General features: G+C 38.4%; 1 long non-coding RNA gene across 1 annotated transcript; it reads left to right on the forward strand.

Annotated features, from left to right (window-relative positions):
* Window positions 1-31,801: 31,801 nt before the first annotated feature.
* On the forward strand, window positions 31,802-42,519 carry LOC134415204 (uncharacterized). Its single transcript, XR_010026965.1, has 4 exons — window positions 31,802-31,971; window positions 35,282-35,366; window positions 36,019-36,109; window positions 42,420-42,519. It is a non-coding gene; the product is annotated as an uncharacterized LOC134415204 (long non-coding RNA).
* Window positions 42,520-72,089: the final 29,570 nt, after the last annotated feature.

Here is a 72,089-nt window from a genome sequence, read left to right on the forward strand (position 1 = left end):
TATAAATAAACTGCACTTTACTATTGTGCAATAAGTAACAGGTATATGATTTTCAAAACTGGAATGTGGAGTTATGTTCCCAGAAGAGAAGTGACCACAGGACAGAAATCAAAAATGTGACCAAAACCTCTTACCTCCTGTTTCCAATTACAGTGTTTTTTGAAGTGTGGGAGAGTTTGCCTCATCACGTTGGTTTTTGTCCATTGATGCCATGGTATTGCTCTCTATTTTGTCTGATCCTCTATTTTGTCATTTTTTGGTCTTGGTTTTCTAGGAAAGAATCTTTCTAGTTTTTCTAGTCTTTCTTGGTCTTTCTAGGGAAAATAAATAGATTGGAGGGAATATGACAGTGGAAAGTTATCTGGTTAATTGTTCTCAGCAGAAAAATCTCCTGGATGACTTAAGCAGAATTAATGGACACGAATACCCCCAGAGTTAGAGGATGGACACTGTTCCTTCCATCATGCTGTTAATCAGCAGAAACCATGTCATACACAGATCCAGGGTCATGAGAAGCTTAGGTACTACTTCAAGTCATGCCAGAAAAAAGCAGTCTACATGTAAACAGCTGAAGTCTTACCAGTGAGCAGTCAGTAGAGATGATCTGAGGACATTTTGTACAGCCAGCACTACAAATTATTATGGGGCAAACTCAGAATGGGGTACAGGACTTGGTCTCTATTCCATCAAGACATACGTTCCCTTCATCTTAGGGTGAAGTGAATTAGGCATGGCTATTTTTTCACATTAAATAGGTAACTGGGTCTTGCACATAAGGAAAGAATTCTAGACTGAAAAGGTGGTCAGACATTGCAACAGGGCAGTAGTGGAATCACCATTCCTCAAAGTATCCAAAAGATGTGTCTTGGTAACACAGCCTAGAGGTGAGCATGGTGCTGGGGTAAAGCTTGGACTTGGTGATCTTGGAGTTTTTTTCAGCCTTAACATTTCTTTTAATTTATATAAATCCCATTTATAAACAATAATTCTGTTACTGTTAACGACCATAGGTTGGGGTTTTTTTTGTTTAAGCAATTGTAATTATGACCAGCATCTGCCAGGCTCTGTCAAAGGGAAGTCGAAAGAGCTCAAAATAATTGAGCACTCCAAACAGGAGGTTTTTTTCTTTAAATATTTGTAGTGCTATCAGTCTCATTAACATTTTCATGCACTCTCACTCCTGGTGCCCCTGGGTTAAGGTGCTGTTGCCTCAATTAGCAGGGCTCGCACAGGTGTGACCGAGGGCAATAAGTAGCCCATTCATTCCACAGTCTGAGCTTCTTTGAGGATCCCCAGGGAACATATTACTGGCAATGGGTATTTGTGGCACTTAATAGTTTCATGTTCAAAGCTGAGTACAATATCTTACTGTGTAACTCTCCTAGGATTAACACTTTGATTAAATCTGAGACTGGACATGCTTGCCCAGGAAGAATAGGGAAGAGTTTGCTTTGTGTGCCTGTGCTTCATAAACTTAGAGGGAGGCAGAATGATTTTCCTGGGCTACTGATTGATCTCACCACGGGTACACACTGTTTGCCCCTTTCCTAGCAACATGTGACTGTTTTCATCTGAAAGCTATAAACTCTGAAAATGCAAGCTCTGCCCAAAATGCATTGAAATGCAGACTGACAATTTATGTCTCATTTCTGCTGTTCCAGGTGGAGCAGTGCCTGAGGAAAGACAGTTGAATTTCACCCTCTGCACGCTGCCAGGCTGGAGGTGCTGGTCAGAAATATCAGTGTGCTACTTATCACCATCCAGAAGGCGTTATAACACAGTAAACCCGCGCCTGTGAGCACAGGAGTCCAGCTCTGCAGAGCGACATTGTGAGGCCACCATTCCAGTGTTTAAAAATTCCTGTCACACATAGCTTTATCAGATGCCCTTATTTACATTCAGCTACATGTGTCTTTACTCATGCTGCATGACTAAGGTGGGTGGAGATACCTACAGAAAAGAACTTTTCTTCATTCACTTCCAAGAGCTGCAACATACAAGTTTAGCTGGGCAAAGCAGTCTGGGTTAGGGGTTCAGAAGCATTTCACACTGGCTTAATTGCTCCTTAATTGCAGCTGATAGGAATTTTCAAATTCTGCTGAACTCTTGAAAATCCCAGTATGTCTGGGTTTGTATTTTTTATATTCAACACTTACATCTGCTTGCTTTGTCCAGACTTCTTTTACTTCAGCTAACCTCCAGATTTCATGAGCATAAAAAATGAGGAAGCCTCCTTTCTTAGGAATTCAAGTCTTGTCCTTTGTTGCTTCTATAGTAAGCTGTGAGGCTTCATACATCTGCATTCACACAGTTTTCACACAGAAAGACTTTATTGCATCTAATAAAGATTGTACTCTAAGTTCTAATGTCCTCATGAAATTTAGGAGAATAACATAGTCAATGTCCTTAAAAGTGAGGGGCACTGGACTCACCTCAGACAGTGAGGGCAGTGTGCCTTCCATTCCTTAGGAAGCCACACTAAGGAAAAGCATTTAGGGAACATGGGACATAGTTAACTTGTTGCCCAACATTTAAGAGCTAAAGCAATGTTTTTAAATTCCATGTGGACCTAATGAGTGCTTGTGGGTTCTTCAGGTGTATGTAGTGTCTGACAGCTGCATAGAAGAATAGTGGGAGAGGGATCAAAGACATTGTATATAAATAAAGTGATGTCCTCTGTCCAGCTAATGAGTGATTTTTCCTCCAGACCCCATCCTGTAGATTTCTGTAGAAGGATATTGCTCGTGTTTTCCATGGCTGCCTCAGCACCTGTTTTTGTGAACCCTGAATGTTTCTTTTCACTGAAGCAGAACTATAGAACATTTCAGAATAAAAGAATTTTCTGTAAGGGAGGTGGGGAGGGGGAAGAAGAAGAAGAAGAAGAAGAAGGAAAAAAATTGAAATTTCATTTTAAGTTAAGCATTGCTTGTGCATAGCATTTGAAGCAATCAATTCCATATATGGATCCTTGGTTTTGGTGCCCTTCCTGCTCCCTATCCCAGCTCCCCAGGCATGCTCAGAGCCAGCATCTCACATTTCCTGTAATCGGCTTTGGGGATCCTGTTCATGGCTTGCAATGCCACTGACTGTTTGCTGATTCTGTTTTGGATTGCATGTGAGATATTACTCATCAATATGACTAGTCAAATGATTTAACAAATGAAGCATCATCCAATGAACACAAGCTGGTGCTTCAGCCTGACTAAGCCAGATGTCAGGGATGGCAACAGCTGCTGATTCATGAAAGGAATGGAAATATTTCTTTGTTAAATCAGAACACATCCAGCAAAATTTGTCTCAATGGAAATGAGTGACTATAGCTGTGCATCAAATAATCCCAAGTGGAAGTCTGAGGGTGAGGAAGAATTTTGCAATTGTAGAAATCTGTTTTAAACAAAAAGTTGCAAAGAAAGGGAGCATTGATTTTTTTATTTCATTTCCCAAGATCCACTCAAAGTCCAATGAATTTGACACAAATCCCAATGCAGGCAGGTGATTCTGCTAGGAGAAAAATTCTGCATACAGGTCCCCATGGTGTTCTGTATCTGTCAGTTTTCAACAGGTCCCCATGGTGTTCTGTATCTGTCAGTTTTCAACTTAGTCTTTTTAGGTTTTGATGTTCTGCTGTCCCATTTCTTTCTTAAAAGGATAATCATCACACCTTCACATGCCCTCACTTTCACAGACCTAATTACAGTATACATAGGTTTGGGATCCTGCTGAATGCTGTTTTTTCCAAATCCCTCTGTGTATTCAAGCAGACCCAAACTCTGCAATTCACATCAGCAACAAACAGTGTAGACAGTAGCTGCCATGTGAGAGACTTGCTAACGAACACGTCTGGGATCCACATGGCAAAGGTTTTCAATACCAGACTCATCTTTATTCTTGGGCCTTCTACAAAACCTTCTCATAATGTAACATATTTCTTCCATGTCAATAAGAGTTCCTATACAAATTATAAAAACAAAACAAACTAGTCATCATAAGTCTGAATAAATGCTCAAGCACTCAGTGAAGGATGAAGACATTCAGATCCCATTCACTTTCCCAGATGAAAAACATCTTCCATCACTAATGTCTCAGCCCTGAACTTCAGAGCATATCTATAAAATAATTTTGCCAGTCTAGACATTAAAATCACAGACTCTATGTATATATTTAGATTGATTTCTCCAATTAACAACTTCAAAGGCGCCATTTCATGGCTTTAAAGCATCTGTTCTTTGAACTAAGGATGCCAAGCACTTTTTTTCCTCAGATATTAATATTAATTAGAACAGTATGATTTAGTTTTTATTATTATTATTCATGGAGAAACTGTATTTACCCCTGAAATTTGATTCTTGAACTGCAGGTTTGTCTGAAAGTTAATGTTTCATTTCCAGTCAGTTTTATAAAAGGTATAATCTACCACAACATTATTTCCCTATGCCAAAAATCATCATGACTACTGCTATAGTAATACTACTTAATGCATTTCTTTTCCACACAGTAAAAATATAAAAGAACTTAATAATATTTCATTCAGAAGTGTCCACCCCTAGACGAAATCATTAGTGAGGTTCCATATAAAAACTTCATTTGAAAAACTGGAGGTTCCAAAGAAAAACAGTAATTTTAAAAATTAGTTCAATTTGTTATGCTTAATCTATGTTGTCACACAAGAACACAGGTACATGCAACAAAATTGAAAGAACCTCATGTTTTCTGCAACTGTGAAGCTTTCCAAAGCTAACCTAATTTTGCAGTTGCTGAATAGAGTAGATCCAGTGCTTTTACCTCTTTCTGTTGATAACATACTTCCTCATACATCAGCATTATCCATAGGATGAATAATGACTCTCCAATGACTTCTCCTGGGAAGATTCCTTCTGCACATTGATAAGAAGTGTTTCTCCTGTTTATGCATTTTTTATCTTCCCAAACAATATTTTATAGTGTCAGAGGTGTGACAGTGTTTGCACAGAAGGATGTAAAAACCCCTGAATGAAAACTCTGGGTTACAAAACTTCATTTCTGCTTGCCAGAGGAATTACATTCCTTGCTATGGGGTTATTTTTTTTCCAGAACTAAAAACTTTTATTTCATGACAACACTGTGAAGAAATCAGGGGTGTTTCCTGCAGAGAGATATCATTCTCTACCAGGAGATATATTTGAACTTGATATTTTTAGGTCTGTTTTGATTTTGCAAGGCATTCCCCTAAGCAGGTTGGTTAATCTTTCCTACAGAAATTCTATGAGTTGCCAAGTTTCTGTTTAAACAGAATATGAGTTTACTTTCTGAAAAGTAAATGTGAGGAACAGCCTTTCATAAGAGGAATGACAAAGTAAACTGTTGGTGCTTAAATTCTGTCCAGTAAATGAAAATTATTAATTGTCCTAAAGAAGAGAAATAACTTTTTAAAAGAAAAGTAACATATTAATAACCTAATTCTATTTTCTACTCAACATATATCTGCCTGTTATGATGGTCTTTTTACTGTTCAGTTATTGAACTTCAGCTGGCAGATAGACAAAAAATGCATCATTCAGTAAACCAGTTCTGGGGTGGTAAACTTTTATAATAAGAAGCAGACTAGACACCTGGGTAAATCTTTTATATAGGGTATTAGTAGAATAATTGTAATAATAGCATTTGTAGAGATTTAAAGATTTTGTTGTCTCTTTGAAGAGTCATCCCACCTTTCAATTATTCTTCAGTGGGAAGAATTGCAGTCTTTTAAATATATCAATGATATGGATCTTGTATTATTTCTATAACATAAGCTCTAGATAATAATGAAAACTTGATATTGTATATAACAGATCAGTTTCCTTTCAAGATGATGGAGGATTTGATCTTGCTCTGTGTTGTCAATGAGCAATTGCTCACTGAGTTCTAAGAACATAAAATCAAGACTTCAATAAATAAAAACCTGTACTAAATAACCCCATTGGTATATTCAACTTATTTATTAACCAACATAGGAAAGGGTTTCTATAGGGTAGGGTACAGCAGCGAAGTAAGTGAAAGGCTGAGTGAAATACTGAGTGAAAGGCTCACCTTCTCTGTGACACAGGTGTTTCAGATGTGAAGGGCAATGCAGTGCTCAGCCCTACTTGCTATCTGACTTTTCTTTCCCGCAGACCCCTTGGTGGTGGGCAGAAAAAGAACAGTTCTTCACACCTCTGTATTCACCCTTCTGAAAGATAAAGCATCTTTTAATTTTTACCCATCTTTCTTTCCTTTTTTCTCTTTCTTTCTTTCTTTCTTTCTCTTTCTTTCTTTTTTTCTTTCTTTCTTTCTTTCTTTCTTTCTTTCTTTCTTTCTTTCTTTCTTTCTTTCTTTCTTTCTTTCTTTCTTTCTTTCTTTCTTTCTTTCTTTCTTTCTTTCTTTCTTTCTTTCTTTCTTTCTTTCTTTCTTTCTTTCTTTCTTTCTTTCTTTCTTCCTTCCTTTCCTTCCTTCCTTCCTTCCTTCCTTCCTTCCTTCCTTCCTTCCTTCCTTCCTTCCTTCCTTCCTTCCTTCCTTCCTTCCTTCCTTCCTTCCTTCCTTCCTTCCTTCCTTCCTTCCTTCCTTCCTTCCTTCCTTCCTTCCTTCCTTCCTTCCTTCCTTCCTTCCTTCCTTCCTTCCTTCCTTCCTTCCTTCCTTCCTTCCTTCCTTCCTTCCTTCCTTCCTTCCTTCCTTCCTTCCTTCCGCCACTTCCTTCCTTCCGCCACTTCCTTCCTTCCTTCCTTCCTTCCGCCACTTCCTTCCGCCACTTCCTTCCGCCACTTCCTTCCGCCACTTCCTTCCGCCACTTCCTTCCTTCCGCCACTTCCGCCACTTCCGCCACTTCCGCCACTTCCTTCCGCCACTTCCTTCCTTCCTTCCGCCACTTCCTTCCGCCACTTCCTTCCTTCCTTCCTTCCTTCCTTCCTTCCTTCCTTCCTTCCTTCCTTCCTTCCTTCCTTCCTTCCTTCCTTCCTTCCTTCCTTCCTTCCTTCCTTCCTTCCTTCCTTCCTTCCTTCCTTCCTTCCTTCCTTCCGCCACTTCCTTCCGCCACTTCCTTCCGCCACTTCCTTCCGCCACTTCCTTCCGCCACTTCCTTCCTTCCTTCCTTCCTTCCTTCCTTCCTTCCTTCCTTCCTTCCTTCCTTCCTTCCTTCCTTCCTTCCTTCCTTCCTTCCTTCCTTCCTTCCTTCCTTCCTTCCTTCCTTCCTTCCTTCCTTCCTTCCTTCCTTCCTTCCTTCCTTCCTTCCTTCCTTCCTTCCTTCCTTCCTTCCTTCCTTCCTTCCTTCCTTCCTTCCTTCCGCCACTTCCTTCCTTCCGCCACTTCCTTCCGCCACTTCCTTCCGCCACTTCCTTCCGCCACTTCCTTCCGCCACTTCCTTCCTTCCTTCCTTCCTTCCTTCCTTCCTTCCTTCCTTCCTTCCTTCCTTCCTTCCTTCCTTCCTTCCTTCCTTCCTTCCTTCCTTCCTTCCTTCCTTCCTTCCTTCCTTCCTTCCGCCACTTCCTTCCTTCCGCCACTTCCTTCCGCCACTTCCTTCCTTCCTTCCTTCCTTCCTTCCTTCCTTCCTTCCTTCCTTCCTTCCTTCCTTCCTTCCTTCCTTCCTTCCTTCCTTCCTTCCTTCCTTCCTTCCTTCCTTCCTTCCTTCCTTCCTTCCTTCCTTCCTTCCTTCCTTCCTTCCTTCCTTCCTTCCTTCCTTCCTTCCTTCCTTCCTTCCTTCCTTCCTTCCTTCCTTCCTTCCTTCCGCCACTTCCTTCCTTCCTTCCGCCACTTCCTTCCTTCCTTCCTTCCTTCCTTCCTTCCTTCCTTCCTTCCTTCCTTCCTTCCTTCCTTCCTTCCTTCCTTCCTTCCTTCCTTCCTTCCTTCCTTCCTTCCTTCCTTCCTTCCTTCCTTCCTTCCTTCCTTCCTTCCTTCCTTCCTTCCTTCCTTCCTTCCTTCCTTCCTTCCTTCCTTCCGCCACTTCCTTCCGCCACTTCCTTCCGCCACTTCCTTCCGCCACTTCCTTCCGCCACTTCCTTCCTTCCTTCCGCCACTTCCTTCCGCCACTTCCTTCCGCCACTTCCTTCCTTCCTTCCGCCACTTCCTTCCTTCCTTCCTTCCTTCCTTCCTTCCTTCCTTCCTTCCTTCCTTCCTTCCTTCCTTCCTTCCTTCCTTCCTTCCTTCCTTCCTTCCTTCCTTCCTTCCTTCCTTCCTTCCTTCCTTCCTTCCTTCCTTCCTTCCTTCCGCCACTTCCTTCCTTCCGCCACTTCCTTCCTTCCTTCCTTCCTTCCGCCACTTCCTTCCTTCCGCCACTTCCTTCCTTCCTTCCGCCACTTCCTTCCTTCCTTCCTTCCTTCCTTCCTTCCTTCCTTCCTTCCTTCCTTCCTTCCTTCCTTCCTTCCTTCCTTCCTTCCTTCCTTCCTTCCTTCCTTCCTTCCTTCCTTCCTTCCTTCCTTCCTTCCTTCCTTCCTTCCTTCCTTCCTTCCTTCCTTCCTTCCTTCCTTCCTTCCTTCCTTCCTTCCTTCCTTCCTTCCTTCCTTCCTTCCTTCCGCCACTTCCTTCCGCCACTTCCTTCCGCCACTTCCTTCCGCCACTTCCTTCCGCCACTTCCTTCCGCCACTTCCTTCCGCCACTTCCTTCCGCCACTTCCTTCCGCCACTTCCTTCCTTCCGCCACTTCCTTCTCTTTCTCTTTCTCTTTCTCTTCTCTCTTTCTCTTTCTCTTTCTCTTTCTCTTTCTCTTTCTCTTTCTCTTTCTCTCTTTTTTTCTTTTTTCGATAATTTCCCTTTCTAATCTAGAGCAGTCTCTTTTGTTCAACATTGATAGTACAGGCTTCACTTCTGTTTTATCACATGTAGAACCCATGAGGTGCCTCAATTAGGAATACAGTTTTGCCAGATGACCTCCATAATCAACAGCAAGAGGGAGACGGCAATCTCAATATAGAGACCTCAATTACCCTCTGGAGGTCACAGTCTTTCTCCAGCCATGACAAAGGGAGCCACAGATGACCCCACACCATCAGGAGCTGAAATCTGGGCTGAGGAGAATGAGCTCTGGTGCCACAGTGTTCCCTGAAATTAAGGGGAATCAAAGTTAGGTCCTCTCTCCTTGGTGTGACCGGGTTTGTTTATGAGCATCCTCACATGAGGATTGGCAACATCTTCCCACTTTAGTAAGGTCTCAAGAGCAGCTGAATTGCACAGTAGTTATCAACTGCTATACCAGATTTTCTTCAAGTGTTTAGAAAAAAATAAAATTGTTGAAAGTAAATAACATAGCTTCCATTTTTGTTAGTATCTCATTCTTCTCTTTTCCTTGTTGGTATCTCATTTGGTATCTCATTCTCTTTCCCTTTGTTGGTATCTCATTCTTCTCTTTCCCTTTTTCATTTCCCACTCCTCTTTTTTGAGACTTTTTTCCTCCACAGTCTGTTTTAGAGCAATTTCAGCAAATACAGGTCTTTATCTTTTGAATGCTGTGGGGAAAAATAAACTTGCCACAGTGGCATAAACAACTTTTTCCAATTTCAGCCAAAATAAACTTTCACTCTTACTATGTTTTAGCAAAATTACAGTGACAGACATTAGAGAGAGAAAAATAAATCCTCCTCCTTAGGCTGACATTTATTATGCCCGTGGTCTTTTAAAATCATTGCATACTAAAAAGTAGAAGATCATTATTATTATGTCACTGAATATATATCGCACTTCCATGCAAACCAAAATTATTGTAAACACTGGTTCAGAGCCTCTAGGAAAAGAAAGCAAAACCATCCTCATCATGAATTGAGAAAAGGACAAGGAGAGATTAATAAATAGATTGAAAGAACCATTTGATTCTTAAGGCTGAAATAACCCAGCCAGATGTAAATCCAATCCTTCCTCCATTCTTCAACAAAAGTTTTCAGATACCGTGAAAGACATCTTCATATTTTAAAAGTCTTTTTGTTAGTTTAACGCTGGGTGTTTATTTCTTTCTGCAAGACACATTTACTAACAGTCCAAACTGTCTTAATCAAATGGAAAGAGTCTGTGAATCTAAGAAATGCCATAAGAAAGACCAAAAGACTGACAAACACCCTTTTTCATAAAAAAATGTTAAAGTTTAACAAAATATTAGGAGATGACATTTTATCTGACTGTTCATTTCAGAGGAACTGTTTTTTCATCTGATATTTATGCTGGTTTTTTGAAGTATTCCTGTCATCACCACTGCAGAGTGAGTTCATGCAGCACTTTTAACATTGTCAAATATTCTATTTGTAAAACAAAATAGTCAGCAGCTAAAGCATAATATACTTCTTTTACAAATATTTATACATTTATTTTAATTATTAAAGTATTTTTTAATATATCCACTATGAAAATGTTTTTCAAAACTGTTTTTTCATTAACAAAAACTCATTCTATAAACTACTTAAATGGCCAAAACCAACACAGCTTCCTAAAAGTGTTTCTCAATATATGGCTGCCTGGGTACTATAAAAGAGGTAAGAAATTTAAATTAAAGATAAGAAACCTTAATTTTTTTCTAAATCTGTCATTTATTTTGTTGAGTTAAATATTTCTATTTTGTCACTACACCAAAAAGACATGCTTCTTCACTGTTGGTGTGAGTGCCTTCTTGCCATTCCAATCAGTTTAATGGAGTTTAATGGAAAAAATAGGGGTTTTGCAACATTAGACATTTACCAGCTTTGTGTCAATGTTTTGGATCTACTTCAGTTTATGCAATGGTGATACATATTTGAATTTCAGTGCTGAAGCTGTTTAAACAACTTTCATGGACAACAAAAGCCAGCAGATTCTGAAGGCCAGTTTTCTCTTTCTCTTTGGTTTTGATTGGTTTTTTTGGTCTTTTTGGATCCGTATCAATTTAAGGCAATATAATAACTCTCTTTACTTAAAAAGTCATCTTGATTCTTCCAGGCAAAGACAGTATAACAGGCAGTCTAGACATTGGTTATCTTCTAGCACTAATCTGTCATTCTCACAGCAAATCATGTATCATCTTAATTTATTTATTTACAGGACTACATACAAATGAATCTAGTCAAACAAAATAGACTTTTTCACTTTTTAGGCAAAAAAAAAAAAAGAAAGCTGATTTTTTTTTCCCTTAGGAAATTCTCTTCTAGTAAGAAAAACTGTTCTAAGAAATCATGCACTCTGCCCAATTCTTTTCAACATCCTACTACATTCTTTTTTTTTTTGTCTTACGGAAATCAGTAAGAAGGAGCGATTTTTCTCTATATAGAGGTCACTATGGACTTAAACCAGAGAATTTTGAGAAAAATTACAAATACATGGGAAAACTGTGGCTTTTCCCATTGTTGCAAGAATTGTTGCAAGTTTATTTTTCTACAATTAAGTTTTTCTGCAGCATTTATTCTTCTTACAATCATTAGCAAAATAGAAGTATTTTGCTGCAAAATTGATTGAACTTGGCTGAAAACCAAAATCTTGTGGGTTTAAATGTAACAGAACTTTCAGGAATCAGTGTGAATGTTAGTAAAAAAATGTGGTAGTTACTTTGGTATGAAACATTTCTATTACATGCTAGAATAATTTATTTTCCTTGGGCAAAGGGCTGGACCATGTATTCTGCAAGAACTTGCTGGTGATGCTTTATACAGTTTGATGCTGACAATTTTAGCCATTTTTATACTTGTGCTGGAAGGATCCAGCTACCGGAATGCCGGATTGAGTTTCTCAGCTCAACAGTGCAATTCTGTAAAATCATTTATAACACAGACCATCTCTGTATATGCTGGCCAGAGATACATCCTGCTAGCAAGAACACTGTTTAAAAGACTTCCTTTTAAAACGTTTCCAGGACAAGAATAGACCAACATTTTTTTCCCCATTCAGATTAGAACAATTTTTTTTAAGGAAGTAACCTGGTTTTCAGAACCACCCAGGTCAGAATATATCAGAACAGGGCAATATTCTTCAGCACTGGATCATTATGCTCTGAGAGGAGAGGTTAATGGGTTGTACCCTACCTGAAGGCCAATTACAAGAGTTTTGAGACCTGTCCTTTGTAATGTCAGAGGCATGGAGGAAGTGAAAGACTACACCTTAATCCATCTTGCAGATGGCAGCACATTGGGGGTATCAGTCAGTATGCTGAAGGGCAGGAGCATCTTTTACAGGGACTTAGGCATGCTGAAATATTGTGCTGACAGGAACCAGGCTCTTCACAGTGGTGCGTGGTGGGAGAATGTGGGCAACAGGCACACACTGAAACAAACAGCACAAAAGGACACAACAAACTGGATATAAGCGCAACAGCTGGAGAGCTGAACAGGTGGAACAGGTTGCCAGGAGAATCTGTGCTCTCTCTTGGAGATTTTCAAAAGCCAACTGGAAAAAATACAGCACTTCTTGATATGACCTCTGAGTTTCTCCTCTTTTGGGTAAGAAGCTGGACTGGAGACATTCTCACCTGACAGATACCCTGTGTTTATGTGATTGCAGCTCTTGTCATTGCCATCTTTTTGTTCATACCCTGTATTTCAATATGAACAGCATTTGTGGTAAAAACTTCTCCCAAAGACATTTTATAGTATTGTTCTTCTGCCTCGATAAGGAAGAGGCCTGAAGAAAAAAGAGAAACAAAAATACAGTCATGTACAAAGAATTTGGTTCTAATAAAACTATTACAGACTGAAACAATTGCTTTAATTATTAAAGTGGAAATTTAAGCCAAATATTACCTGTCACTGAATGTTCTTGTGTTACTTTTTTAGGGCCTTTCACATTAGTTGAATGTCAATGTGTAGTAGCAGTTTTAGACACTTGAGTTTTCATTTTTGCACACTTTATCTTTCAACTTTTGAAAAAAAATCATATTTATCTGATCAGCTGTTTCTCAGTATATCCAAGCCATTTCATATCCTGACAGCATATAAAATTATTTTTCTTTTGGACTGGAACACTTATCTTTGCTCTTTCAATACATTACTCTGTTCAAATTCCTCTGCTAATTTTCATGTTTTACCAAACTGATTGGACTAATTTAATGCATCCTTTCTTTTTTAGCTAAAACAGAAATGGAGGATAAAAAACCCCAAAACAGATCCACACAGAGACAAAATGTTGCATCTAATGTTTTCATTGCATGGAGTGTATTAACTTACATTTTTCCAAGTTAGATTTTATTTTCCCACTACTATGTCAATTACCTTAGTTAATATCTTAAAAAAAACTCTCACTAGTATTTTGGCACCTACTAACAGCAGTTGTCACCATCTGCTTTCCTTCGGTGGTAAAAGTGTTTAATTTATATGTATCATATCCTTCTGTCCAAAACCTTTGGCCTTGAAGATGCACTCCAAGATGTATTGCAGAAGTGCTGAATTTCATCTGGAAAAGTGGCTCCAGGAAGGAAAAAGCAAAGCAGGAAAACAGGGACAGACTCTATAGCTAGTCAGTAAGGGTATTAACCTGAGAAATAAAACAGGACTATTACAGTTCTCATTTTTCTGGATTTGAGTGAATGAATTTTCCACTCCACCGACAATTTGTTATCAAATTCTTACCTGAGGTTGGAAAAAGTGACCCCATAACAGTAAAACAATGCAGTGTCACATCAATATGATGCTAACACTGAAATATCTTTTAAAAAGATGAGGAAGAAACATTTTTGATTGACAAACTACTCAAGTTGCCACTACTAGAGAAAGAACAAGTAGCAAAACACCAGCATTTGCATCCATCAGCTACTAATGTGAGGTCTTGAGGGATGTTAAAGAATGGAAAGCAAATCAAAATAGGTTAAGGTAGCCAAATATCCTACTTTCAAATAAAGGTAGGCTCATGATAGTCCAATTACTGTCAGACTGGCTGCCATGAAGAATTCCATATGAATCCTAGAAAATAGCATTTGTACTGACTGAAATATCAATGTGAAGATATAGCTACTCTTTTCAAAACTAGACTTTGCTACACTTGAAAACAGGCTACATTTCTCTACACTCTCAGTAGGTATAAGACAAAGACTTATTCCACACAGACCAATCAGACATTAAAGTGGCCAGTTCTGTATCATTGCTTAAGGTTATTTGTGCAATTTGACTGAGCTATGGAGATGCAAACTACTTAATGATGGGTATAACTGAGCTGTGTTTGCTGGTATTTCCACTGCTTAGAGAATTTGAGACCTCATCTCAGTCTTTTGTCCACAATTCTGGATGTCCTTCATGCAGATTTGCAATATTTACCTATCACAGAAACATGCTGCTATAAAACCTGTGTAAATACCTTCATTTTTTATGCATTTGCTATGTCCATCAATACAAATTTAGCTATTAAAATTTCCTGTCAAATACGAGTGAATAGTTCTACTAGGAAATTCCGTTTCATGGTTGGTTCTGGCATTCTTGCTGGCTTTGTAAACTAGATTTAGTCCTAGTTTCTCTAACATCTGAAGAAATGCCTCTACTGCAGGTAATACTCTACAGCAAACTAAAGTTCACAGCAGGTGGCATAAATAGATACACATCTCAAAACCTCTGAAGTGAGTGATATTGATCTCTCTCTTAGTGTACCAGTCAACACTCCTCTGTATTTTCCAGTTGCCCCAGCTTACAGGAAAGAGGAAACTATGAGTGTTTGCAAGTAGAGGAAGAAGCATTGTTGCGTCATCCCATCTGAGCCCATTTTGCACGTTTATCTAAGCTGGAAGGTCTCCCAATTGGGCTATTCTCTCCTGGTTAGCTGCTTCGAGTTTGTTTTTTGTTTATTTCAAACACCAAGAGAAAAGACATCCCAGTCATCTGATATAAGATAAGATTTTTTCTGCATCTTGTTTTCTTTGGCAGACTCTGTTTTAACTATTTAAACAACTTTACACGACCATAAACCACGACAATCTCATGTCTAGAGTATACATTTAGAGCTGCAGTTTTCTGGAGTCAGCTGGAGAATAAAGGTTTACCTTTCTTCTATCTCTATCATCTGACAGCATCAGTCCTCCTTTACAAGTGCAAATCTGCACCTTTGTTGAAATTAACGGCTCTGCCCAGCACATTGTTAACCTGCAAAAGAGAATCAGATTCTGGATATCTACAGTAGTAAAACTTGCAGGGCAATGGAGAGCATAATTACCACTTCAGACTCCTTCTGCCTTCTAGAATGCAAATTGAGTGAATCACTGCTGGCATTTGGCATGCCAGGTAAGGCCGGAGTGAAAGAGCAGGCAAGGGCAGCCATCCCCGGTCCGCCTGGTAACCAGCAGCTTGGCCACATGCTAGCTCATACTATTTAAGGGGATTCAGATGTTACAGATCTGGCTTTTATTAGCAATATGGAGATAAATGCTGGGCAGTAATAAGTGTATGTTTTCTTAATTTCTAATGGTATCCTGCCAGTAAATGCTACACAAAGATGATGATGACATCCGATCCAAGATAAGGCACAGATGCACTTTTATAGAACAGTGGTACATGTGTAGCACTACAGATATAGAACACATGCATTTGATTTCGTAAATGCTGTACTGCCAGAGGCAATCACTATTTATTTTAACCTTAGAGAGTCAGAGAAGTTCTGTCTATGCTGCAGGATTCTGGCAAAACTGTAATTAATGTACTAGATGCTACATGCAAGTATGCAACCACTGCTGTGTGGGCATCCATACTACCGCTGTGACTCCTTCTGCACTCAGCAAAGCTAACCACTACATTCTCCACCGTCCATAAATCTGCCTCTCTTCAGTGCAAGTCTAGACAGCAAAACTGGGCATAAAACTGGACTCATTCAGCAGATTGTCCTCTTGCTCTCCCAGGTGATACTCTGCTTTAAGGTAATGAGTTAATCTACTTGAAATTGTTCAAATGCCATCCCAGAAGAAAACAGGAATATAAGCAGGAGGGTATTGAGCAATTCTGCTTCCATCCATTCTGCTTCTTCTCAACAATAAACAAGAGGCATCAAAGGACCCGTTCTGATCAACATCAAAAGCTTAAGGTTTTACCTTGAGAACTCAAAAGAGTTTCCATTTGTGGTCAGTGGGAAAAACTTTTTGAAAAGCATTTAGTAAGTTTTCTTTACTTTTAAAAACCCAAATCTTTGACACTATAGCAAATGTTTTAATTCAGTGCTTCAGTAATCTTTATCCATCTTAGAAAATGGAAATATAATAACCACAGCAAAGAAAAAGCAAGAGAAAACCCTTCACAGTCCTGAAACTGTGGCCTGTGCTGCTTTTTTCTGGTTTCAGTTGAAGATAAAGTAGAGAATTATTTCTTGGCTAACAGTAACCGAGAAGAAAACATAAATAAGTATCAGATATAGAGCAAGTTAAGAATGTTTTCTATGGTAACTTGCCTGCCAGAAAGGAGCAAGTCAGTGAAAAAGAAAAAGAGAGTGGGGGAGGGGAACGGTCTTTAAAAACAAAGCACCAAAGGACTCTCTGAAGTAGATCCCAACCCTGCAAGTTTCAGTAAGTGCACTCCATGCCTCGGAGAGTAACCACCTGATAACTGGTGCTCACAGGGCTATTTTAGCATAAAAAAAGTACTGTGTTAGGAACCAAGCATGAGGATTTCAGCCTCGGAAGATTCATTGTTCTTTCTAATACAGATATATTGGGTATTACAATGGAGTCAAAAGAGAAGGAAAAGTACGTGGAGAGGGCGTGAGGAGGTTTCTGCTATATCCAGGCAGCTGTTAGTGGGAAAATGTGTTATTCATGGCAGTCCTGTCCATGTGCTTTGAGTCCCCAAGAATCCCTTACTCACCAGCCCACCACGGATCACTGCACAGTGATGGAGTCCACAGGGCACCGGAGCCACAAGAGGTGGGTGCAAGCAGGGACACAAATTCTGCTGCAAGGGGCTTCTGGAGATACCACCTCAGCTCTCACCCTGGCCTTTAAGAAGTCTGTCTTTCCACCCTAAAGGGTAAATAAGCAGATAGCCTGCTATCTGTACTGTAGAGCTGTACTGTACATTACTAAGATCCTTTTGCACCAGGTGGGGAGAATGGATAGAGTACCACAGCAGGGATCCTGTGATGGGCCCCTGGGAGGGGATGGAGGAGGGTGGGGGAAGGTGGCTGGAGCCCACACCTCAACCCTTCCCCAGGGACAGTGCAGTGCAAAAGGCCTTTCTCTAATAAACAGGCTCAGAGGCCCCTGGCAACACTCCCTAGTGTAAACCATTGGGTCTGGTAGGGCAGAGAAATAGGATTACAGGCAAAATAAACAAAGGGAAGTTATAGCTATATAACAGAAACAAGAAGAGACTGAAATTATTGATTCTGAAGATGGAAGTGGGGAAAACAGGAGGCTTGGTCAGGCTGCCAGGAAATCCAGTGTGCTCTCATGGAGGTTCAGAAGTCTCCTGTACTCAAATAAGCAATGGGTACAGCCCCAAAACTGCCTGCAAGGAGTCTGGAAGGTCTCATCCCAGCCAGCAAGCTTGCTGATAACATAGGGCAAGCTAGCATGGAGGAAAGCAATGGGGGAAAAAACAAACCCACCTCTTCCTTTTGTAGGATCTCACTGTGGCCAGATCCAGCAGCAGCTCATCATAAGTAGTGCCTTCTAGAAAGAAATGGAATTTCCCAGGGTTTCCTAGCTACATTTCTAAGGAGCATGCTGTGAGTTTTTCAGGCAGCTTATCTGGAATTAGAAATGACTGTGCCTTCCTGACTTCATCAGATTTCTGGATGTGAAAGTGAACCCATGGGGTTCTACCTCTGGAATCCTTGTGCAGGTGGCAGCAGTAAGATGAGGTTGTTGCCTGCTCTCACAGTCAGAGCCATGGCTGTTAGCATTGAACCAGAAGTTGTTCTCCACTGGTGAGCTTTGAACTCTGCAAATACTTCACAGCGAACAGTGTTTCCTTTCAGACCCACAAATATTTCCAGAAAAGGCTCCTGATTTGGGGCAGAGAGGGTAGCAGCCAATTTCTCTGTGGCATGAACTTTGAAGAAACTATATTAATAAAGTATTGCAGATACTGTGCCAAGCTGTTCTTAAATACTGTAATGCTGCACTTGACAACAAGGTAGCCTGTACCTATGCAGTCCTGTGTATTTGTTTGTGCACCTAGTTGTGCAGATAAAGTCAGAGGTGTTCTTGTTTGCTAGCACCTCTCTGCTACTGCAGCCTGAGGTCTTGAGCAACAATTGCTGCGTTAAAACCATCCTGTGATGCTAAAATCCCAGTTTTTCAACATAAAACATTTTAAGGGTTTTCTTTAAGTGGTGGTTGCATGAGGGGATAAAACAGAAGGTAGGTAAACTGAGTTATAAAAGTGCAAACACACAATCCATTGCCATGCATGGTCACAAAGCTAGAAATAGAATAAATACTTCTGGAGCACTGGCTAGAGAGGCAATCTCCTTTGCAAGCAGGTACCTCATGGATACCCTCCAGCTACTGCTTGGTTTTAACTCCTCCTTCAGATAGGTCATGAGAAGGAGTGACTTGGTGGGTTGTGCCAAGAGCTGAAATGGGAGACTGGTGCAAATGGCAGATAGCCAGCAGTGAGGAGACATCTGGCATAAGACAAGGCGCTAAGGTGTGTTGTACATAGTTATGAAACTATTCTACCTTTGTTTTCTGTGTAACGTTATATTTTTAAGAACCGTGCCTGCCTGAGGAGACAGTAGTTGTTTTGTTCTTTGAATTGCTGTAGCCTCGGGGTGTCAAAGTCATTTAAGCACAGAGGGTTGAATTCCATGTTAAATTATGGTTCGTGGGTCACAGTATAAATACACAAATTGCATACTTTCCAGCACAACAGCATCCCAGTGATGTCAGTGGAAGTTCACAGAGAGATCGGCATCACTCAGCTGAACAATTTACTCCCTTTTAAGATCACAATTCTCAAGCTCCATATTACCCTCATTCCACCAGCTCTTCATTTCAGTTCTTTGAGACATGCATTTATGCCTCTTCCCTGCTGCTTGTTGAAAGCAACCAGCAGTGATGCAGAAATGTGTTTGAGATATTCGGCAGCCTGGGAGCACTTGAGGATGCCGGTGATCACGGGTACGTACATATGTATGTATCAGCCAGTGCAGTCACACTTGGGGGCTTTTCTTTGTAACCAACAAGTCCAGAAAAAGGAAGCAGGATTTTATATCCAGTGTCCCTGGATATAACCTGAAGGCTGTGTTTTCATCTGCTTAGTGCAGACTGAAGAGAAACAAACCCACAGCTCTGTGTAACTGAATGTTTTTTCTCTGCTAACTCGAGATCTATTTGAACCATGGACACAAATATGGAAATAAAATACTACCATGGAACTTTCCTGTGCCTCTCCCATGTGGACCCTTAGGTGTCTGATAGTGTGAGGGACCTTACTCAGCCTTTATCTCTCTGTTTGCTTATTTCTATAAATTTGTAACATAATTTTTTTTTGTTTGAAGTCATTCAATACATGTAATGAAATAAAGTTGGTTTGTTCTGAAAGGATGTAAGAATGTGAGCAGGAAGGAAGGAAACAAAAAGAAGGACATAAAACTCTGTGACATGACTAGTTACTGTTCGTGCTTCTCTTAAGATGTTCTCAATGCTGACATTAAGGTTGGGCTGCTGCTGCCCAGCACAGAGCATGAGCTGCCTTGCACATAAAAGAATGGCTGACTTTAGACATGGGGATGTGTGTTTGCATAAATCTCTGTATATTCACATTCTTAAATCTCAGTTTCAGCCCTCCTGTCTTGCTTATCCCACCCCCTCGTCCCATTCCTCATTGTGGGATGCGGATGTTGTGAGAAGATGGCGAGATTGGAACATTGATTTTCTCTTCTCCCTCACAAACGAACAGGAGATTGCTTTTAAAGGTATTAAATGGACACAGGTGGGACTGTAAACTTAAGTGCCTCCACATGGAACATCTGCTGCATGTTCACCAGTTCCTGTTATCTTTATAGCAGAACTTGATCTTTTAACCCCTTCACAACTGCCTCCCTCAGTACTTGTGCAAAGATGTGCAATGGCTTTTCTTTGATGTATGGAGAAGTCACAATGGATCTCTGTGATGTGACTGGCGTATGGTGCACTGCTTTGAGCTTCAGTGTGCTTAGCAATTTGCACAGGTGGGTGGGGGAGGAAGACAAGTGTTGTCCAGGTGTTCTCAGTCTTGCTACAGATAAGAGGATTCCAGACATACCGCAATACAACGAATATCCCCATTCTCCCGCCTTCTGCCCTCCCTCCTGCACTCCCCCAGCCCCAGGAAATGTCTTTCTTGGGGGAACAACATACTTGTGGGGGTACTCCAACCCAGTTAATATAATCTGAGCCATTTGGGGTGTACAAGAGATTCTTTCTAAATGTTGTTATGGACATAAAAAAAATAATTTTCCCTTTAATCTCCAGAATCCATCTCTTCTCCCTAGTGCATCTTCTAAGCCTTCTTGCTTACAAATTCAGGTACAAAATAGAAACCTGGTCCATGTTAGTGCGTCTTTAACCTCTTCACTGCTGCTTCTCACCAGTCCACAGCATTTGTGCAACAGAGCTGTGTGATATTTTCCTTTGAAGTCCTAATGAAGTCAGAGTGGGTCCTTGAGCTGGAGCTGCAAGCTGGTTGCCAGGTGAAGTATTCACATACTTTTTTCATGTGCTCAGCCTGGAGAAAAAAGGAAAACTTGGATGAAGCTGCACAAAACACATAGTTCCAAACTAATTTTAATGTAAAATGATATTGAAAGCTGTAGACTCAGAATAAGATCTAATATCAGTTGCTGAGTGCACCTAAAAATTAAAACTCTCAATGCCATATCTGAGAGCTCATTTGCAGCTGGAATGGGGAAGAAAGATAACATGGCATAGAACAGGGAAGAACCGCATCAGTGGAAACCATAGTTTCTTTTAAAGCTTGGTAGTTGTGCCATGTGGGAGGCATCTTAATAATCCATCTTTGCTCAGACAAAGTCCAGCATTATTCCATGGGAGAAATAATGAGACACAATTCTCAGCTATCTGCTTGAATGCTAACTACATGGAAAATATTACTATTTTGTTTAGCAGGATACACCCAGTTACGCGTTGTTCATACTGAAGCAACCGGACTAGGAAGTGAGCAATCAGGAACAAACAAATATTCCCAAGCAAAATGAAAAATATTGAAATTGTCTTTGAAAACCCATGTCAGTGCCCCCCTGGACTTAGGCATCTGTGTTGCTCTACTCAAATCAGAAGATTTGATTTGTGGTAACACCTTGTTCTTCTAGTTTCTAGGAATAGTTTTCCTTTCTAAAATAAGGATTGGGAGAGCGATTAGAGCTTTCAGGTCCCTAAAAATGTCTTTCTGTGCTTCTTCCCCATGCAACTTGAAAAAGAGTAGATAAAATTCTTTTAAAAAGTACTAGTGGCTTTGGCACTTAGCCATGCAAATTCTAACTGATCTGCCAGTTTCCCTCACAATCTAATGGCAACTTTTTCCAATAGGATGGTTCCTACAAATGCCATGGAATAAAAATGCTTGCATTTTCAAATTATTATTGCTGCTTTTATAAGAGAGGTAGTGGGAGAGGACCAGGGTCTGATATCAAAATAGTCCATTCCATCCTATCTTCTTACAGCCCCTGAACTGCTATTAGATCTCTTTAGCCACACCCTAAGCATCTTGACATACTTTGCATTGGTGGTCAGGACATGCACAACCCTCCTGTAGCGTTTTCCTGCATGCTGTCTTTGCCTTGGATTCATTCCACTACTGTTCCCAGCTTCTCTTCTTTCCTTTGTCTTTCAGCTTTGTAAACATCATCTAACAAAACCCCACTCCAGTAATTTAAGAAATTGCCTCTTCATCTCAAAGAAAAATGTACAAGAGAACAACCAGGAAGACTCATGCAAATCCCGTTGCTCAGTATGTATTCCATCAGTTCTCTCCAGCCCATTGTCCAGTTTGTTTACTTAGATCACAGCTCTCTTTCAGATAATAAATCTCTTGCAATGCCCATGGTTAGTGGCAAGGACAGGTCACAGTCCTCTCCAGGTCTCCACAACACCCACACCTGATGCTCCTTAGAGCAGCATTCACTGTAGCAGGTGCTTGGGCTGAGGTCCACTGGGATCAAGGACTCAGCAAGAGCCTGCTCCTGGGGTGGGGACTTGGAATGGCTCCTAGGCTCTGCTGCAGTGTAGATGTCTCCTCTGTTACTCTCTGTGCCCAGAACAATGACATTTTTCTTAATTGTTCTCAGTTGGCCCCTTGGCAGCCTTGTAATTTAAAGAAATAATTCTCCAAGAACATATGCCTGGCTTTAATTCGCAGGATAAGCACTGCTCATGAGCACTTAATATTTTTAAAAGCTATGTCTGTGCTTTTGGTTTGATACTAAAAAAATAATCATTATTTAATCAGCAGTTATGCCTGAAAAAGCCTGCAGTTTCTGAGGTAACAAATGGGACAATGTTTCCACAATTGTACTTAAAACCAAGAGAAATTATCATGGCTGGCATCAGAGACAGTGTTCCCAGAGAGAGTTAATTCAGCATAATTTCGAAAGATATCTTGTAATGAAACAAGTCTTAGTGGGACATAAAAAGTACCTCCCTTACTGTAAGCCCTGTGAGATGTGATGAAGCCTCCTGTTCTTTGTGGTAAATGCCTTAGGTCAAAAAGGGCTTAGTATGTACAGGAGGCATAATTTCAGTTCTCCTCCTGTCCTGAATCCTGGCTCTTTTAGCTGTAACAGAAATTCTAAGCCAACCCATACTTTTTGGATTACTTTAAACTCCATCACAGTGCTTTTCTTAAAGCACTTTATTTTGAATAGGATCCATGAAAGGATTCTGATATGGGCTGAAACTAAATCACTTTCAAGGAAATGCAGCTGGAAGCGGGCTAATCTGAAAGCTTCCCAGGGAAAGCAGCACAGGCCTCCATTCTGCCGCCCGCCCGTGTCTCCGCCCCCAGCTGAAGAGCGCCATGGCTCCCTCAGAGCCCTTAACCCTTGCGCTGCGGCCTTACCTCACCAGCAATATTCAGGGGATAAAAGTAAAATAGAAACAGTGTTTTCTTTCAGCACCGCCTCTGTGTTGCATGCAGTTCTCATCTAGGTGTCTGGGTACTGGATAGAGGGATTTGTTTCGGCTTTCACAGACCTTATGTGTTGAATTGCAGTAGTGGTTCTAACCCTGAGATGCAAGTTAGGGCTGTTTCTGCTGTGGACTCTTCCTCTGAATCCCAGCAGAGATGACACTGTTTATGTTACATTTCAGAGGGCCTCTCCTTCCCGCCTGCCCCACCTTTTGCGAGTGTGCAGCTGAGGCTGACATGCGCCGGGACAAGTTGCGACGGAATTTTTAAGAAGTATGTCAGCTGTTTATTAAAGGATTAGAAAAGCTGTAACTAACAGAAGGTATGTTTTAGTTGGAAACAATGCCAGGCAATGGTGTGGAGATTGGAAGAGGGGAAAACGCCAATATGTGTGTGTGTATATATATATGTGTATATATATATATATATATATATATGTATCAGTTCATCCCTCCCACACTCTTTATACAGGAACACTTTTTTTAAAATAAAGGGGGCAAGGGAGGCGATCTGTGTAGACAAAGCTGGGCCTAACCAGGTTGTGGAGTGACAGAGATTTGTTTTGCTTTTTTCCACATATGATTTGTATGCCTTTCTTTTTCATTTTCTCTTATTACCACCTTCAAACTAGTTACACCCTACACAGCTATCAAGCCTGCTGGTCTCCGTGGACTCTTTCAGGATTCAAGTGAGCGACATATCTGTTCAAAAGGTAGATTCAGAGTTTCCTTTTGTTCATTTGAATGTAAGTCTTTAAGATTGCAGGAGAGTTTATTTTCCGCAGCTGAAGAACTTTGTCCCCCCCACCTCCATTACAGGCAGTTGAATTTTTTGTCTATGGAGAAATTATCACTTCTAATGGGACAGATAAGTTTCTACTTCTTCAGTTTCTAGCCTGGTATATTAACATTATCCAGGGCTCCTGAAGACTTACTTTGTGCATCCCCTATTGAGCGGTTCCTGCTAAGAGCAGCAGCCTTGGGCAAGGGGGTGGGAGAGGTGGATGAGGGGATGCCCTGTGATTCAGCTGCCCCAGGCAAAATCCACCTTCAACAAGAGGGAGCCTTCCAACCCCACTGTAGTTCTGGCAGCTGAGACAGTGCTGAGTACCTTTCAACTGCTTTTGCTTGTGGAAATCACACATTACATTAATGAGCTCACTAAATTCAATCTCTGCTATCATTCAAAACTATTTTAAAAGGCACTAAAGTCTGTTTTGCCCTAGAAACAGCAAAAGTGTCGAAAACAGTAGCTGACCAGGTGATTTCATGCTGTATCAGGTGATGCACTTACATTTACTTTGAGAAGTGTTTGTATACTGCTTGACTTTTAGCCAGCAAAGATAAGCCCACAGTCAGGACTGAACATCAAGGTGATAATGGAGTTTTCCAGTGTTATAATTAATAGATTCAACAAAATGGGCAAGGATGGGGAAAAGCTTTACTTCAAACACTAAAGCAGTTACATGACCTGTTTTGAATCTCTTTTATACTCACATATTTTAACTTGTATATCTCCATCAAATTCTATCCCAATGTATAAATATAGAAAAAGATTCCCTGATGTAAGATATATGTACATGAATAACAACATATTATATTCTCAAATGCCAGAATGTCTGATTTTCTGTATTACTTCATATACTATAATCCTTAAGTTTTCATTGCATTCTGATATGAGGCTCAGTCTCTGTTGCCTTTTGCAAATGTGTTTCACAAGTTTACATAGAAGCATGTGGAGTTAAAAAATCCAAAAGTTTGCTTAATTAGTGTACTATGAAATATGTAGCAAATGAGAGCCATGTTAGGCCCTGAAACAAAAGGGTGGGGGAAATTTTGTTACTGATACTTACTGTTTAATCAGAGGAAGAAAATGAATTTATTAGATGTATGAATGGTTTTCCTGCACGCTTACATTGAGGTCACATACTCCCATCATGACAAAAATAGGAGTCCACCCTAGAACCGACACTACAGGTACACTGCCACCAGGAGAATGATCCTACCATCCTTCCCCAAACAGCCTTGTGCTTCCATTGATTCTTGTGCAGACAGGGGTCATGTCCCTTGAGAAGAAGCTGCTGGGGAGGGTTTGGGATCTTGTGGAGAGAGAGGAGCGTGGCTCAGCCCTCCTGGAAGCACCACAGTGGCCAAAGCGCACTGCAGCTCCCAGCATAGCCGTGGGCATGGCGCAACTACTTCTCTTTCGGATCCCCTCCTTTGCTTAAACTCCCCTGTGTTTTAGCTGCTCGTGTTCTTACGTCATTTTTGGAAGGGAAGCTTGTTACAGTTTGCCAAATTTGCTGCTTTTTCGCTCTGGATTGTTCAAATGCCGCGGAGATGAGCGGGAGCACCCAGTTCCCTCCCGCTAGGAAGGTGACCTCTGAAAGGGCTTTGCTGCCCTTGCTCCGCACGGATGCTCCGTGCAGAGCGCTGTGGCTTTAAGGCGCTGTCCCTGCTCGCAGCACACCCACATATTTGTGCTCTCTCTGCACGGCCAGTGCCAAGCGGTGACATCTACCGCAGTCCCTGGGACACGCTGCTCGCTGCCGTGCAGAAAGCGGGCCCGGGGGAGGGGGGCCGGGCAGAGCACAGGCCCCGCTGTGTTCCAGCAGGATGAGTCACTTCCTCGCACCAGCTCGGCCGTGCTTTATTTATTGCCGCTCCGCTGATACGGGTCCGGCTCCCTGTCCCTCCCCGGCATCCCGGGACCCGGCCACCCCATTAATCAGGCGGGGCCATCGGGGAGTCCTGCCCGCTGGTGGCCTTTAGCTGTCTCCAGTTCAATGAAATCACCTTGTGTGAAGACTTGTTTTATGAGAGATTGGTTTATTTGTAACTAAACGACTTCCTCCATTATTTGATAAGCTCAAATATTTGCTACTGATAGTCAGAGAGTGTCACATTTATTATCCCGTTTCAGGCATTGCTTAACGCCTTTGTGTTAGGCTTTTTTAACCCCTTTGAGGACAGCAGAAAGCAGACAGGAAAAGCCTTATTCCTCTTACTCATGCTTCAAAAAGAATTGGGGTTTATTCTGTAAGGGATGTGGCTTGATTAAATTAAAATGCTTTGCAGTAGTTCTTTATATGTTTAACACGACACTTATCAGGGCTGACTCATGCTCTTTGTTAGAAATCCAAAGTAATAGAAAAAGTGAGAAATGTCTTTTTTTTCCCTCATATATTGTAACACTTCAAAGTTTAGACAAATGTGGACATGAAGCAGCATGGTCGCAAGGATGGGACATGAATATCAATACTAAGTCCTGTTTGCTATCTTGCTCCAGTGGCTGTGACACCTCTGACCCATTTGTGTTTCCATTTGTGTTTTATTAACTCTGGTTGAAAAACAGGTTTTCTTAGCTTTTTAAAACATTTGATGTCTTTGGAAAATTAAAAACCTTATAGCCCTAAAAAGTAATACTTCTACAATAGCTTACTGCCATACACTCTCAGGTTTTCCTTTTAGAAGAAAAATTTTTCTTTTAGAATATATTTATATTCTTTCTAGGATATATTTAGATTATTTTTCTTTCAGAAGACTTTCAGTCTTTTTTTTTATTTTTGTCAATAGGAGGTCAAGGAGTTATTATCTATTTGCTTCTGAAGATTCCAGCAGTAGATCACAAACCCAGCACAAATAGATATTTATATATGTTATGAGGAAAAAAATTACTAACCATAAGAGTGATCTTTAGGAAACCCATCTGACTTCCCAGTAGTTCTTACAAAATTTTTTTGGGTACTTGATGTTCCAGTAGCATACATGCTTTAATCAGCGCTGTCTTGCCTAATCTGAGCATTTCTGCCAAGACCACAGACTTCTACATCACTATCCCCCATAAACATATGCTCAAATGGAGATGGGACAGGGAGACAACCACTCTCTCTAATAAAGAGAAATAGGAGCTTGGGATTTGGGGTTGTAAAATGGAAAGGCTCTCAAATCCCATTTGGTACCTTCATAGCATCCGTCCCAGGTTCAAGAGCTTGAGATGCCTGAGGTGAGAGGAAAATCTTTAAGAGAAACCCATGCCCGCCACATTCCATAGGGAGTGTGGTTATATATCTGTAATGAAAATCAGAGAATAGTCATTACCCTTTAATGGGAATGGTGTCATTCCAGGACTGCTGAAAGATTTTGCACAGAGTTTTTAAGGCATTTCTGTTGGAGCCACCAGGCTTTGGGGAGAAGCTCTGGGCTGGGATAACAGTACTACGCCCAGAGCCTTCACTGTGTTTGGACACAGGAGCAAATTTCTCTATTTGTGCTTATCAAGGGTTCCAGTGACCAAGTCCTGCTGCTTATATTCCAGTACACTAAATCCCATCTGAAACTAATGGGACTGCTCTTATTAAAAAAAATAAAACGCCAAGGTGAAAGGGCTGATCTATTGAGAGCAGGATGAGACTGGTCAGAAATCTCCCTCCTGTGGAGGAAATAGGAGTTTTGAGAAAAATATATTTAAAGCAAATTATATAAAAATAGACAAGAATTTCATTTTCTCAATCATTCTGGAGTACATATATGAGTGAATTTATAAAAAAATTTTAAGATATGAATTTTCAAGTAGAGCTTTTAACCTTGCTGAAACTTTATAGTCCCTCAAAGTTCAGAGAAGTTAGTTCTGTTTCTCTCAGAGTTAAAAATGGTGGAGGGAAAATACATGTTCACTGTGGTAACTAAGAAGGAAGTAATGGTTCATTCCATCTGTGACAGATGAGTAGAGATGTATGCAATCACTTGTGCACTCACAGTCAGATACAGCACATGGCCAGGTGTCTGTTGGTAAGCCTATCTGAAATGGAAAGGATACATAATGCTGACTTAGGACTGTAGCCTTCCAGACTCTCCTCAGGGAAGATCAGGCCTTTTGCAGGTGGCTGAGTTGATTTCTAACAAAGAGCCTGCTGGTGAGAGTCCAAATTGGTTGTTTCAGCTGAGGTCTGCCCTGAAAGTCAGGGAGTGAGAGCTGAGCCTAGGGAGGTTGAAGGTTCATTAAATGTGTTTGTCTTGGACTTTGACATGAAGATGTTGCTATTCCAGATGCAGCTGAACTCTTAAGGCTGTGGGCTTAGGAGTTATAGGAGGAGCAAAGCTTTAGCTGTGGTTTCTGTACCACAGAGACAGCACTCTTCTTTGACATACCAGTTTAAACAAATGCATTGTAAAATCACAAAAGGTGGATAATTAGAAGAATTTCTTATTTAGCTAACTGTAATTTTAAAAGCAGATGTGCATTCTACATCTTACCATGAGCTCACTAGAACACAGGTAAGCACAGGTCATTGGTGAATTTCTTTTTCATACAATTCTCAAGGAACAAACTTATGATTCTTGGTATGAAGGTACTAACTTATTATCAGCAATTTCAAACCAAAATAATTTCCAAAACATACATGCAAACTAAAGTACACATCCTTTCGTGTTTTGCTGCTGCTCAGACAAATGTTCCTCTCTTAAAACACTTAGATTCCTCAGGCAGTACCTGCTCTCTGTACTAATTATTAATTCAGTCAAAACATCAGCTTGGTAGCTTGGTTGTTTCTTGCAATAATTTGGTTCTCTCAAATAATTTATTTTTTCTCTGATTATAACCAAAAACTTCTTTAAGTTCTTCATTTTTTCATAGGTGTGAACTATACTGTTACAATTACTAAAATAATTCTCAGCATGCTTCTTCCAGATACCTATATCTATGTTTGGAACTTATTGAATGGGAACTGAATTACACCTTCAAAATATGAAAATATGCTTTGTTAAGCAAAAAAAAAAAAAAAAAGATCATGTCCAGGCCTGTGTCCACATTACTAACTCATTCTCTTCTAAAAAATAGGATGGGTAAGTCCCACTTATGATTAGAAACAGTCCTAAGTGTTTGCTTTTTGTGCTCATCCCTGCATAATTGTTTTTTTTTCTCTTCACTGATGACTACTACTGAAAAGTTATTAATTTACTCCTCTGATAATTAGAAATCTCCTGTTTTTTTTCTTCTTGTTCAAAAGGAATTTATACAAATTGTAATTTGTGCCATCGTTATCTGTTAGTTTTAAAAAAAGTGTTTTTCCATTAATGGTGTTTATCTGCTAGTGTGTTTCTAAATAATATCTGGATCTGCACAGACTTAGCCTTTGTTTTGGGAATCTGAATGTTCTTTCATCTGCATCTGATTCTCAGGGAGAAATTTATTTGACTGACCTTCTCTGTTCAGCAGATCTGCATCCTTACAGGCATAAATACCTGTTTGCACTTGTTCTTCTTCACTGATTGTGTTGGAACTATTATTTCACAATAGAAAACTATGATAGGCAGTAGTACACAGTCTTCTCTGCAAATGGTGGAGATGGAATGCCTACAGCCAAGAAGACACAGCCTAACTTATTAACAACTCACATCCAGCATCTGTCCGGAAGCAAGCGCTTGAATTCCTACAGGAGACAACTGGTTGAACTGAAATATTTTGTTACCACAGATTCAGATGCCTTGAGCACCTGTTTTTACACAGCTTTGGATTGTGAACCATATTGATATTTCATGCTGCTGTTCCTAGCACTCAGGTCTTTACCATGACTTTAATCTCTTTCATGGTAGACAGTGCCTGACAGGACTTGATTCCTTAGAGCTCTAATATGTGTTCTGCTTCTTTTCAGCCTGATGAGATAATGGCTGGAGGGCTGTTCATTGGCACTTAGCTCTGCCTAGATCTAAAATTCTTTCTGTTTGTAGGACTTGAGCCTTCTCCCACCAGAACTGTGACCTGTCATTCGTGTTTACAAAAGAGTTATGTTTGTCACTAAACCACAAGGGAGGTTCACATTGTTAGCAACTGTTAGTCTAGCTACCATCTGAGGTTAACTAGGCAAAGAGGAGAGTTTAGAGTCCACACAGAGGCCATGTGTTCTGTTGACTTTTATTAAAGCTAAAAATGCTTTAAGTAATGTTGGGAGAAATTTTCAGCAATTTGATACTCTGAGTGTCCTACCAAGAAAGCAGGAGTCACAATCTACAAGTCCTGCTTTGCCACAAGTACATTGGCAGCCCAAGACAAATATCATAAAATGAACGAAAAGGAAAAGTATGATGAGCTCATGGTCTCTGCTTGGAATTATGGAAGAAAAGATAAAAAAGCAGGGGTAAAGAAAGTGTGGTTTGACTTGGGATATTAAATAAGTAACATCTAAATAGATGAACTCTTTATATAGCTTCATTAGCAAAACATATTTAAAGACTGCTTGTATAGACTTGCCTAAGAGAAAGTAATAAAATGAAAATAATATGTTCCAAATTTTGTTCAAAGATGCAAGGCAGAATACTCTAATGTCAATAGAAATAATTTATTCAATGACAGCATTTTATCAGTGATTCATCAAGGGTCTGTTTAAACTTTTTGTTTTGTTTGTTGTTCATTGTTTTGGGGTCTTGTGTATGAACCATGGCAAAATATGAAGAAGTTAAATCCTTATATTTGCATTTATGACATATAGCATGACATATTGGACATGCTTTACTGACCACTTTTCATAATGCAAATCCTTCTTGATCCCTTTAACACTGCCTTGAGAGACCTGTTTTCATGAATTAATCTAGGTTTTATTACATCTTTGTACACTATCAGCACAGTAATAAAATTGATTTCATCTTCATTATTTTAAAATTATGTATGTAGACACTGTTTCTCATCCAGTATTCTGGGGTTGCAAATTGCACATGAATTGATCTGCCAGAAATTTTGGGAAATTAAAAAAGACCGGTTCCCTTAGGACTGGCTTCTTCCCTTGGAATCAGCAGGAATTTTGCCATTGACTTAAGTGTGAGTAGGATCAGGCCCTTAATGCTTAGTATTTACTTTCTTTAGGCCAAAAGACACACAGACACAGAAAAGACACTGTTCAATGGTTACAATTTTAGGCAGTAATTTTGTTGCTGGCACTATGGCACCTCTCACGGAGCAAAAGTGTTAAGGAGTGCTTTTGGCAATATGCATATTACAGCATGAGACAAAACAGCTCTGGTTAAGTTTTCAAAGATGTAATGAAATTTTAGCTACTAGACTGAGAAGTTAGTTGGAAATCCTAGACTGGAAGCCTGTATAAGTCTTGTTGGGAAGTGGCACTTCCTTAATTTCTTTTTTAAAATATTTTTTATTACTATTCTTTATGAATTAAGCCTGTATAGGCGACAGACAGGAAGGTGCACCTTGAGATGTAGATTCATTTCCAGGGGTCTGCCTTGGACATCCTGTGTGACCTCAAGCCAAGGATTTAATCTCTCTGCACTGCTGTGCTCTGTTTGTAAAATGTGGATAACAATTCTTCCTTTCTTCTGTCCCCAGCCCTGCCTGCTTAGCCTGTAAGCCCCTCGGGGTACAGCCTGTTGCCTACCCTGAGTGCCCTTCCTCCCCTATCAGGGCCTTGGCTTTGGCTGTGACCAAAATGTTTAAAGCACCGAAACAATACTGCTCCTTACTTTTACATGAAGATATTGAGCTTTAACACAGGTTAATTTCAACTGTTTTTTTTTTTTCCCTTGGGTGAGTCTGTTGATGTTTGTCTGACTGACTCACCTATCTACCATGAGAGCTGGCATGACTTCAAGCCTATGACTAGTCAGTGTTTCACAGCTTCTGCTTTCTCCTCTGGTCTCTTTGTCTGATAGGGCTGCTGACAAACTTCCATTACTCTCACATAACAATGAAATGGCATATATAAATAATCTGACTATGTGCAATAGCTCTTTTTTATCTAGAACACATGAGACCTGCTGTACATCTGTGAACTAAATTATACTTGTCTGGAGAGACCGGATTGTGCTGAACATTGGAGGGACCATATGTGAATTTATCCGTGGCAGGGGGCACACCACAGGATCTGACACTGCACCAGACCTGCTGCTCAGGCACTGTTAATTCATGGAGAAGTGTGAATCCAGTGTGTCCAGGATGCATTGAATTTCCTGCATCTGCTTAACTCAGCTGTGTTTGAGCAGTAAACTAGAGGCTGGTCACTGGTGAGTTTATAAAAGCATTTAAGAGCTCTAAATCTGATCTCTGATGTACCTTCACACTTCACTTCATATGTGTATATGAAACACCTCAGTAAAATCAGTGAGCCATACTCATGCATAAAGTTTCACTTGTGGCTTGGGGTCAATAGGAGCATGTGGGTGTGTTACATTTACTCTGAAAATGTTTCTTGGATAAGCTCTCCAAGGATTTTCAGGAAGGATGAGCTATCTTTTTTTCCTGGATCCTAGCCCAGGATCCTGACAAGATGGGTGGTGACATACTTTGCCATGCCATGAATAATGGTTTTGTGGGTGCATGGTAAGGCATAGCTCTGTGTGCCAGAGGAAGGAGTATGAACATTTGAAGTGCTCTTATTGAATGGAAGGGTTTCTATGACTCAGGTAATTTGGTTTCACTTTTGCCTTTTGAGAATCCAATTTTTTTTAATTTATTTTTTTACTATGGCCCTAAGTTATTTCATTTAACGTAGGTGTCACTAACAGAATCAGATATAACATCACTGAAACAAAAATCCAGATTAGACTAGAACCTTTCCAGAATTCTGAGGTCACACCTTGATTCATTGAAGAATGAGACAGTCATTTTTACATACCCCCTCCACATCTCATGCTGTTACATCTGTTGGAAGTCCTGGAAGGTCCAGTTGTTTATTTCCAGGTTACTCAGCCCATGAATTCAGAAAATGGGGATCCTTTTTTTTCTGAGAGTCCATCTGCCTGTGAACCAGGCATCACAGTCTTTAGGTCAGATGCCAGCTGGGAATAATGGGGAGAGCTCATACAGGTTCCAATTCAACCCAGGAGATTGGTACCAGAAAGAGAGGCAGCACAATATCCACAGGCTGTAGCACAATGATTTCATTGATATCTCTGAGCACTGTTTCTTCCATGGATTACAGACTTGATCTAGTGCAAAAGCCAGTTTTCTTAATGTATTTTATAGGCAGAACAGAACCAGCCTTTCTTGAGGGAGGAAAAAAATCAATTCTTCCTGTCCTTGGTGGTTTCCTCATCTCTGCATGCCCACCAAGTGGGGACAGGATGAACACCATTGCCTTACAAGTCACAGGTTAACACTGAACAGAATGGACTTTGTACACAGAGATATTTCTATTTACTGTAAATTATTTTAGAGGGTTGAGGGTGGCTTTGGCTGTGCAAAGACTACTTGTGTGCCCAGGTGCTACTCTGTGATGGGGCCATGGGTATACCTACAGGCAGCAGAGCTCAGTAACATATACATCAAGTGCCTTATCAAGATTTCCTGAGTCCCCAGAACTATTCAAAAGACAGAAATAAAAGTGTAATGATGATGCTATGTTTTTTTGACTGAGAAGATAACAGTTTTTCAACCCCAACAGTGCAGTGTTAAATGATCATATATCTCTGTTTCATTACATAGACATTACTGAAAAAATACAGAACCCATAGGTTACAAATGGATATCTGGATAAGGTGATTTTCCCGTGCATTTGTCTTGAAAATAAATTTTTTTATTCATTCATTTTGCACATAAGAGCATTTTACATTCTCGGTATGTTCCTGAAAAAGAGGCAGTAAACATCTCAGAGAGTTAGATTATTCCTTAGGGCAAGAAGTTGTCACTGTTACTTAGTGTGTAACACAAACCTAGAACTTTAATCTCCTCTTTGTGGAGTTACAGTTCATGTTGTTTTCTTCCCAACAAAATAGGCTTGATGACCTTTAGTTCCAACATCTGAGGCTGTCAGCTTTGTCAGAAAATAAGATTTGTAGTCAAATTGTGATAAAAACTGGACTCTCATAGATTCACTTGCAAAATCTTTGTCAGAAATATTCTTCTTTCAGTAAGAATTAAAAGTCAAGCTAACATGCAAAAGTCAAGCTAACACTGCAAAGAGAAATTACGTTTCCCATGCTGAGACTTGATGAGTGACTGACTTTATGATCATTAGGACAGCAACTCACCAAATATTCCATTTAACTTGTAATAATTACTAATTCTTGACAGGAGTCTTGTGAGCAGCCTTCATTTACTCTAGTCAAGTTCACTAACAGTGCAGTCATTTTGCATCACCAAAATTTTTCAAGAAGTATAGTTGCACTTTTGGTGTGTCTTCTGGAGTGAAAAGCATGTTGCTGTAAAGTACTTTACATTAAGCCCATTTTTCTGTCCTCATTTTATTCTTCTGCATTCAAAGATATGTCTGTATTCCTGAATAATTCTTTTCATTCTACAGTGTTTGCACCTTTCAGCCATTATGCTCATGTCTCCATGTTTAAGAGTCCTGGCCCTACAGGCAAGATTTTCTGGTTTTTCTACAGAAATTCAGTGAAGCAAAACCTGGCAGCTTTTCATAGTTCTGTACACGTACAGTACTGTAGCTCTTCTGTAGCATAGTTGTAGATTTTACCTTGTACAATATCATAGCTTTCACAGTGATTTTCATTGCTTTTGGCCATATTCACATTCAATATTCTTTATAAACTATTTATCTAACTTACCAAGGAATGCTACATGTGACAAACTGCATTTTAGTCTGTATTTTTTCTTGTAAACTTGTCAAATATGCTGCTTGTTTCATTTTTAAGTACTGTCTGTCTCTAAAGTAATAAAACAAATTACAGTTATCAGTTTTCCTGGTTTGTCTTTAGTCTCTTTAAAGATAAAACTAAGAGGGGAAAAAAAATTCCTTCTTTTATTCCAGTAAAACTTTTTCCCAAATTGCATTTAACAACTCATTTGTAAAAGAACCCTTTCCTTCTGGAAGAAAGTGTTGGAGAGCTTTAGAGCCCTACAGTCCACCCATCTCAACACATATGGATTTCTGTCTGCATTTCCATTTGTCATCACTGATCTGCATCTCCACCATTTATAGGTCTGAACTCAAGTTAACTCAGAAGTGCACTCTGTTAATTTTGTCATATATTCATTAAAAAAACAACAACCACAACAACAACAAAAAACAACTCACAAAACAAAAAATCAAACACAATAGTTAGAAAAAAAGATTTGAAGATTCTGATATTAAGGAAAGTTCTAAAGAAAAAATCTGTAGATGTAATTAGTTTAACAAATGCTGAAATGATTTCTAGTAAAACTATACTCCATTTACTTTCACTACAAATACTGCAGTGTTAGCACCTCTGGCATACTAAGCCAATTTGTATTCTTTATAATCTAATGCTTCATCAGGGCTGTATTACATGCAGGTAAGTCTAGCATCCAACTCCTTAGAAATTGTCAGAGTTAATTAAATTAATCAGTCTCATTCAGGTTCCTGTATTAAACTGTATTGTTATTATCCCCAAGTGAGTGTGCAAGAGACTCCACTGAAGATAGCTATGGAATAACTTCCCTGTAGAGACAAGATATTCTGAATCCTTCAATGTCGCAGGTACGTTTTATGCTTTTTAATAGGACAGTTTAAACTGCATAGAATATGGTCATTTTTTGCACTGTCCTTTTATATGTAATGCTGAGCTTCTGCTCTCTACAATATCATGTGCCAATAAAGTTCATAGCCTAATTATGCATAATTTGGAAAGGAATTTCTTTTTCTCAATTTTTGGTTTGGTTTGTTTTTATGTTTTTTTTTTAATGTAACGACTCCTTCTGCTGTGTTATCAAAAAGAATGAAAAGAAGTGTTTGGTATAATTTCCCTCTGAAGTTAATCTCCATATATTTATCACATCACTTCTCTTTATTATAACTGCAGTTCCATTCTGAGCTTATTATTTCAGTCTTTTCATTGAGTTTGCTCTTGCTGTCTATAATCTTGGTGATACATTTTGTTTTTTTCTGGATTATGAAAAATGACCTTCAAATAATTGGTTTTCATTTATGAGTGTCTGAATTAGATGGCTACTTTTATTTAAATTTTTTGCAACCAGGTATAAATTAAAATTTTATTTGCTACATTGAATAACAAGGATTAGCCAGACATCTGTAGAAAATCTATAGCATTCAAGGTTTGTTTTTTTTATCAGTGGCATAAACTTAGCAACTTTCATACTTACAATTTTGATACTTGCTGATGATTTTTCAGGTAACAATGTGAAATAAGAAGTGCACAAGCTCAGACAGCTGAAGGTTGAAACTTCTGTGCTGTCTCTCCCAAAGCTCATGAGGCTTTTGAGGTGAGTCAGATTAGCTCTCTTTTTTGATACCTAAGCATGTACAAAAAAAAAAGTTATAATAAATAGTTTATTTTTATCAAGTCTATATATATCATTCTGTCATTGTGATTATCATACTTAATTATTCACTGATAAGGTCCAAGGTGTTGGTAAGGAATCCCAAAGCTTTGTTAGTGTGAGAAGTCAGCTCCTGCTATGGGTACTGTGTGCCCACCCACAGGTGCACATTTGGATGTGGGTCACAGGGATGCATCACACGATGGTTTTGCATTGTGTGATGCAAAATCATCATCTGGGGTTCAACCACAGCACCCTGCCTCTGTGTACCCACCTTTAGAGTACTCTCTACCCTTTATGATGAGCATTTACACCAAGGATGCCAATATTTTTGTTTCCTACAAGAGCTGCTCTTACTGTGGTCTGAGGCTGTTTTCAACTTTTTGTCTAGTACACATTTTTTTTCCACATAAATGCTGCTCTTGGTTTCAAGTTAAATCATACTTTCCTTTTTGTGAATAATAAGACTATGATAATGAAGTGAAAAATGGGAAAAAAACCATTGCTCATTGTGTCCTTTTCCATGCTGCAGAAGCACATTTTTCTTAATGCATTGAATGGAAGTTCTGCATCCTGGCCTTCATGGTGCTGCAGCAGTTTAGTCAGAGAATTTAAAGTCCAGCATTCTCAAAGTCTCACAGAGCACACCCTCACCTACTCAAAACCATGGTTATGGAATTCCTGTAGCATATATATCATGAGAGAGGGTAAGAGCAAGGAACTTTAATTTCTCAGTGTGAATCTCTGACTTCCAGCAGGTTGGAAATACGAAAACTTATACTACTACTTGCATGTGTGCAGCTACAACTTCAACCCTTAACCTTTTCCTGGTTTCCTGAATCATCATCTTGATGCCTGAATATACAGCTTTTTCTCCCTCTGTATGAGAAAGTGTGTCAGGGGTTTGCCAAACACACTCTACTTCTTTACTCCTTGGACTTTTTCTCCGGAAGAGGTGCATGTGGAGCCATAGCTCTGCAAGAGGGTGTAGCAGCTTCTGACTGGGAGATTCCTGTGTGGAGGAGGAAAGTGTGGGAAGGCTTGAGAACTTCTATCTCTATGGTATCATTGGGCTGTCCATAACCTGCAGGGGCACATTATATTTAGGCTGGAAAGAGTTTAATTTCTTCATCCAGACTTCCTTTAATATCTATTTTCTTTGCCTCCATCTGCCTTTTTCTGGGGTTTGTTTTTCTTGTTTCTTATGGCTTAATTTCCCACTCTGTGTTGGACTTCAGCCAAAACATGCTTTTACAAGCCAGGAAGAACTATTCCCATACTACAGGCTGGCATCTAGTGGGTGCGTATTAGTTGTCTTCCTAGGAGCACATAGGAAGCCTGTCTAAAGAGAGGGAGTTACTTTATTGGAGGTTCTTTATTGCAATCATGGAGTTGATGATCCTAAGAAGCTAATTGAGGTAGTTATAATTAATGATGCTTCCCATTCCTCAGAAATATTTTGCCTCTTCTTATGCATAATGTCTGTGGTTTTAATATTTTTTAATTGCTTTCTGACAGTTCCTGGCTATCAACTTTTATTTCATTTAAGTGTTTCAACATTACAGCTGTCCATTTCTTTCATTGCCTTATGGTTTTTGTTGCTGAAGCCAGCATTATACTGTTCCAGAAATCTACTGTTATAGTTTATATCTGTATAAAGATGCTCTTAAAATTTTGGCTTTTGGATGACTTTTGGACAGCCTTTTCTAAGGCTCTCTTATTTCTACCAAAATTGATTTTGCATTCGTGGCTTGGTCGGTTCCTCTTTACTTTTATTGAGCTCAAGATTTCGTGCTATTTGCAAAACACCAAAGTGAAGTGGAAGTGGACTTTTTGGTATTCAGTCACCATTCTTTCAACCTTTTGGCTTAAGCAATCCTACAAGAAGTTAAAATTTCATAACAACACAACTCCTAAGAGCAGTGGTACACAAAAAACCTGTCTATGGTGTCCAAGTGTCTTTCTCATACAGGAATATCAGTAAAAGCATTTGCTATTGTGCTGTTCCTCTACTGTGAAGGGCTGCCCTCTGGGAGTACATTGCAGAGATCTTTAGAAATAGAGTTTTTTATATGTTTATTGATGTCTTTTGCTGTTGCCACTGTTTTTATGTCCCAGGTTAAAAGGAAATATGGAGAAAAGCAGCAAAATCAGATGCATGTGTTGCACACATGACAGCCACTGGATTAACTTTCTTTTACCAAAGTTGATGGCAGGAAAATTATTAAAAATTCTGTTGTCTACACAGTAGATTTTTTTAATATTGGTGACTTAACTGGGTATTTTTTTAATGCTGCAATAAAAGATATGGACATAGATTTCTTCCACTGACTATTTTTTAGTGAGGAGCTATGTTGTGTGAGCAATAAGCTACAGTATTTACAACTCCAGCTTGCACAACTTGATGTACATTCATAACTAGAAGGTTCTGTAAGAATTTTGTTTTTGTTTCCTATAACCCTTAGTTTTATGTCATCAAGATCATTAAATTTATAACATTAGATCCATATGTTGAAAATGTTGGCAGAAAACACACTACCTTAAATCCCATAGAAAAAATGGATACAGTTAATCCATAAACTTCTTTAACTTTCATCTTCTAAACTGAGGAAAACTCCAATAGTACTCAAGTGATTTTACCAGACCCTATTTTTATTGCTATTCACACTGCAGTTCCAGGGAAATAGTACATATTTCTAGGAAGCACTTATTACCAGTTTCAAAGATTTTTTTTTTAAACCTTGAAGGATTTGAGTATTGACTCTATAAAGACAAAAATAAAAGAGGACCAGGATACCAAACACAAGCAATGAACTGTTTCTGACAGCTAATAAAAATAATAATGGTGATAATTTGTTTGCTAATGAAAATGTCTAAATCACAGCATCTTTCCTAATGCAAATGACTTTGTGCTCTTAGGTACTGCTTTCTTTAAAGAACATTTTTTGACTGTTTCTCAGGTACACATCTTATTGATAGAAACTGTCAGCACTTCTTATATCTAACATTTGTGTGGAAGAGCTGCTGAAAATTTGGCCTTGTCTGTATCTTGGATATTGCTTGTGACTTGGTCTGTCTGTGTGTTGATTGACACACTGCTAGTACTATATATCAAATGAGAGGAAAGGGATGTTGTGGGCTTTCAAACTCACACTGGCAAAGTGAGCATCTAGAAGGTTGTACTGAAGAAAATGCATGCTACAATGTCCAGAAAATGTAGTCTGACTCACTGGTGAAAATGTTGCTTTGTTTTTCAGATCATTGGGGTGGGAAGTGGAGGACAAGCTTCCACAGATCTTTTGCCAGAGAAGAGTTTCCAAACCCTGTCCAGAGATAATGTCTGGTCTGAGCTAGGAAGATGTCCCCACATTCACTAGAGCTCCTTATCTTCTTTTTTGCTTTGCCTACGTATAAAATAGAGCTTTCCACAAACACATGGGATAGACCTGTACATAAGAGTGTACGTGATTTTTGGTTTTGTTCTGGGCTAAGAGGTCTGATGCCTACATTTTTCCTTGGCCTTTTAAAATACACATTTTTCATCTGTATTTTTTTCTAGACAGGTAAAATTTATACAACAATAACAACTCAAAAAGCACAGGTTTCTAAAAATTAAAGGTTTTGGATTATATCAGGTCCATCTGTAAGTGGAAAATTCATTGGTTTGTGTTCTTTCAATGAATCAATTTTCCAAAGTAAAAAAGCAAAGTGCAGATTTGGAGGTTTTTGAAACTTGTGAAAATTCTGAACAGCCTTGTGTAACAGTAACTTCAGCTCGACACAGGCCAGTTGTTCTGGTTCTTTATTTCAGGCTTCTTTATTACATGCACCTGTTTCAACTAACTTGTAGCTGTTTCTGAAACTCCTGACTGGCCTGCAGCCAGGACGCTCAGCGTGTTCCCACAGTTCATATGATCTAGTTCTTTAGAGAGTTCATGGGGATGTGGGTAATATGAAAGTCCAGACAGATAAAAGCTTTCCCCTTACCTCTGCTCAACTGTAGGTTTGCCTGTTTCCTTCTGGCCTCTCTACCAAAAATTTTGGGAGAAGAGGTTATTCTTTGAAATTGTGTTCTGCACAGGTTGCACCTAAAGTTCATGAGTCCAGGGGAGTTTTGCTCTGTTTTGGATTTCATTACAACCAGTTCATGCAATTTTGGACTAATCCTGTCTGTCCAGTTCCATAGTAAAAAATGTGGGTCTCTAATGACATCAACAAATAAAAATAACCAGCTAACTTAACAATAAGTTCATTATGCAATTGAATATTAATGTAAAGATACATTTTCTATTTGCAGTTTCACGTTGGTTCCGGGTAAGGTTAGGTAAAGTGAAGCTTAAATAAGAAAATATGATATGGTCACCTTTTTTCTGGGAAGAATTAGGCTTTTGTTAGAGTGCTCTGTGGCTGTGAAGTGACAAATAGGGTAATAACCTCTCTATAGAAGGGTTTGCTCACTGAGTTGCATTCTCCATAACTGGTTACCATATTTTTGTTTGTAATAGCCATAGGCAAAAGCATGCCTCTCTCTCTAGCACCAACCTATAGTTTCAGCATATCTTCAAAAATTAAAATTGGGAGAAACCTTCATTAAATTAATTATTACACTTTCTTAACATAAATTCATTTTAACAGAAAAATGTTAAGAATCTGTTTCACCATTTCCTGGGCCTTTTTGTTTTTTTCCAAAGGGCACAAAGGAGATACATTTTCATGTGCCTCAGGAATTTTTTTTCAGAAAACTCAGCACATTAGAAAGTAGCTGCACACATTTTATATGAGTTTTTAGAGGATTTGCTCTTTGATAGCAATGGAGATATCAATCAAAAGGAACAGACAGACTATAACTGCAGGCATGAAGGGAAGCACTTAATGGGGTATTTTTCCATTCTGCGGCTCTGTGGTTGCATGAAAGCAAAATGTGATACTTGGTGAGATCAGAAAATCAGAACCTGAATCAATAATAGTGCAGTTGTTTTGGGAAGGGTCAGTTTAAAGAAACAGCACTTAATTGAGATGTAATGGAGTTAAAGGAGAAAAAGTGCTTTGTATTTAAAAGAAAAGGTTATTTTATTGTTAGCAAGCATCCTTTACTAATCATTTGGGAGAAAACAGATAGATTCTATCTAAGTGTAAATGCAGCAACATTTCTAAATGCTATATAACAGCTACTTAGGAAAAAATAGATTTGTCTAAAACCTCCCCAGAACTGATTTCTCTAAAGATTACTCTAAAGTTGCTTACTGAACTCTACAAGTAATGAGGAATGCACACAGCTGAAAAAAAAGGGGTGGTCAGGTCAAGAGAGTAAAAATTTCTAGAAGTGAAATTCAATTTTACTTTGGCATTAAAAGCCTTCTTAACTAATTCTTTGACCACCTCTGTGCAGAAATCAGGCTAGTGGAGGGAAAAAAGGGCAGTATTTTTAACTTCACAAGCAGCCAAGCTGAGATATGTCTGCCCAGATGGGCATAATGGGAATACCTCATTCACTCAAGGTACAAATGGTCTTTGACAGAAGAAGACCCACTCCTTGCTGTGGGTCACCCTCTGCCAGACAAGCTGGTGGGACAGGGTTTGCTTTGCTTCCTGTTCTGATCACCAGTTAAAAGGTTTCATAGGGGAAGGTATGGTCTTTGATATTAAGATGATGAGAAGTGGAGCAAGAGTGGTGCTCCCTTGTACGAGCTCTAGCTGTGGGAGACCAATAACCAAGAGCTTCAGGCCAGAGCAACTTCTCAGTGAGCCACTGCTGGAGAGCATTGGTGAGACCAGACAAACCAGCCAGAGAGTTGTTCCTTGTGGTCAGTGGTTCCTGCCAAAGATTCTCTGACATCCTGGGACCTTAAACCTCTGTTTCAGTCTGCAGACAACACTGTGTGCAGAGGACAGAATTTTCTGCCCCATCCCTTCCAGCTATCTTCCTGCCCGTGTGATCTTTTCACATTTTGTTACCTTCTGCTTCACCTAAACACCTAATCCCTCCTCCCACAGTCTCCACATCCATTTTGTTACAGTATTTCCCCACTGATCCCCTCACCTGTCCCTCCCCCTTCAGTTTTTCTTTCTTTTTCTCCCCAAGCAATTTCCATTTTTCCCAAATGAGACTTTCTTTTGTCAACCTGTCCTGATTCTCACAATAATGGAAGCTAAAGCATCAAAGGTCTATTTACCACTTGCAGACCTTTAGCATTTAGTATCCCATATTCAGGATCAACCTTAAAAACTTATTGTGCTTTTCTTTATATTTTAGGAGCAGGTCTTTTGTGTGGGATGCTGAAGAGCGGCAAGAGCTGTAGACTTTTTCTTTACTTTGTGAGCCACTTCTATTTATTCACAAAGGATAACATGAGGTGAATAGATTGAAAACCACAGAAAATAGTATTTATGTAAAAGAAAAAATGTCTATAATAGGACATCATAATTAGAGAAATACAGTTTGAATGATAATATTATCTTTTTTCTGCACTTTCTGGTGTTTTGTTTTAATACCTTTTGATAATGATGAAGCACTATCAGGTTTTAAAGTGTGAAGAAAAGGTATTACCTGAACACAGTGATCAATAATAAATTACTAAACTGTATTCCAAATGAGGTGCAATATTAAATGACTGGTGGACTAGCATTAGTAGCAATTTGTGTTTAGAAAGTGCTGTTTCAGAAAATGTGGCAAAAGTTTAGATACCAAATCTCTAATGATCTATCTAGCATAGACTTCAATTCAATCATTAGCATTTCAGCTTGGCATCTTTGTCCTCTATAGTTTTAATGGTCAGTTCTCTTGCTCCCCCTCCCATTTTCAGTGAAACCAAGAAAGCAGCAACATTTTCTAGTAACTCAGTGTTATTTAAGTTACCTAGGACAGGTAGATACAGTGCAGAAATTTGAGGAACTTTAATCACTCCAGGATAATCAACACAGCTGCAAATTATGTCTCATGGTAAAAAAAAAAATAAAAATCTAACAATACATTTTCTGGAGAAGTAATCAATTGCTAAGACCTTCAATTTTTGCACATTTCCAGAAGAGTTGGTAGTGTCCTAATAGGCAGCATGTGAGCACAGTGCACAATGTCTGTTTGACTCTTTTAAACAAAGATGGGGGACAAAATTTCTTGATGGGGTTGAGGAAAAATCGAAATGGAAAGACCAAAGCAAATATAATATGACATACTGCTGAATAGAGTACTAGTCTATAGTTTCCATTAATTATAGATAAGCAAAAGGGATTCTGCCTACAGGAAACTATTTCTGTGGTCCAGTCTCTGCTTCACAATGTGGGGCAGTGAGACAATGATTCAGGTTAGCATTTTTATTTGGCTTTTTTATATACAGTTGGCTTTTTTATGTTCTATGTCCAGTAGAAATTTAAGGTAAAATAAAACAGAAACATTTTTATTAAGAGGAACTAGACAACACAGGTCTTCCTTAAAATTTTGTTTTCCCAAAAAAAGGGATGTTCCAGAGCCAAGATCTTCCTTACCTGCTGCTTTTCTGTCCTTGTGACTTGTACATTCCTGGGAGTACAGACCAGAATTAGGAGAGAAGGATGCTCTCACACAAAATCTTATTAGTTCAGATTCTCAGGCTAGCTGAGAAACAGCTCTGTGCAAACACCCCTGGCTGCAGATCTTTCCTCTTAGACAGTTATTTGAACAACTAAGATATTATATATACTCATATATACATACAGAAATATACATACATATATATGTATATATACAGACATTCTTTCCTTCACCTTGAGAATAACTTGTTCTCCCCTGGGCAGGAGTCAGGAGATGTTAGGGTGTCTAATTCACTGGTTTGATTTCACATAAAATTTTGGACTTTTTCATCTATAAACATATAATCTGTTAGTTTTCTTAAAACCAGAAAGGTGCATTGACCCTTCTGTTTGTGCAAACTGAGAATATTATGTAGTGGAGAAAATCAGAAACAATACACCTCCTTCTATCTCCAGCCCTCTGATATGCTCTGAGATCTCAGTGACATGAAGTATGCATAATTAATCAACAGCCACTCTCTGAGTTCACTTTCAGCATGTTTGCCAATGGGAGTCTGCAGCCTACTACTACACAATTTCTCATGGCAAGGTCAAGGATCAAATAACAAGTGACTGAAATGGTACAGCAGTCAGATTAGAAGATTTGCTGCAAAAGGACATGTTACCTTTTCTCCCTGTATCTCTATCTGTGTTGATAGAACAGCTTCTTATTTGATGAAGACAAGCTCGTAAAGGTGGTCTGATGAAAAATTTGTTGAGACTCTTTAGGGCAAGATTTTTATCTGAAAATGTTATCCTATTTTATTTATAGACAATAAATTTGATATATATCTCTTTATATATACATATGCATGAGATAACAAAACATAGTCTTAGAAAATGAAAGTTCTGTGTCTAAATCATATCCACATTAGTAAGGTATTTACTGAGATTTAAACTATGTTTAGTCTAACATCATGTCTCTAACAGTAGCTGGTAGATGGGATGCTTTAGTGACCTCCCAAGAGTTCCTTCACCAGACAACCCAGTTATGCCCTTCTCTGAGCTCCATGATGACAGAGGGATGTGCCTTGTTCACCCCAGCCCATGGAGAGCCCACACTGGTGCAGGGAAGGATGTGAGTGGGCAGGAGCAGGAGAGAGAAACTGCTGTGTGCTGACCATGCTCACCTCTACCCTGGGACTGTGGCACTTGGGGAGGATAGAGGAGCAGTAAGTGGAGGATTGATGCTGACTCTGGGAGCAGGATAAAGAAGAGAGTTTTAATGTTTGTCTTTGTTTCTCACTACCCAAATCTATCTACGTTATATCTTGCCATGGAGTGGCTGAGCTTGTGGACAGCTGAAATAGTAAAGGAAAATAAAGAAGGCTCAACTCCCTGCAGAGCTGGTGTCCAGGCTCTGCTCAGCTTGGAAGATGAGAGCATTGGAATGGCAGTCTTGTGATAATGGAGTATGTGTTGGAGACAGCCTATGCAATCCTAAGCCACATATTTTAACAATTTCTATAAGGTCCATATTTTCCTCACTTGGCTCAAATATACAGTCAGGCACAGGCCTGGAGCAATGAAACTCTTATGTGCAAATTGGGAATCAATGGGAACAGTGCCTGTAAAGGTTGCTTGAGTGAGGAAGTATAAGGAAACAGAAAATATACTGTAACAGTATTCCCTTTCTGCAGTTAAGGGATTTCCTGAGTCAGAGGACAAGCCTCTGTCCTCCACAACTTTTTTTAGTGGTTGCATCCAACTGTACATTTGCCTCCCTGTCTTCCTGTGGGGACAGATGGGAAGGGAAGGGAAGGGAAAGGAAGGGAAGGGAAGGGAAGGGAAGGGAAGGGAAGGGAAGGGAAGGGAAGGGAAGGGAAGGGAAGGGAAGGGAAGGGAAGGGAAGGGAAGGGAAGGGAAGGGAAGGGAAGGGAAGGGAAGGGAAGGGAAGGGAAGGGATTTTATTATTTGATTTTATTGATTTTCATTTTCTGGCTGCTATTTTTTGCTGTGGTGTTTATGAGACAGGTGACCAGATTCAGAAAAAAAAATGTCCAAATGGGACCATGATGTTGATTTATAACATAGCATAAGGATGTTTTTAATTTTTAAAATTATTTTTCTTGTATTTTATAACATTAAAATTACATTTCTATAGCTTCTGATACTTAAAGATTTTTTAAAATCTGTCTGTAACAACTCCAGTGTCTTCCTGGGTGACAATATGTAGTTGAAAGTGTATATTTAGTTAGGTTTATTTTTCTCCTTCTATGTTTCTTTCTGCTTACTCAGATTGAATTTCACCTGATGTTTTGTTCCTCAGAAACCCTATTACCCCGTGATCCTGCTGCATTTCTACTCAGTCAGCTTTGACTGTCCTCAATAATTTTGTGTCATTAGCAGCAGGCTCTGTCCCCTGAGTGTTCACCCTCTTTTTCTGTCAATCCTGAATACACAGAACACAATTCACCACTGAGTTGGTCATGTATTTACACCAAGTGTTTTCCAAGTTCCTGAGTGGTTAGGGATCTATCTGGTAGAGGTCTGAGTCAGTGAAAAGTCTTTCAATTTTGCCATTGTCAGACTCCTAAAAACATTAGGTGCTTCTTATCTTTTGTCTGGAATTAGTGACAATCTTGGAAGCATTTTCTATGCCCTTGATAATTGAATACTAATTTTATAGCAAGCACTGCCTTCATTTACAGCTCTTGAACAGGAAACTCCAGAAGGTATTCTGGTTGACATGAGAAGCAGTTCTCTTCTGTAGTTTGCCAAAAGTCTAAAGAAGAGAAGAAATCTAAGAAATTTAATGCACGTTTTTGCATATGCACCTTTATATTTAGCTTTTTGGCTTTTTCTTTCAAAACATATGTTTTATCTTTTTAAGGCACTAATTGACTGTGTCCCCACATCCCAGAAGGATAGAGCTTGCATTCTTTTCTCTTTAGATGTCTAAAAACAATGGAAAAGCAATGTACCTTAAGATCTTCACTGGGGACAGCTTTATTCTGTAGTACAGGCAGTATAATAGAAACAGGAGAAAAGGGCTTTAGTGGTGGCTGAACAACGTCTAAGAAAATTATAGTCACTTTTTTCCAAGATACTGCAGCTTAGTGTATTGCTAAAGAAAGAGTCTTTAATTTGTGGAAGCTGGCATATGTTAGAATCTATCCCAGGAACTGTGGTATTCACCCGCACATAATTGGGCCTGTAAGTATTAGTGAAAGATTTCTTTTTGAACATTTAAAATTAAAGGTCCTGTCTTCCCAGAAAATTATCAGAGTAAACTACATTCTTCCCAGAACATACACAGTGTAGATACAGACCTTCCTGAAAGGAAATATTTTATAATAATTATTACCAAAATTGTAATTTTGTTCTTTCATGGAACAAGAGAGTGCTGGAAAGAAACCAGTTTATGTATTTAGATATTTTACACATTCAGCAAGGCTGAATATTTTATTTCTTTTAAATGCTTATATTTTTATTAGTTGTGAGCATTAAGTTGTGAGAGGGTAAGTACCTTCACTGCCTTTTGCAAATTAAGGAAATTTGGAGCTGCTCAGCAATTTGAAGATTTGGATTCCAGTTATGTGGGCTATTGCATAGCCAGCCACTGAGCTGAAAAGGCTTGTTTGGCTGAAAGACCAAGCTGAAAGAAAAGACTTGTTTAGAGGATACCAAAGAGGTAAAATGAGGAGAGGTTTTGAGGAAGAGATTGTGGATGGGTATAATTAGGTGAAATATCAGGAAAACACTTTCTAATCATGAGGATTATTAACCTACAGAAGAGTGTCTCAAGGGAACCAATTCAGAGGCAAAGGAATATATTAGTTGAAATGCAAGCCTTTGTGTTCCTTACCCTTTAAAAATATGGGCTTTGCATAAAGTGTGTTTCTGTTTAAAATAAGATAGGTAGGTAGGTAGGTAGGTAGGTAGGTAGGTAGGTAGGTAGGTAGGTAGGTAGGTAGGTTGGTAGGTAGGTAGGTTGGTAGGTAGGTAGGTTGGTAGGTAGGTAGGTTGGTAGGTAGGTAGGTAGATAGACAGACAGACAGATAGATAGAAAGATAGATGATAGATAGATGGATGGATGGATAGATAGATAGATAGATAGATAGATAGATAGATAGATAGATAGATAGATAGATAGATAGATAGATAGATAGATAGATAGATAGACAGACAGGTAGATAGAAAGATATAGGGATATTTGTATACATGCCTTTAGTTATGTACTCCCCCCGTTTCTTTCCACAGAAATAGAATCTACATCATTTAATTTCTGCTCACTGTGCCTGGGACAAGCTCAGTGCTGCATGGTCTTCACCATGCAAACATAGCTTAGCTCACTCTGACACCCAGGCCAGTCACTCCTTGTAGAAACCATTGGGGTGTGTAGAAGTAACAATTTGTGTGTTAGTGATGGTTAAGAGCACCGAGCTCTAATATTACATTTTGTACTGATTAATTAAAGGACCTGTGGGCTTGGAACTGCTGTCAGCCATACTGTGGCTTTGCTAGAGCTGTTCCTGTCATGTTTTTTCCTGTGACGGAATCCTATAACACCTTCTGGGCCTGGCTGGAGAATGAGAAACTCCCAACAGGTGAGAGACTGAGTTTTAAAGAATAAGAGAGTTAGATAATATATTTGTAAGCTCTTACAAATCAAGTGGCCTCAGAGTCAAGGAATGATCCTTATGCTTCCAATTTATAGTCAGTCTTCAGTTTTGAAATGCATATAATCAGTTAGATTACAGAGCTTCCTAGTTTACAGAAATGCTTATTTGTTATCATTTCAAGGATATTTTGTTTTCTTTGCTACTGAATTTAATACTTCAGAAAAAAAAATTCACTACTATTCAGTCCTCTTTTTCAGGGCTAAGTGAATTTTCAGAGTGGAATGTTTTCATAGAGCTCATCTGTTTTCTCAGAATTCACATGATGATTCTCTAAACTAAGTTTCTGTTTAAGACCAGACCATGAGATTACTAATAAACCTCAAATAAAGCATATGACAAATGGAATGAATCTGACAATAATAGTTTCAAGATAAAAGCAGCAATTTTCTGTTTACCTCTGCCTCCTAGTTTTGCCAATTACATGCTTTTATTTTCAGCACCATTTCTTTAAAATTTTTAACTAGTTTTACTTCTTCATGTAATTCAGGGCTCAATGCCAATTCCTAACAATTATTGTGAATGCATTCTGACAGCTGTCAGTGCGTGCACAGATTGTCAAAGACACGTATTGATGTTGACTTGTCTTGGAGTGAGAGTTCATAGGAAGAATTTTATTTCATTTCTTTTTCCACCTTCTCTATCATTCTGAGTCATTAATTCTTCTTCTTTTATAGAGGTAAAGCCACTCTTCTGTGATTTCCCTCCCCTTCTTCTGTGGGTTTTGTTCACCATTTTCTCTTTGATACCACTTATGTTCTGAAGACAAAGACCTAAAAGTAAAAATAATTTCATGTTTTGTGGGATGTGTAGTCTTTAGTCTTTTAAATTTACCTAATGTGAAGGTTGTGTGATAAAATGCAGCTATATACAGGGCAAACCAGTTTTCAAGACTCCAGTTATGTAATTCTTCCACATGATTAATTTTGTTGTAGATAACATATCTGAAGCAGGCCAGATGAATTGAGTCTAAAAAGTGCTTATTTCTCTCTCAAGTGAGGGTACCAGCAGCTGGACTTATGTAACTGTTATTCATTATGTACACAACTCGTTCAGCCTTCTTTTCTGTCAATATCTGAGTGAAGCATTCTTGTCTAGCTTTGACACTTACCAGGATGGGATAAGCTGCCCCGTTGAGATCCTTGTTCCTCTCTGCTGAGAATTAGACAAAGTGATTAAAGTGAGTGGAGATCCTGATTCATTTACCTGAGACCCTCAATCCTGTATCCAGGATGCTGTGATCACTTTTCCATGGGAAGAGAGAAGAGACAAAACAGAGGCCGCCTTCATCCCTGAGGTTTTGCGCAGCTATTGCTCTGAGCACACACATGCAGATCAGCTGATGGCCTGCTGTGGGAATCCATGGGACCTCTTCACTGGAGCTGTGGGGCCCTCTTGGATTGATACCTGCTTCCAGCCCACTGGTTGTGCTGTGAGAACCCTCAAACCCTGTGTTACACATGTGGTATATTGCAAGTGTTAGTGAGCTTTATCTCGGGGATCACTGGCACTGCTTTTAAACAACATGCTGGATTTCAGGGCTGTCTCTTGTCAACTTCATACAGTGCTGGAAATCCCTCCTCTATAAATGTGACCTCATTAAATCTTTAGCTATAACACAAAGTCTCCAATTCTTACTTTTTTGTCTTTTTCTATATTTGTCTTGTCTCTGGTACACACTCCCTCCAATACAATAACACTCTCCAGGTGTGGACTCAGGGTTGCATTAATAGCTGCACCAAAGGTAATTTGATCCCCTTACAGCTACTCCATATTTCCTGCTCATAAATTTCAGAATCATTTTAGGTCTTTTCCTATTATGGTCCTTTCTTAGATGACAATGACTGAAGTAATTTCTCATCCTTAGTGGGGCCAGAATTGTTTGTCCTGATATTTCATAATATACATTATTTCTCCTTGACTTCTATCAAAGGCTACAGGGGACACTTTAGATGAATTGTATTGACAAATTTTTTTCACCTACAAACATCATTAATAAACACTTCACCTTTTTTTACAAATTATTATAAAAATATTTACTGCTATATCATAGAGAAACATTTTCTTTGGAACCTCATTTTAAAAATCCTCAATAATGATTTTTTTATTGCAGATGCATTCAATTATGGAAGAAATTATGAAAAATAAATTATGAAAATAATTTTTTTTTCTCATGGAACTTCCCATTTTTTATTCCAACACAATCACTTTAGAAAAATTCATCCTATATAAATGAAAAAAAAATAATTAATGCTAATAGAATGAACAACATAAGAATATTTCTTCCTGCATTTGATGTACCACTTTTATCTAAGTTGACATTTTATCTGAGTTTATAAATTGACATATAAAAGGCAAATTTGAATAACAAAAACATAAGGTGTTCTAATTTTCAGAACTTGGTTAAATAAGCTGGTGCAGGACTTAGGCTGTCTGGGTCTCAAGTATCTTCTCTACAGCATCTTTCATAGTAAAAGCAGATATTAAACCCCTGTGGCAGTTAAAGAACAGCCATACCAACATAGACCTGCTCACCATGACAGTAAACATCATCCTGAGATGGGCTCAGCTTGTCAGAACATCATGCTAATAACACCATGGGCTCAAACCCTGTATGAGTCCTTACTTAAGATATGGACTTGGTGATCCTTGTGGATCCCTTAAAAATCAGAATATTCTGTGAAACCACCAGAGAGATTCATCTTGGGAAAACTGAGACTGTTTAAAAATGCTTTTCTACATATACCCAAGGTACTGTCAGAATATTCTGTGAAAAATCAGAATATTCTGTGAAACCACCAGAGAGACTCATCTTGGGAAAACTGAGACTGTCTAAAAATGCTTTTCTACATACCCAAGGTACTGTCAGTAACTATTTTGTTAGCAAATAGATTGGCTCATTCTCGACACTGATGCATTTTCCAACATAATTCTGCTGACTTTGTAGTTGCAAATGCACACTAAGATATTATTGTTATTGCTATTGTTATTTTATTTTGCAGGTAAATATAACTCTGAATGTATAGATATAAATCTTACATGCTGGGGGAAACATGCTTTTATAATTGCAGTTAGAAGAAAGATGCACTTTAGTCTTCACAGACAGTGCTAGCCATAAAGCATGGCAGAAAAGCTATAGTGTTATTGATCCACTTACTGCTTGTGATACAAGCTTGTGGGTGAATTTTGAATTCAAAATCTGACCCTATTCTCCATTGAACGACTTCTCTCTGTTCTTTTCCTCTCTAAGTATCCAGACATAGTACACACTGCATTCCAGAACTTTTACATGCTTCACATTCATAATGGATATTATATTTCTGTAACTCTCCTGAGACAAATTTATCTTTTTGGAAATTATTTTATTCAATTCCCAGTTTGATCTAGATATCTTGTATAAATCATCTAAAAAATGGAATGACTAATTTTAGTGTTCATAGCATAATTCTCCAAGAATGCAAAACAAAACAACACAGAAAACAAGTCCCATAAGCAGAACATTAGAAAATATTACTTTTTGCTGGAAGCTCAAATGAATGATTCACTTGAATTCTTAGGGATTTTTGTAGTATAAATGGCATGGGTTTAGTCTAAAATTTTTTAAAGTAAGAAATCGCATTGATGCCAAATGTGACTACAAAAGCTCTATTCTTTGTGGAGAAATAATTATTACATTTACTATCTCCCTTCTCAAAAGAGGAAGAAAATAAAGAAAAAAATACCACAAAAAAAGCCTTGTGAGAAGTTCAAGGCAGAATGCCAAAGACAGCATTCAAAATTAGAGTTAGTTAAAATGAGAGGGACTGAAGTTGCATAAGTAGACACTTAGCAGCATGACAGGTCACCCTACAGGCACATGTGTCACTATTTTTTTCCCTCCTAAATATAGAAAAGAAATAAGGAGAGTAATTATGGTTTTGTGGCTTGAGTATTGACCTGGGTTTGGTTCCTGTTCTGCTTCCAGTCTTACTTTGAAGAAATCACTGAGGGTCAAACCACATTTGATGTTAATGCAGCACAGTCAATAAAGTCATGCTGCTTTAATCCTTCTGAAAATCCTGTTGGTAATTTTGCTGTGCCTTAGCTCCTTACTTGTGGCATTATAGCCAATACTATTTCCTCTCTCCATCCGTTTGTGAATCTTGTTTATTTACACAAAAAAAAAGAAAAAAAAAAAAAAAGAGAAATCCCTATACAGGAATACACTACACTTTCATTAGCAGCTGAACAGTCTAAACCCTGAAAAGCATAGAAGCTTTGTGGATATTTTCTGCCTTTCGTTTATCCCATGGTGCAGTCTGAGCATCCAGCTGATCACTGCAGTCACGATTTGCAGTCTTTAGGAGGTTTGAGGTACCTTGCACTCTCCTTGACCTCTGCAGAGCCAGATCCAGGTTTATAGACAACCACTGTGCAGCTCTGAACATCTGTTTCTCAAGTTCCATTGTGATTCAGCATCCAGTTTCTTGAATTCTGAGTGAACACACCAAGGAAACAGCCTCCTCACAGGGGCTTTGGTTGGTGACTTTGTTTTATGGGGAGGTTGTTTGTTAGATTTTTGTTTTTAATTTAGTTTTGGGGAGTTTTTTGCTCGTTTATTTGTTTGGGTTTTTTTAGTTTCTTTTTTTGAGGGAGGGGGGTTTTGTTTCTTTTTTTTTGTCCAGTGTCTAGGAAGTAGATACACAAAGGCAATGGAAATGAGATGGAGAGTTGTTCAGTTGCATTAATATATCTCACTTCCAAGAGAAGGAATATCACTCTCACTAGGCAGAACAGATGACAACAAAAGGTATAGAAACATATTCAGAGCACTTAGATAGAACCTGCATACTCTTCTCCATCTAAAATTCTTTGAATTCTTTGCAGTTTTAGTAAAATGCAAAGGAACTGATAGACTGTTTTGTTTAGATACAATTGTATTGGCTACCAGAACATTATCTCTTATGAAAAGTAAAGATTTCACAGTAGCTGGTCTGTTTTTTAAATTTTATTTATTTTGTTTGCTTGTTTGTTTCAATACAATGACAGAAATTCCTTGTCTAGAGAATGCAGAATTTATTTTCTAACAAGTGACAAGTAAATACATGGAGAAAAGCAGATCTCCATTCATTAGAAAGACTATAGACTGTACTGCAGCACAGTAGTCAGCTGTGCCAGTAATTCTGACATTCCTTTGCAAATTAGCCAGGCTTTGTGAGTACAGGTCTACTTTACTGCACAGGGGGGCTTTCAGCTCTTGGAATCTGGCAGGGGTTCAAGATCAAAGTGTTGCTTTGAACCCAATTGTTAGCCATGCAAAATAAACACAATTTACCTTGTAATAAAAAGCACCAGTGAGGGAAAAAGAAAAGAAAAAAGAAGAAAAGAAAATAACATTTTTGAAAAACCTTCAAATGCAAATTCAATGCTTACGCTATTGTTACTAAATTAGATGAAACAGAAAATTATTAAAATATTGTAAAAAATGATCTATAGGTAAAAGTCTTCTACAAGGAAGGAGAAGTGAGTTTGTTTTTTTTCCTGGTCACAATTGCAGACAATGCTTTAAAGCACAGAGAGCATCCTGATGTTGCCATAAAAAGTTCCATGGCTAATTATTTGCCACTACAACTGTTCACTTCCTGTGGTGGATTTATGCTAAATCCTGTTATTAGTCTTGCTCTGCAATTGCCATTGTCTGTGACTGGAAGCAAGGCTCAAAGGCTACAGTCAGCCTTTTATTGCAAAACATGTGAATGGAGATTTGACCCAATGTTCAACTACTTCCCCTTTTGGTTTTATGTAAGCTGCTGAGCCTTTCCCTATAAATCAAAATGTTGAAATGAACTTTTACTCTTGTTCTTCTCTTGCAACCCTGTTGAGTTTGGGGTTTTGGTTTGGGTGTGGGTTTTATGGTTTTTGGATTTTTTTGTTTGGTTGTTTTTTTCAAAAGTCATCTTATTTCTTTCTTTTTTATCCTTTCTTTTGTTTTCTTTTATCTTTTTAAAATAAAAGTAGAATTGTTTCATTGCAATCCATCACCAAGGTTTCCTACATTATGGGAAACAAAACAAATGCTTCAAATCTTGAGAATCATGCAATTCTTGCATCCTTTTGAATTAAAAAAATAAGCAAAGGTCCTCCCTTATAAGTATACATTGTTTAAAGCATAATTTAAAAAATAGTTTACTGTACAAATGAAAAAGTCCCTATCATCATACTGGCTACGTATTTCTTTGCAGTATTTTATACTTTATGTGTTCAGGCAAAATTTGGCATACTTTTTTTATTGGGCAGTAAAAGCTTGCTAATGTAAATATAGAGAGATGCAGGGATGAAAACTAGCTGTAAGACTGAAACATATCTGAGACATTCAGTCATTAAAGATGGAGGACCTAGTTCTGCAGTCATCACTCAGAATAAAATTCTCATTAAACTGATAGAGCCAAGCACTCAGTAAAGACAAAAGTATATTTACTTGAGTAATTATGTCCAAAGTACCTGTTTTTGTTGGCACTTGAGTCACATACCTGTTGTTCTTTCTCATTTAAATTAAATCATCCCTTGGAACCAAAATTAATATTGAAGCATTATTTACAGTCTTTTTTCTCCTCATAGTGATATAAATTGGAAAACTTGAACTTAAATTAATGTGGTTGAAATCCTTTTTTCTCTAGTTATACTCATGGAGATTTTCCACTGACTGCAAGAAAAGTAACCCGAAACTTGCAAACAACTAAAATAGAGGCGGATTCAGGGAATTGTCAGACTAGTTCACATTTCCAAAGAATTAAAGGAAATCTTCCAGTGATATCTAAAATACCAATTGCTAACAAATAGTAGGGTAATAGTTTGTGGGGCTTAAAAAAAAAAAAAAAAAAAAAAAAAGCTAGTCACAGTTCTCCAGAGGAAAAACATTAATAGCTATCAGCTATTATGCCAACATGGTTTAAGTGGCAGGCTGTGAGCACTTCCCTCCAACTCATTTCCCCTACCAAAATAGCTTGTTTCTTTCAGATCCAAAGTCTGAAGTGCCTTGTCCATGTTCTTACAGGCTGCAGCACCTTTGTGAAGGCTGTGGGATGGATTTATCTGGATTTGTTCACCTAGATGACCACGACGTGTGCCTCTTACAGGGGACTAGTTCACATTCACCCTCCAAACTCAAAACACCCCAGGAGCTGAGAGTTCAAATTGCTGAGGTAGTGTTCATGAGGAGTTTATTAATAGTTGGCTACTACTTGGATTAACAGTTAATTTGTCATGTTAATCCACTCATGCATCCTGTTGAGCCAAATCCTGTCTTCCCTGACCCCAGCCCAAGGAGCTGGGTTTTGCTCAGGAGCATGCCTCAGGCTGCAGGAGTGTTTGATTGCTTTTTCTTTTTTCCCCCTCTTTGCCACAAAGAAGCATTGAAAATGCTGTGTCTATTGCCACTACTATAATATCCCCATTAATTTTTCTCCCAGTAGAAAGAGGAGCAGGACTTTGCGCTTTCTTGGTTTTGGGATTTTAAGTTGTTTAAGTCCTTATTATTTTCTTTTTTTTTTTGTATCCTTGCTTTGCCTTCTGTTTTCTTTCTAAATCATCTTTTACAGATTTTTTTCCAGTTATTTGTTAAGAAGCAATGCTTAAAATAAATTATATTGTGTAAACTGCTGATCTAATTTGAGGAGAATGTATTTAAGGAGAATGTTTTACATATGACCTTTCTGCAAAAGTCACAATTTCTTCATGTAATCTGAAACGCCCATCATAATTTCTATAGACTTTGTTGACATCTCCTGCTGAGCGTGGAGCTGATCAGCTCCTGACTTCCTGGGAAAGAGCCCCGCTAACAAGGCTGCCCCTATTCCCTCGCATTAGCCAATGTTTCTGCCTTCTGGGCCGAGACCTCGTCGCGCTGAGGACAGCAGCAACTGCCTCTGCTGCTGTCAGTGCGCTGAGGATCAGCGCGCCTTTGTCTGCTCACAAAGAGTCTGCACCTCCTCAGCCCAAACGCAATCTGAGCGTTTGGCAAATCTGACAAATCCAAATTTGGCAAATCGGACAAATTTGCTTTGCTACCGTGTGCACAAAACTCCCCATTTTCACACAAAATATTAGTTTGTGTATATTATGTAAAAGGAGGATGTCAGTCCTTTGTGGAAAGTGCTGTTTAGCTCCTAATTAACAATCTATGTCCTGTAATTGTAATCAACTTATTAAATGCACAATGTGTGCAGTGTGAATTTTAGTGTGTGCAGAGAGTGAGGAAAGGAAACCATTCCCAAGTCAATTAATTCTGCAAGGTTTATTCCTTCCTGGATTTAGAGTTTTGTTTTGCAAGTTTAATGTAACTATTTACAATACTGTTAAAAAGAAAATGAGTTGTGATTTAGCATGAAATTATTCTTAAAGTTCCTAATGTTTTCACCAGTGACAAGACCACATATAATAAAAGCTATTAACAATCAACATTTGCCCATAGTTAGTGCACAGTAGGTATCTCCAAATATTTTTAAAGAAGTGCTATATAGCACCAAGTGGTAATTGTTGACAAATGTTAGTTTTTATAGAAAACTTGGAAGATGGAACTTACAATAGACACATAGAAAATATACATTTAAATTAACATTGATTATGGTTTCTATGAAAGGAAACATTATTTTTTAGATTTTTTTTTTCTCTACTTATTTTAAAATTTTGTTAAGCAAAAGCCAACTATATATTGCAGCTCATTTTGCATGGGGCTGTTTTGGAACAACACCCCCTTGTTTTTTAAAAAAAAACAAAAACCAAAAAAAACCTCTATAAAACCCATAAAACTAACAAAATACATAACATGCCTAATTTAATTCTGTAAATTGCAAATGGTAAAATTATTATATAGATCTTCCTGTTGCATCTTGTCAGGCAGAAGAGAAAGGAATCTACCAATAACTTCTGTGCAGAAAAAGTGATGGAAACAGTTCTTATTCAGGGGAGGATAATGGTCAGAATGAGATTTTCACTTCTAAAAATCAAGATATTTGCCATGCTGCTGATGCACCCTGATGAGAAACAGAAAGCTAAAAATAAATGGGCTGCCCCACACTGTGCAGTTCTACATTTTAGTAGGGACTGTTTGCTTCTGCCATAGGAGAAGGCTACCAAGTCTAAGCTAACTATATGGAGAGGTGGCCCTGTTAAGAAAACAAGAGTCAGTCAGAGCACATAGCTGGTCTGGGCACTGTTGAGACAAGATTTCATGCACTTCTCAAAACAGAGACTGGTCTGTGGGGAACATGTTTGAAAAAGAAGCAAAAATTGCTCAAGTTAGTACTGAAGGTGGGACAGATGTGCTGCTGAAGTGAATCATCCTTACAGTGTTTTTACCTAAAATTAAAAAAAAAATTAAAAAATCGACTGTTAGAGTTGGTAAAACAAAATGTTCCCTAAATAATAATTTACTTTTCCTTTCTGAAAGAGTAATGAGCATAAGAGAACATCTTGCAACAATATTGAAGTTAAATCAGGCTCCAGCTGACATTAAATTTGAGACATCAAAATGGTTAGAGTGAGTTTATGTACTTGATGAAATTAGTACTGCAGTAAGAGATCACAGTAGAATTTTACTGCACAAAGACCAACAACAGCAGCTGAAATACTTATATTATTATGGAGATCTTGTCAAAGTAAAAGAAAATTTAAAAGAAACAGGAAACATTAACAGAAATTATTAGCATTTTGAAGGACTGTATTTTCTACTGATTTAGTCTGTAAGACTATTTCCATCTATAGAACCATTTGCACTGTATTTTCCGGGTATCTCCTGTATCACTTTGCTAGGCTGTGTCCCTCCACTTTTACAATCAAGTCCTTGGTACAGTATCACAATTTCTATGCTGCTGCTGGTGTAAAAAATCAAAGGCCTTCATGTCTTCATTGTTCCCTTTGAGCTTTTAAGTTCATGTTGCCCCTATTGTGTTGTACACCAGACTGACAGGTCATAGGCTGAAATTTAAATTACTGAAGTGCAGACATCCTTATCTTGACACCTAAAAGTCTTGGTCTCCCTTTTGGGTCAGTGGAAAAAGAATAGGTACTTCTAAGATATGATTCATCTTATCCCAAAGCAGGTATCTGAAATAAGTCAGATTTGTTTGTTTCTACCTGCTTACTGTAAGGGGATCCTGGGGAAGATAAATTCAGATGTACACAAGTCAATATTTGCTTCAGTGAATGCCACTCTTGAGAAAAAGACTTAAATATACAGATACCATGTTTTCAAAAACATAAGGGTTTCAATAGCTGCCATTGTTTTTCCATATTTCATTGGGAAGTATCATAAGATATTTGCATCATAAAATATGTTTACAATCTACAGTACCAGCACACATGAGTAGGTTTTGCTTGTGTTCTAAGCTGTAAAAAGCCACATGACAAAGGCAGCATATTGCCAAGCCCCAACTAATACACCCTGGAAAGGTTTCCTAATTTAATTCCCAAGCTGTATGTATTCTGGTAAAGAGTAAAAGAAATACACTGTATGCACTTGAAAATCAGGATGGCATTTGGTAGTATCTTTCCATTTCTATTTTGCAACAATGTTCTTGTTCTTAGTTGCTCAATTAGGATACTTACATTGTTTCATAATTGATGTAATGAGGAGGATAATTTAAATGCAATATGTTGAGACAAATAATTAACTACTGTGGGTTTTTTTGGAACAATGATTAATGATGCTGTCCTAGATCCAAGCTCATGTTCACAATGATGCATTCATAGGGATGTGACAGGTGATAACAAATGTGTTAACATTCAACTATTGTACTCCAGTATGATCCAAGCAGGATTTCCTCTTATTGCGTCGTTTACAGTAAACTTTACTACAAAGCTGAAATAGGAAAGACTGCTTCAGTGCTTTGTAGACTGCTGTAATTTTTGCTATCTTGAAACCCATAATTTAATAAATCCCATCTTCCACCAAAATGAGCTTTGAGCTAATGTGCTTTAAGGGAACTAAAGGCAGATTTGCTCTGAAGGTCTTTAGCTGCACAAATGACACAATATACATTTTTTTAGGCTGACTTTAGGTGCATTTACTGTGCCTTGTCACACAACATGCATAATAACCAATACTGTACTCAGAGGAGCCTCTTCCTGTCTTCTGCATCAAGCCTAAAGTGTTTTCAAGCTTTGCATGGGAGATTTGGAATTACAAGGGAGACATGGTGGTATCTTGGTTGGATCAGGGGCTATCACTTGTCTTAAGGATAAACTCAAATTCATTTGAGAATGACACGGTGATCCAACACTAATCAAATCCTCCAAGAAGTCACTGGGAATTTTCTTGTTTGAAAGCTGCATCAGCGGATCCAGGACAAAGTTTCCAGGCTAAGAGCTGATCTGCATGGAAGGACATGGGACATGAGAGCCGTGGTGTTGGCTGGAGAGGACAAAAAAATATGAAGAATAAAATACAAATACAGAAGCATCTATTTAATGTCCAGTTGCCATAAACAGGTGGATGAGTCTGTTATTTTGTAAATAATTGGCTGATTAACAAAGTGTGACGTTTGCAAACTTTTGGTAATTTTCCTTAGAATACAAAAGAGGACATCTCAAAAGTGTTTTGGTTAATTAGTGTGCTATGATTTTTCTGGCTCGGTGGAGTCTTGGTTGTCACAATGAAATTAATTTATCCTTTCCATTTATTAACATATCTACACACTATTTAACTACATATACTCACAAAAATTTGGTGCATATCTCTGAGCAGGCTCAAGGCCCAGCTTTTGAAAGAATGCTTGATACCCATATGAATGCAGTTGAATTGTATAATAATGCCTATATGCTTTAAAGACGTGCACTGTAGCCAAAACATGTCTGCTTGCATTCCTCATTTCACTTAAGTGGCTTTTCTCATGAAAAGGTTTTGTTTGTATTCCTGCAGTGGGTAAAAAAAGAACTGCATGCCAAAAAAAGCTCCTAAAACACAGCGGAAAAGGTCCTGAAAAGACCTCTGACACCTGTTTTAGTTCAGATATTAAAACTAATGTTTTAAATACTTTAAAAGCCTCTAGAATTTAACATCGCCAGTTTACAGCTCAGGAGCTTGTGATTCTGAGGGATGCAGCCTCTTTGCACAAGCAAGGAAAAGCCAGAAAAGTAACTGCACAGAATAACCATTTAAAGAACAAATGTACAAAAGTGACATTTTATCTCTTCATTCAGGAATTCTGTAGAGTCAAACTGAAGCAATATGGTCCACCACAATTTACTTGGTTTATTTACTCACTACTGTAAAATTCCTGGTGCAGTTCTTGTTGGATTTCCTCAGGAATGTAGAGTTCAAATATACTAGAGAAGAACAAACGTAGTCTTAAGGAACTTCAGTCAGTTTGCTCAAGATTTTTTAAAGCAACTTTAGTCAGTTGATTTTTTTCTTCAACTCTAAAACCTGTTGATTTCAGCTTAACTCTGTTAAATTTTTACATTCCTCTGCAATCTCACAAACACATCACAATCACTGTAAATGTTTTCACATTGAAATTAAAGATGTAAATGAAGTGCTTCTTTTTCTGTCTGGTTTTAGTTACAATGTCTGTTTGTTGACATCTCACATGAAGGCCTGCTGTGTCTCTGGCTCTGTCTACTTCATTTCCCCTCTAATTAGGCTTTGCCCTCAATTAAGTTAATGATGCAACTTTTCCTATAGATCATTTGCCCCTTCAATCAATTAGCAGAATATGAAGGGTGCATCCCTCTTTGGCTTTGGATTTGTTTGCCTCAGGGCAGAGCGTTCAGTTCACAGAAGTACTTAGGCAAAGCAAGCTGTTTGCTCTGAAATATATAACCTGACTAAATTAGGGCTCACAGAAGTATGATCTTGATTAAAACAGAGGAACCAACCAACCAAAAAAATCCCCAAACCCCAAAACTAGACAAACCTCAATTATTTATGACAGTATTTAAATAGTTACAGCAATCTGGACCACCAGAGAAATTATAGAAATTCTTCAGATACTAAATGGCAAACATTTTTGAGTGCATGCTTTTATGGCTAAAAGAAGAGCAAGACTAAGCAGTGGCTCCCCACATGCTCTTTCTTCTAAGTTCCTGCCTTCTTTAGGTTCCATCACTGAGCCTTTTGATGAGATCCTCCCTTTCTTGAATATTTTTGGCCTCCTTCTCAGTGAAACAACTCAGTTGGTAAAACTTGTCAGCAGAAAGTAGTCCTCAATGTCCTGGGCTACCATCTGCTGCTCCCCTGTGAGCTTGGTTCATGACCACATTCCACTGGATTTCCCATGGTCAAAATCAGTCCACCCCTGGTGTTGTGCAGTCCCATCTTGCTATCCTAACACATCCATGGGCTCATTGCTCATGCTTGATCTTTTAGCTTGCCCCATCCAAGCCACTTCCAAATGTAGCCCGTCTCATGTTTTTCCTTAGAGATTCTTATAAAATAAGTCCCACCAAAGAATATTTGTCTCTACATTGGTTAGCTCCACATCATTACACTTCATTTCCTTGCTTTCCTACCTCATTTCTCCTTTTTCCTTGTTTTTATTTTTTTTTTTTTTTCATTTGGTAGGGGTTTTTTGTTTTGGTTTCTTTTGTCTAAAACACTACTATGAAGTAGTTGTATGTATTATTCAACCATACTTACCATTTCTGCAATATATTCTGTCTGTTTGGGTATTTCTAAATTTTCTTTTTCCTCCTGAGGAAGCAGAATAAGCCCTGCATCCTCTCCTTTGATGTCTATATGCCATATATCAGCTCTCATTTCTTCTTATTTCCAGTCTGTTTGCTTCACAGACTTGGCTTTGGTGATAAAAGAAGGTGTGATTTTTACCTCCAGGTAACTAACAAGCAGGAGCTGTCCTGAGGTGAAAACAAAGTAAAGATCAAAGCCTGTTAGTTTTACCACAAGGTAAACTTGCTGAGGTCAGCCATACACTTTGGCCAGGAGCTGACCTCAGCAAGTTTACCTGATGGTAAAATGACAGAGATTGCTCTTCACTGTGTTTTCTTACAGGAATCTACTCTGCCTTTTAATTATTAAATTTGGGGTAAAAAATATTCTCTCTTTTAATTAAGCAAAGGAAACTTCTTTCTTTTTCACTTTTTCTTAGTCATCTCTCTTAAACTCCATATGACATAGTTCTCTTTACTCATAAAGCATTTTTATTTATAAATAACCCTCTTTCTAAAACCAGATAACTCCTGACTAGCCCTGGTTTTTGGTTTTTTTTCAGTTGCTGACCTCCAGTTTGTTTGGATTCATTGTCTGGTTTACAAGACAATCTTTGGGTGAAGTGATCTGCCTTGGTCTGTGCTTGTTCACGAGTATGCACACAACCCCCCTTATGTACAAATGATCCTCAGGACAACAGAGAAAAGAGGTCCTTGCTTAATGGCCTCTCTTTTAGCACTAGCTAAAAATAGGATGTTAACATTGCCTAATGTCTGTTATAAATTATTTTTCTTTAAAAAAGAACGCCATAACTGGTAGTTACAGTGGGAACGTGCAGTGAAGAATCTTGAAATATGAAGACTGTGGAGGCCACAAAGGCAGCTCTAGCAAGGCAAAGGCAGCAGCAAACAGGGAAGATTCTTACCTTGCAGACACTGGGACACATTCCAACCAGAACTTTATAACCCTGAGGAAAAGCTTCCTGAGTCTTAATTTAGCCACAGTGAATTCAACCTAGGTATCAGAATATCCTAGCACCAAGCCTAGCACTGCAGCACACCAGAGCAGGAAGTTTTCTTCACCTTCCCAACAGCCCCTGGCAAGATGCTTCATCAGCTAGAAAGCATCAGAATTTCCACTGGACAGAAATACTTGATACTGACAGATAGTAGAGTCATGTTTTATGTTTGACTGTATAGCCTGAAGAAGAAAAGAAGAAAATAAAAAAAGAAAAAAACTGTATTTTAAAACAGAATATCAAAAGAAACAGTTCTACTGTATCCTTATTATCCATCTTCCCTCAACCTTTATACCTGCCTTGGACATAAATGTGTCCATTTTCAAAACTGATCATATTGTAAGTGGCTCACTTTGCCTTTCAAAACTCAAATGACATTTTGACCCTGCAGAATTACTCTATGGAAATAGGCAAATCTAAATTATACCCATTTTACTAAGCGGGGGTGGGGAATAAAAATAGATCACAAAAGATAGCTTGTCTGAGACCACAGAGCAGGTTGTTTTCAGCACTGGCATGAGCTCAGAACTAATTGTTGCCCCTCAGTATCCAATCCAATCCAATCCAATCCAATCCAATCCAATCCAATCCAATCCAATCCAATCCAATCCAATCCAATCCAATCCAATCCAATCCAATCCAATCCAATCCCCTCTGTGCAACATATATCATAGGATCCTTTAATGCTTTCAGGTGAAAGGGACCTTCATCATCTAGTTCCAAGCCTCCCACCAGGACACCATGGCAGGGACACCATGTGAGTGCTTCAACTGACTTCAGTTTAGAAATGCAATAGAACTGGGGTTTGGGGTTTTTGGTTCGGTTTGTTTTTTTCTTTTTTTTCTGGTTTTTGGTGGGGTTTTATTGGTTTTTTTTGATTTTTTTTTTGGTTTTTTTGGTGGTTGTTGTTGTTGTCTGTTTGTTGTTTTGTTATCAGTTGCTTTTTTTTGTGGAACATATTGTAAGCATTCTTGAGAGTTTGTACCCTTTTGAGTTACACATAGCATAATGTCTGACTCCTCTAAACTGTTTGGTTGTATTCATTTGCTATCTTTGCAGCACACGTTTCAGTACACTCCTAAGCATACAATGTATATGCAAAGTTCACTTTGATATAGCCCATCATTTTTCCAGTGGTACGAGTGTTATCTCTCTGTTGGTTTAAATCTAATTTGCATGTCAAGAGACAAGCAAAAGACAATGTTTTACCGTATTTTGAATAAGCAGATAGCCAAAGGCTTTTTTTGCAGGCAAATAGGCAAGAAGTCATTCATTCATTTAAAATGCATAGTTAAATAAGGTCATTCTTATAAAGGAAGTGTGTCTTTAAATTATACTAAACATACAGTATTTGTTCCTATCAGAGTTCATTATATAGCCTTACAAAGAATGGCAAGGGCATGTTCTTAACACGTATACCCTTGCCACAAATTTCTTAAGGGAAATTGAATAAAATGCAGGGCATCATATTAAACTGGATGCCTTGAATCAGCAATTCAAGAAGAAGCAGTACGATGCAACGTGCATTTGAACATGTATTTGACATACCATTTCTGCGGAAACACAGAATTTTGATGAATAGGTGTTTACCACTTCAGCCATCAACTGTCTAAATGAGTTGGGTGGGCAATAAAGATAATGCTATTAACTATTAGTTATATTAATAAATATTAGTTTATATAAATAAATAAATAAATAAAAATATTAATAGTTAACACAGGAACTATTAAACATTTAAAGCAACAGGGTCAGAATGGCAAAGGATAGGATTCATGTCAACCAAAATAAGGAATCAAGTCTTAGTTGGATTTTTTTAGGCTCTTTATGTTTGCAAAGGGAAATGATAGACACCTCCAAAGGGCAGATCATGCCTTTGTAAGACCAATGGCTAAGAGTAGTGGAAAGAATTACCCAGTGAAGGTGGCTTTTTTTTACTTAATTGATTATTAAGGAGCAAGATTCTTCTTTCCACATGCCTTTCAGCAGCAGAAATTCAGCTTTGATCCTGCAAGTGCTGAACACATACACAAATTTAAACACTTGGCTAATCCTAGCAAAGTGGAGGATCCTCTTGGAGCAATTACAGTCAAACATGTATGACTGACTGCACATTTAGAGACTAAAATACGCCTTCATCTACATGTTCTGAAGTCTGGCTTGCCAAACATATCTGTGATTTTCTAATTTTATAATGTGGAATCTAACTGGAAAAATTCTAATCAATTGCATAGACACATACAATGTTTCTAATTTCTAGTAGCATGGAAACCTTTGGTCTGAGTAAGATTTTGTTTGAAACAACTTGATGGCTGAACTTATTTTTTTATTGAATCTACTCTAGAAAAGCAACACATTTGAGTTCCCTCAAGTACACACTTGTAAGTAAATTTTGCTAATAATATGATATAGCTCTCTTCAGAAAACAACAATGTGGACACAATGCGGAGGACCAAAAGTAAACCTCTGCATTAGTTATTAAGGCATTATTATTGCATCAAAAGAAAAAAACAATCTGTAACATGGCAGATGTTCAACCAGGTATACAATGCCCAACTCATCTTCCCACCTGCTTCTATCAGTGCTGTGATGCAGGGAATTATGTGTCAATGACAGAGCATATGCTTCTGGGAGGTGTAAATTTTATCAATTATTCTTGATGATATTTTTATGTCATTGCATTGCACTGGTTTTAACTTACACCAAGAAATCAAAAATGTATTGTGTTACAGATATCAGATGTAAATGGTCAGAAAATTCCACTACTAAAATTAAATGAGAAGTAATGTTGAAGGGTTTAAAAAAAACCAAAACCTATTTCAGCAATTTTTGTGTTTCTTTATATTTGAATGTTTCCTTCCTCTTACGGAAAGGAAACAGAAAGAAGAAGAGTGAAAGCGTATGTATAAAGAAAAGAAAGTGTATAAATAGCGAGGAAAACCTCCACTATATGACTGTCTGTATGAAAGCTTTTGTAAGTGAGAGAAAAAAAGTGCATTTCCTCCCTCAAAATAACCAAATGATCTGACATGAAAAATTAATAAATAAATAAACACCAGGAATCTGTTTTGATCAAGCAAAATTCGAAAGTTTTATTGATTCAAATAAATTCAAAACATTTGATGAGTGAGGAATGTGATAGCTGATCTCTTGTCCCAGGACAAAGGCCCTAAGGTTGAATAGCTTTCCTCCTCCTGAGCTATTCTCTCATCTATGTAAGGAGTACTTCCTTTCTACTGAACTGCTTTGTTTTATTCTCCCTATAATCATAAGATCCCCTCTGTTTTTCCCTTTTCCTTCCTATTCAAGAAGAGAGATGTGCTTTCTCTCTTAGCTAGACAATTAAGACTTTTCTACCTGTTTTTCTTCTTTCTTAACATCTGAAAGAGTGCTACAGCACACATCAGGGAGCCTAAGAATTGTCAGTGACATCCTTCACCCTCCCCAGGTAGATTCCCCTGAGGAAAATGTGCAGAGGAGACAGAGTGTACAGATCACAATAGTTAGGAAAGGCTCTTTGTAGAAGAACAGATACTAATAATGGGTGTCTGGAAACCATAATGAATACAAAAAGGAACAAAAGTTGAGACAGTGACTTTGATGTTACAAAGAGGTAGTGTTTGTGATTTGGAGTGTTTTCCTTTTTTTTAAAAAACATTTTCTTCCTCCCACCGTATCCACATGTGTCTTTTCTGGATTTTGTTTCAGTCAGCTATTTGGCACCTATCTGAACATTTCAGCAACATACAGTGCTGTATTCCTTTCTGCAGCCTTGCTTTGTGGGACTGATGCCCAAGTTTTGAGCTGTCTAAGGACTCCTGTGTCAGTAATTCTGGACTAATGCCTAGGATGCAGGCAGCAGGCTACATATTTCATTATAGCCCCCAAAGAATGGCATTATTTTAAATGGAAAATAATAGCTAGATACATATTTTCCAAGAGCTTCAAGTAAAAAACTATTTTCTTCCATATGTATGAATTTTAGGAAAAATTGGTTGCAATGTGGCAAAAGTGAGGATAAACTGGAACAGCCTCAGTGCCCAGAGCCTCAATTGTCCCCAAACACTGAAAATGGTGCTTTCTAAAAGTTTCCTGTCCCAGCCAACATAATCCTTACCCACCACACCTCCTTTTTAAAAAGATTGAAAAGTTTGTAGGCCTGCACAGGAATTATTCATTTTTTTTAGGTTATCTGCCTGAGAAGAAAGTACAGTTCCCTTGAACAGTGGTCATTGAGTTTATGAATTATCTGTGGGCAGATTCAAAACAATAATTTTGTATAGCTGTTTAAGAGAGCAAAGACCACTTACAAGGGAAAAACAGTATTCATTTAGAAGCTTTTATTGTCAAGCTTATTTAAAGTACTTTATTTAGTATTGGCCAGGTACATTCATTCTGAAACATTCATAAAGATTTTTCTAATGAACCAGGAAAAAAAATGGAGGGGGTTTCTTTTATTTATTGTTGGGTTCCTTTGATTCCAGTTCCACTTACACAATTTTTGTTGTGTATTGGAAAGGCATAATGATGCTTCCATGTAAAAACAACAGTAAAAGAATTTTTAAACAGTTTTCTTTCACCTCCAGACCTCTCTGCTCTTATCAAAGTTTCCTGTTTCACCAGGAAAGATTAAACATACAGCTTTGAAGAAAATGCATGCAAACTTGATAGTGGGATTGGAAGAAGAAGTCAGCCACAAACTATATGGAGAATATTGAAATTTTTAGGCACTTGTTGAAGGAAACTATTTTACTTAAGTTTATACAGAACTACAAAAGAGAAAACAATGCCAATACAAATATAATCTTAAGTATTGTTCATTACATTTTCAGAACAGTTGCCTCTCTGTGAGGCAAAGCATACATTTAGTTCAGGAAGAGTCATGATGGTAACCTTTGATCTTTATTTCCTACAGTTAATACCATAATAATTCCTTTTATCTCATCATGTACATACACATTCCTAGGACTTCAAGCCAGTAGTTGTGCAAGAAGTTATTTGCAGTTTAAATGAAGTACTTGGATGATAAATCAAGAGGTTTTATACAATACTAACTTGTGATAAATCATTTTAATGCTGTTTTGCTCTCTCCTGTACTGCACCAACTCCACTTCACACCAGCATATAAAAGACAATGTATGAACTATTGTCTGCTTATTTATTTAAATAAATTGCAACCTTTTGGGTAAAGAAGACAATTTCTTGTGTGTATGCGTGGCACTAAGCACAATCTGAGTATTGTAGTAGTAAATAAATGGAAATAAACAAAACTGAAATGAAAGAAAGACTGACCAGTTTTAGTAGGAAAGAAACCCCCCACTTTTCCGTAAACTGGAAAACTACAAGTGGGATCGACCTCATCTAACTTTCATCTTACCTTAAAATAATTATATCTAAATCAGATATCTAAGTCAGCAGAATCATTGTCTGGGAATGTTTCCTTGTTGACAATAAAAGGAGCCTAAAATGGAGAGGTTGGATGTAGACATCAATATTATAGATAAGGAAATGTTTCCTAACCTAAATTATTCTCTACAGACCACATAGGAGTTTTAATGTTATGATGCTGAAATTAAAATAGTTTCTTCAGGGTACTTGTGATCCATAAAGCCTGATTACCAGAAATGCCAAATTCTCACAATTCCTGCATATTTCAGAATTTAACTGTGTAAAGTCAGTGTAAAAATCAGTCTCATTTGGGCCTTTTTTAAATGAGATGTATGCACCTGCTCAAGGGCAGCCTGAAGCCCAAGACTGTAAGCAGGAGTGATTTGGCTACAATGACAGCCATTTGTTCCAACACTGATCAGGAAGAGGAAAGGAATATGGAAAGGGGCTGTGTAACCACCTGGCCACCTTGCCATCATGAGACATGGACAATTCTTCAACATTACAGCAGCACAATGCGGTCACCATGGGGTCTGTCCTCTCCTTCTACTCTTCCCACCTTCCTCCCAGCTGGCAAATTTTCCCCCTGCACAGGTCAGTATCAGTAATCCTGTTTAAAACAAGTAGTTTCAAGCAGATAGTTTTCATCATTATTGATTCAAACAGGTTCAAAACTACAGAGGAAAGTAAAATTAAATGCCTCTATAGACAGTGTTGCCTCTAGAATGCATTCACCCTTATGAAAAAAAGTAAGCACAGAGAAACAGTCAGAACATGAGAAACATAACCACAGTTCAGGCATATAGCTGTGCCTCTGTTGCACTTTGATAACTTATTATAGTCAATAAAGCCATTTTGCCTTTCTGTGAATACAAGCCTGATGTTTATCTGTGAATTATCCCTTCAGCATATCCTTCCAGCATAAGAATGTGATCAAAATCAATGTGAGGCCTGATTAATAACACAGAAAGCTGTCCAGAAGCCAAAACAGTCTCAGTGAGTCCATATACTGCATGTCTATATAGAGAGAGACATATGTAGATACACATACTCGCCTATTACTCTTATCATATTTGTTCCTGTTAAAAATTTATGAGTCAGTACAGGAACAAATAGACAAGCGGAAGTGATAAATCAAATAAAAACATGAAATGTGTTTCTTGTACAGCTAACCATGCACAGTTAGAAATTACACATATTTCTCAGAAAGGGCCATACACACTTCATGTCACGCACAGCATTCACATCTATGCAAGTTTTGAACAAAAATAGGAGTAGATGACAACTACTATGAAGCCCATTTGTTCTTGATTATATTTGCAGTGCCGTTTTGATTCAATCCTGAAAATACACTAAACGTAAAGATTTCTTTTAACTAAATATGGACCAAAGGTTGAATCTTGCAAACTTTCACAGCAGAATCAGTGCTACTGATAGGCATCTGATCCTGGTTAACTCAAAGTGCAAGGCAAGCTCCGTGTCCACAGGAGTTTCCTTAGCAGTAGGTTTAGGCATCCTAAATGTAAATTAAAAGTGAAAAGGTACTTTGGAAAAATTCTCCCCCTGATGTATTTCTTTCTCATGTCAAAGTAATGTTAAATCCAGGACTAATTTGTTGTGATATTATGCTGTAATATTTCCCTTGGCTTGTGTCTCTTTTTATTTAATTAAATGTCATCAAAGATTTCATTGTCAGACTAAAACATTTGTATTCTATTTTTTTATATCTTAATGGAGTCAGTGAAGAAATAAAAACTGGAAGTGCCATAAGGAGTGCTTTCTTCTAAACAATTTATGACTGTGGACTGTCTGTAGGTAATTTAATATACTCTTTGCCTTTCTTGGTATATTGTGTACTAAAAGATCACCAAGATTAATTTAAATTCAAATGAAATATTGGATCCAAAACCATTTTTGTTTTTCTATTTCCATTTCTTGCATTATATGATTACCTTGTGCATTACTGATTTGCATGTAGGTCAACCTATTTCAAATGAACTCCACTGTCTTAATGCAGCCGGAGAGGGAGGAGGCTTTCACCTAGCTGCCCAATCTGGTTTTCTTTTATCCTCTCCAGGACTCACAGGAGTTATGTATTTGCAGCTAGAACAAGCTTTACAGAGATACAGCATAAAGCAAACAGCATGTGCTTCCTCACATCACCCTGCTGGCATGTTTTTACTCAGGGGTAACATTACCAGTATTGAGGAGATCAGTGTTTTTCTCCTGGGGCTGCCTGTTGGGACCATCAGGACGAGTGCCAAGTAACATCCACTGTCCCAGACACACACACCTTTCCACTGAGATCAGTGTGACACCACCTCCTTCCATCACTTCATAAACCCAGCCTTACAACACTCATATTCTGGATTTGAACTGGCCACCAAAGACAAAAATGGTTTTTTTGTTACCATTACTGATCACACAGATAATACTGCATGTTGGAAAAGTGCTTTAAATTGGCCATTTGAGTGCCATGGCAGGAAGAGTTTTAGCTGTTGCATGCAGCTGTGACAAGACAATAATCTAGGGCATTTAATAGGGTGACTGTGCCCTTGTGATAAAAAGACTTGAAAGTATTGAGGAAAGCAGGTAAAATTTCCTTTCACAAATCTAATACTACTCATGGTCCATGTTCCTGTTGATGAGATCAGATGCCCTCGCATGAGCTGTTCTTAACTGAAGTGAGCTCAGCAAAAATGGAGGGGTTTTGGGAGTAACAAGAAAAAAACCACTCAATGTCATTTTCACTTGGGGACAAACAAGGTAAGACAAACTGATTCCCAGGGAATAAAATGTTGATGGTCATGGTCCCCCTTCCTGCACTCCTTCCTATTGTCATCTCACAGGCTCCATTGCCTCATTTTGAAGTCAGGTACCTGTAGCTCACTTGCTAAAGAAAACAATTGAGTTGCTTGGTGGTGGTTAAGGGAGCAAATGATGAGATTTGCAGTCATGGCAACCTCAGGTAGGGTAAAGGAGTAGATGGGGAGGTCAGGGAAAGAGAAGTAGAATGAGAGAGAGGCAGTACTGATCACAAAGAAAACTGCAAAATCAGCAAGGAAGAGTGTTAGCATGCTTTATTTTCCAAAATGAAAAGCAAAAATAAAGAAAAGTAAAAATATTTATATTTCATCAGACAGATTAGATGTCAGTGGCATAGGTGAGTGCTGGCCTATGCTTTGAATGTCTGTGGATTCAATTTCCCCTTTTATAACAGATCTTGAAATCATCTACAATGAGAAGTAAATTCACATTAATATTGCTTAGAGCCTCAAGATTCAGAAAATATGAAAAAAACTAAGGTACAGACTGTTGTTTTATTTTGCATTAAATGTTCAATCTCCCTTTCAATGACAGAACTTAAAGTGACATTAAACTAATGAGACAAATATCAAAATTTATCTACCTCTTAACAACAGATTTCAAGACATTCAGGTTTTTGTAAACATTAAAGGAGTCAGACAGGCCCATAGTTTGTTGTATCTGTCACATTATTCATGGGCACAGTCTCATGGACTGTTTACTTGAGCAAATGTACATATGTGCGTAAGCATTTAGAGAACAGAAGCCATTACCAACCAAAGTTTGCAGCAAGAGGATTTTTATACTTCTGGAGAAACTAACTTGAACATAACAGTGCACTTTGATGGTTTGGTTCAGACAGACAAGTGATTCAGAGCATCTTTTATTTATTTATTTTCCTCC

This window comes from Melospiza melodia, chromosome 2 (genome assembly GCF_035770615.1).
Source record: "Melospiza melodia melodia isolate bMelMel2 chromosome 2, bMelMel2.pri, whole genome shotgun sequence".
NCBI lineage: Eukaryota > Metazoa > Chordata > Aves > Passeriformes > Passerellidae > Melospiza > Melospiza melodia.